Source organism: Tachypleus tridentatus, chromosome 5 (assembly GCF_004210375.1).
Source record: "Tachypleus tridentatus isolate NWPU-2018 chromosome 5, ASM421037v1, whole genome shotgun sequence".
NCBI lineage: Eukaryota > Metazoa > Arthropoda > Merostomata > Xiphosura > Limulidae > Tachypleus > Tachypleus tridentatus.
This window is the reverse complement of record NC_134829.1, coordinates 55108269-55180357: the sequence shown is the minus strand read 5'-3', so window position 1 is coordinate 55180357 and position 72089 is coordinate 55108269. Positions and strand designations below refer to the sequence as shown.

The 72089-nt window shown below is 35.1% G+C and overlaps 1 protein-coding gene, 1 long non-coding RNA gene and 1 pseudogene across 3 annotated transcripts in view; 2 read left to right on the top strand and 1 right to left on the bottom strand.

The window, feature by feature from the left end:
- Nucleotides 1-12631, top strand: part of LOC143251203 (myophilin-like) — a 20926-nt pseudogene extending 8295 nt beyond the window's left edge. Inside the window, exons 2-4 of the transcript XR_013028535.1 lie at nucleotides 5826-5962; nucleotides 9148-9357; nucleotides 12358-12631. The product of XR_013028535.1 is annotated as a myophilin-like (transcript). The remainder of the gene's footprint in view (nucleotides 1-5825; nucleotides 5963-9147; nucleotides 9358-12357) is intronic.
- A 13664-nt stretch (nucleotides 12632-26295) lies between these two features.
- Nucleotides 26296-70795, top strand: LOC143251201 (glutamate receptor ionotropic, kainate 2-like). Its single transcript, XM_076502625.1, has 15 exons — nucleotides 26296-26830; nucleotides 40366-40521; nucleotides 42669-42920; nucleotides 43520-43698; nucleotides 46800-46853; nucleotides 50304-50465; nucleotides 54217-54372; nucleotides 56383-56487; nucleotides 57933-58046; nucleotides 59815-60021; nucleotides 61997-62358; nucleotides 62790-62988; nucleotides 64521-64746; nucleotides 67307-67572; nucleotides 70232-70795. The coding sequence occupies exons 1-15, from the start codon at nucleotides 26746-26748 to the stop codon at nucleotides 70397-70399; spliced, it is 2691 nt and encodes an 896-aa protein (XP_076358740.1). The 5' UTR covers nucleotides 26296-26745; the 3' UTR covers nucleotides 70400-70795.
- LOC143251202 (uncharacterized) lies at nucleotides 43693-53200 on the bottom strand. Its single transcript, XR_013028534.1, has 3 exons — nucleotides 52927-53200; nucleotides 50299-50457; nucleotides 43693-44109 (listed from the first exon to the last, which is right to left on the bottom strand). It is a non-coding gene; the product is annotated as an uncharacterized LOC143251202 (long non-coding RNA).
- Nucleotides 70796-72089: the final 1294 nt, after the last annotated feature.

The window sequence follows — 72089 nt, the reverse complement described above, 5'->3', positions numbered from 1 at the left end:
GTGAAACTATAGTTGTCACAGTTCCTGTTTAGTATAACTGTATACACTCTGTAATGTCAGGTCCAACAGGTCGACATATGAAACTATAATTCTCACACTTCAGGTTTAGAATAACTATATACACTGTGATGTCAGGTCCTACAGGTCGACATATGAAACTATAGTTGTCACAGTACATATTTAGTATAACTATATACACTCTTTGATGTCAAGACCTACAGGTCGATATGTGAAACTACAGTTGTCACAGTTCAGGTTTAGTATAACTATATACACTCTGTAGTGTCAGGTCCAATAGGTCGACATGTGAAACTATAGCTGTCACAGTTCATGTTTAGTATAACTATATACACTCTGTTATGTCAGGTCCAACATGTCGATATGTGAAACTACAGTTGTCACAGTTCAGGTTTGTTGTGAGAATTCAAGTTTTTCTTGAATTTCAAAACGAAAATTTTACCAAAAAGTATGAAACAAATAACTGAGTAATTATCTAGAGATTACATCTGAAAGATAAATTTTTTGCAAACTGATTTCCACCAGGAATACAATTTTTTTCAGAAATCTATCCGTACTTTCTAGGAAATATATATATTCTCTTACTGTCTTGTATGGGTACTTATGTATTGATGTTTATATTTCCAGGAGTGTCAGGTTTCGTTAACCTCTTTCTTGAAATGTTGGTCTTGCAACTTTCAAGTGTATATATTGTACACGATGCCAGAGTAGCCCGCACTTACTCAGGCCCCTATCAGAGCAATGTCCATGCACAATCTGCACATAACACTTGGTTCAAATAAATCATTTCTCTTATAGTTCCATAGATTATTTGAACTTTCATTAGTTAGGTATTAACTATAGAACCTTTACATAAAAACTCTTTCAATGTTTAGTAATTAACCCCTAAATATATATATGTGTGTGTGTGTGTGTGTGTTGTTAGTAACCGTGTTTAAATTGTGACGTCAGACCCGTAGCCATGGGAGAGGTGTTGGAAACCAAACATTTTCCAAAATTGCTATTGACCTTTTGACCTGTACCAAGAAAATAATAAATAAATAAATACTGGGTGATCGAAATGTAATAAATGAATAATATTACGAAAATAATAATAAATAAATACTGTTATGTATGTTAACGTATTTCTATTTCAAATAACTGGAATTTTCAATTTGAATTTATAAGTAAATGAAATGTCAATATGTGTCAGCTTTATGATATTTGTCAACTAGATTGATAGACACGTTTTTCTAACACAAATGTATTTTAATATACAAAAAACACAAAATACATTTCAAAGTAACGGTTATTACTAATATTTTTTATATACAAGAGTTTTATACACTAAGAGACAGCATTGAGTCTTATATCTGGTCTAGGACCGAATTTTTTATCGACGTTCACGGAGAGGAAATTAATTATTTCTTGATACACCTGGACACGGCATGGCCATGTGGTTAAGGCACTCGGCTTCTAATCCGAGGGTCGCGGGTTTGAATCCCCGTCAATCAAACATGCTCGCCCTTTCACCCGTGAGCGCGTTATAATGTGACGGTCAATCCCACTATTCATTGGTAAAAGAGTAGCCCAAGAGTTGGCGCTGGGTAGTAATGACTAACTGCCATCCCTCCAGCCTTACACTGCTAAATTAGGAACGACTAGCGCAGATAACCCTCGTGTAGCTTTGCTCGAAATTCAAAGACAAACAAGCACACATGATACACCTGTACGCTTCTTTTGGTGGCTAGTTAGCTTGAAGCACCCGTAAGTTTTCACCGGCGACAATATCTAATGTCCTTGTAGAAATATTAACGTCCGAAATTATTTCTCTGAAGTTAAGTGGCTTGTAATGTTCGAAATCTGCAAACGTTTCTGGTCAAATTCTGTAGTTTTCCGATTAATTATGTATTTTTCACAGTTATAGCTTTCAAGGCCTGTAGCGAAATGACTGTGTAGTTGACTACCACTACTACTAATAATAATGATAATAATTGTCTCTCGGTGCGTTGGTTTGATATACCAACCACCCGAGATTCTCGAACTTTCGACACTGTTCTTAAACGCACTAGTCTTTTTGTAAAACAGTTGTTGTTGATTCTTACTCTCAAGAATCTTTTACAAATTTAGAAACCAGGCGGAAATTACGCAGTACACATCCAACAACAGACGTCACATGCATTAAAAGACAATACTGAAACAAACCTAGGTATTACAATAAAGGTATAAGGGTAAATCTGTAACAATACTAAATGTTCTAAGTATAATCAGTAATAATATCAACAAAATGATAATGAATTATAGGTGTTCGAAACATAATAATATTGTGTGTTTTAGTCTTAGCCTAAAAATCTAATTTGTAAATAACGTAAAACGCGTGTATAACCTTTCGGTGGCTATGCGGTAAGTTTGAGGGCTTATAATACTAAAGAATAAGTTTCGATACCTGCAATGGGCCTATCACATATAATCAATTATGTAGGTTTCTTGTTTAATAACAAGTTAAACTTGATATTAATTAAAACTCATGGAATTTATATTTAGTTCACACATCGTAACAGTTGTTGTTTATTAAACCACTATTAATCCGTCTGTCTTATGCCTGTCAGCCTGAAGTGTCTTATTATTAGCCGAAAGACCTCGTCGGCACTAGATAATGCGAATGTATCGTGCTTAGCCTATGCATCTTTACTTTCACTCATATGTTCTTAGAAAAAGAAAGAAAACAACTAAGCTTTTGGTTTATATTAATATACAACTTACTTATACTGGTATAAAATCAATACCTTTTAAAACCATTGTTAAGGAATCCATAGTCCTGAAACTAAGCCTTAGTTATTAGAGTAACAAGATATTCTGCAATTCAATTAATAAGATTGGCCTCACAAATGAAATTACCTTTTCTATGGATTTTCGAAATGAAAATTTTTACAGTGGGACAGACATGGAACAGTTTCTCATAACGATTTTGTTTGTTTGTTTTGAATTTCTCGCAAAGCTACTCGGGGGCTATCTGCGCTAGCCGTCCTTAATTTAGTAGTGTAAGACTAGAGGGAAGACAGCTAGTCATCACCACCCCCGTCAACTCTTGGGCTACTCTTTTACCAACGAAAAGTGCGATTGACCGTCATATTATAACGCCCCTACAGCTGAAAGAGCGAGTATGTTTGGTGTGACTGGGATTCGAACCCGCAACCTTCGGATTACGAGTAGAGTGCCTTGACCACCTGGCCATGCCGGGCCTCTCATAACAAACCTGTTAATAGCGAGTTAGTTGTATCGAATAAACTGGCCTGTCACTTTTTTGTAACTTTGGAATAATGTTTAATAAATTTATGTTTATCCAATTATATTTGAAAATTCCTGTTTCTTTAATTCTTTATAGGACTTGTTTTCAATTTCTCTTCAAAGTCCAAGGAAGATGACTTCTGGGAATATTGTATTGTATTCATTACTGTAGTAATATACTCTACAAGTTTGTATGTAGTTACATCAAGTAATACATCATTAGCTTAATATATTTTGTCTCTTCATCAAAACTAGTAAGCTGTGTGGACTACCAGTCAGTCAAATACTCAAATTGTGTATGTATGTGAATATATATAATTATATATACCAAAATCAGCACAGTATAACTGAAATCCAAAAACACATCGCCGTTACGATTCATAACTGTTGTCCTTAAGTCATGATAGACAATGTCTGGGGTTAAGCACCCAAATGTGTTGGGATATTCCATCTATCAGGCAAAATCCGAACACTGATGAAAAACGTGCCAGCAACTAAAGAGAATCGGTTAAGGATTAGGAGTTGAGTGCTAGAACCTACAAGGTCTCAACTCCAACTGTCCTTCGCCATCTGCAGCCAGTTTGAGGAAGATAGTTACCCTTGATACCTTGAAATAACTTTAAGATAGAATTACATCAATCCCATACAAATTTCGTTAAAAATTATAAACAATTCTACAAAGTAAAACACCCAGCCTCCACCCTTTCAACTGATGTTATAAATAATATAATATTCTTAGATTAGAACTAAGCCACCCTTAACTTCTACACAACTCGCAGCCTCCAACTTTTTAAATGATGTTGACCAAGATAAGAGACTTACCGTGCAAGCATTCCCCGGGTGAGCTAAGACAAGCCCAGCTACCTGAGGCACATCAACAATTAGTATACCGCACAGCTTGGTATTTATTGATTTATATATATAATTATGGCGTGACTGGTAGAGTTGATAATTGTTTCTCAGTTAGGTAAAACAAGTCGTCCAGAATTTAAAACACAAAAAATTATAAGCTTAAACCAGTTTATTGCAACCTCAACCACAGATTCATATTATCCAATACAAAATGTTCTCAAATTAAGAAGTAAAAAAGTCTAGTATCTCAACTAAACGTTATAATTCCACGGTCAATCCCACTATTCGTGTTTAAAAGATTAAGCCCAAGAGTTGGTGGTGAGTGGTGAGGACTTCATTACTGAATTAGGGACAACTAGTGTAAAAAGTTCCAGTGTAGCTTTGAGCGAAGTTCAAAACAAACCGAACTTAACTAGAAAAGCCCTAGTGTAGCTTTGCGCGAAGTTCAAAACAAACCGAATTTAACTAGATATGAGACTAGTCCATAGTCTGGAGAGAATCTTAAGTTGTTTAAACCATTTTTAAGTATTAAAATAACTTAAACTATAGAAAATACAACTTTGTGTCATTTGCCGCACCATAGTCTTTTCGTAAGAAGATAAAAGAGATATTTACTTTTATTGCTTAATTTTATTTTGCACGTGATATATTTAGAAGAGTTATTGGAGTAAGCTGTTAGATTAAAAAAACAGGAAGATGTGAATTCAAATGGAGAAACATTCCCTGCCTTTTAGAAGTTTCAGAACAGAGCAATTTTGGTCATAAAAATACTGTACTGCATGGCTTTGTCTTATATTTACGCAGAAGACGAGACATCAGATGGCGTCAGTAAATTCTTGAAAAACTGTATAGATACACATACAATGAAAATGCCCAAAATATAACTATAATAATTGAATTTACAACAAATGAAAATTCCCACACCTTTGAAAAAAGAAACAGGGGGGGTTATAACATAAGAAATACATGTAAGGTCACATTAGGTAACAAAACCCTCACCATAACCAGTTTCACAGGTCTGTGGTGAGGAACAATGGTCGGTTATAATAAAAAATATATATGTAAGGTCACATTAGGTAACAAATCTCTAGTTTAGCCCAAAACTACACTAGGACTACCTGTAGTAGCCATTCCTAATTTAGAAATGGTAGACTAGAGAGAAGGCAGCTAGTCAACTCCAATCGCCACCAACTCTTTGGGTACTCTACCAAAATAGTGGGATTGACTGTCACCTTGTAGCGCCCCTATGTCTGAAAAGGGATATATGCTCAATCATGTGATTCGAATCCATGAATTGCAATTTCCAAATCCAGTGTTCTAAACAGCGTAAAAAAAAAGTATATGAGTGTATCTATATCTAAAACACAGCGAGTTTCAAAACTTCAATAATTCTTAGTTGAGTACAAACTTTTAACTCCTTCAAACAAGACACTGTTTGTTTGTTTTTTTGCTGTAAATGGTTAATTAGACGTTGTTTGTTTTAAGCATAAGTTATTCACCTTTATCTTTAGTTATAGGAAAAGAGTAAAAGGTTTTTAAACGTATTACATGAATCACAAAAAAGCTTTCTACATGACAACTAGTTTATTGTATAAAGATTCTCATTGGTGTATCCTATTAGCAGTAATTGATTCAGTAAAATGAATGATAAGTACATTACTTTCTATACATATGACTCCTTCTCTAAGGTAAAAGCCAAGTATGATCCTCAGCTTGCATCCCAACTGTTGAACTGGATCAAAGACCTCACAGGTGAAGACATCGATACAGATGGAAACAGCAAGAACTTCTACGATACGCTGTGTGACGGAATAATCCTGTGCAAGTAGGTTGTCTTCTTATGTTCCGGTTCATTCACAGATGAAGGACTTCAAATCACTCCTTAACGCAAAATATTTTAACCTCCGAGTTCATAATGTTACAGAATTTGTTTGTTTTTAAGTAAAACCTACTCAGTGGACTATATGTGCTGTGCCCACCACGCGTATCAAAACTCGGGTTTTAGAGTTATAAGTTCTCAGATTCATCATTTAGCCACTTGGAGACCGTATTATGATATTACGATCTAAAGTGTAATGTTATTGCTTTAGACTTTTGTCAAACATCTAAACATAATATTCGGAAAGAGTGTGGTCTAACCTCCATTAGCCATATAGTGTCAGAGATAGAATTGGAGGTATTTTCTATGTAATCTAAAAATAGTAATAATACTATATCACTGTATGTAAGAACCAGTGTTTCAACAACGTATTTTATGCTATGTTGCTTAGCAACAAAAGTATGACTTCATATTGTTATTGTTTGATTTTGTTTTTAAATTTTGCGCAAAGCTACACGTGGGCTATCTGCGCTAGCCGTCCCTAATTTAGCAGTGTAAGACTAGAGGGAAGGCAGCTAGTCATCACCATCCATCGCCAACTCTTGGGCTACTCTTTTACCAACGAATAGTGGAATTGACCGTAACATTATAACGCTCACACTGCTGAAAGGGCGAGAATGTTTGGTGTGTCAGAGATTCGCATCCACGATCCTGAGATTACGAGTCGAGTGTCTTAACCACCTGGCCATGCCGGGCCTCATATTGTTATTAGTCTGTGTTCTGAAAGACCAAAACTGAATAAATATATTTATATATATATATTGATTTCTTAATTTAGTATCTCCGTTTATTAAATTCGTTTTTTAACTTTGATAATATAAGAGAAAAGTAGTTTAAGTCAGAAATTATTTATGTTTAAGATTGAACTGATGTTTTTTTCTTTCCTGACAAACTTTGTGCACGTGGGGATATAGACTAGGTGATTCCAATTAAATCTTCACTTTAGGCTTAATTGAAAAGAAAAAAACAGAAGGAAGTAGTGTGTTGAACTCACTTTTCGTGATAGAGTTAATTAAAAAATTGTTATTTATGTTTTTGTATTTCTATGACCACTTCTAAGACATTTTTTTTATTTTGAATTATAGGCAAAAGCAGAATGAAAATGACCAATAATTTCAATGAAATTGTGTTATTTCAATAAGGAGATATATTTTGGGTTTGTTTTTAAACAAACTATACTAAATACAATGCATTGTTGGCAAAAATGTATAATATTCAATCCTTTGCTTAAAATCAAACGCAATGCCATTTCTCCTTATTTAAATAACACATGAAATGAAGAAAAAAACGGTTGTAAACGGCTCGCTAGATAATCATATCGTGTTAACACTGTTTCAAAGTATTCGGTTGACTGCATTGGTTATTTTACGAGGAAGCATGAAACAGACTGAACTTTAAATATAGGTGCTACAGACTAATATTAATAACTCTGGCTTTAATAAAAAACATACAGATGTTGTGGTCATCAGAGTAATAATACTTATAGGTGATGTGTTACCCACTATTTCTGAGACTTTGAAATGGATATTGAAACAACTTACTAAACTAATCACTGTTAATGTTCCTTGGGTAAAAAAACGAAAAGTGCGCAACAGTTTGTTTTTAATATGCGTGGATTCAGATAAAAAATTCAGTCAAGTCAGATACATAACACTATGTAACAAAATTTTTACTTTTTCCTGTTCCTGGGCAGAAAGTGTTATTTCCCAATTGTTTATGGTTAAAGTAAATGGAAAAGACCTATTTTTCTCTTCAAACTTTGCTTTTGTGACCTAGGAGCGTCAGACTATGTCTGAGAGCTGATACATGAAAGTTATTTACATTTCAGTCGTAAATCTCGAAAATTACTAACTTCTAAACATCTTTGTTCATTTTTATATAAGTTTAGTATAAATACATGTAAATCTTGATTCATATGTTGTTTTATTCAGACCTTATGTAAATGAAAATGTGCAAATTTGCCCGTTTTTACATAGAAAATAGGTTAATTTCTAAACTTAATTATCCAGGTCACTAAAGCAAAGTTTGAAGGGAATAATGGCCATTTTCTGTACTTTTACAACACAGGCAATTAAGAAACAACACGCACTATCCAGGAAAACAATTTGTGTTACATGGTGTTATTTAGCAACTGGACAAGCCAATCTTTAATAATATATATACCTTAACTTGGAAAACATTTCTGCAGAATTCAGAAAGAAAGTCTGAGTTGGATGTATTATACATCCTTACTTAAATAACTATATTTTCTTACTTTTCAAAACGAAGTCGTTATTGTCCTGAGAACATTGAGTTGCAAACTAGGTGTGTCATGTAATTATCACAAAATCGTATATCTTATCGCAAATAAAATAGAAAGACATCTTATAATCCTATATAATTTAGTATATGAATAGATTTCTGACACTGGTATGCAGCAGTAAAAAGTGAGATATGAAACATTCGTCTTTGCCAAGAACTCTGTACCAAAATATCATGAAACACTTCATGATTTATCTAACTCTATAGGAAAAGATCAACACGTAATTCAAACACTTGGACTCTAGGCTTCCTCGCCACCAAAGTTCCCTGTTTCAAGCTTCACGAAATTGTTGTCCCTCATCACGCTAATGTAACTTTGTTAAATCCTTGTATCTGGGTCAGAATGTTACCAATATTTATTAAATGCTTTATTCAAAGTCAAAGTCAATGGTATTATAAATAGTTCACTTGGCAAGGTGGTTAGGACGCTCATCTCGCAAGCTAAGAGTTGGGGATTCGAATCCCCGTCATAACAAACATACTCGTCCTTTCAGCTATGGTGGTGCTATAATGTGAAGGTCAATCCTACTATTCGTTTGTAAAAGAATTTATAAAGAGTTGATGGTGTGTGGTGATGAATAGCTACCTTCCCTCTAGTCTTACACTGCTAAATTGGTGACAGCTAACGTAGATAGCCCTGCTGTAACTTTGTGCGAAATTCAAAAACAAACAAGTAATACGCTTACTTATAAACAATCTTAAATTATTTACTTGAATAAGGCTTGATATTGTAAGTTAATAAAATAATTCAGATTGAGATTCACTTTTGCATGTTAATGAGGTTCGAGATGTGGTATGATGAACATTCAAGATAAAGTTTGTTTCTGTAGGTTAATTAACGTTCTTCAACCGGGTACTATCCCAGAAAAGAAGATAAACAACAGCAAGATGGCGTTTAAGAAAATGGAGAACATTAACCACTTCTTAGATAGCGCCCAAAACTGGGCGTCCCTTCTCAGGAGATATTTCAGACTGTGGACTTATGGGAACAGCAGAATTTGACATCTGTTTGCACTTGCCTACAATCCTTAGCACGCAAGGTAAGAAAACCATCACACAAAAAACACCTGACCACGTATGATCTCCTGTTGACGCACAGTGTGTTTGATTTTTGTTTGGTGTTGTTTCGAATGTTCCCGTGAAACATTACGAGGTTTATCTGCGCTATCATATACCAGTTATGAACCGACAAACTAAAGGAGGTAAGACAACTAGTCAACAGTAATGAACCGACAAACTAAAGGAAGTAAGGCAGCCAGTCGACAGTTATGAACCGACAAACTAAAGGAGGTAAGGCAGCCAGTCGACAGTTATGAACCGAGAAACTAAAGGAGGTAAGGCAGCCAGTCGACAGTTATGAACCGACAAACTAACGGAGGTAAGGCAGCCAGTCGACAGTTATGAACCGACAAACTAAAGGAGGTAAGGCAGCCAGTCAACACTTATTAACCGACAAACTAAAAGAGGTAAAGCAGCCAGTCGACAGTTATGAACCGACAAATTAAAGGAAGTAAGACAACTAGTCAACAGTTATGAACTGACAAACTAAAGGAGATAAGGCAGCCAGTCGATAGTTATGAACCGAGAAACTAAAGGAGGTAAGGCAGCCAGTCCACAGTTATGAACCGAGAAACTAAAGGAGGTAAGACAGCCAGTCAACAGTTATGAACCGAGAAACTAAAGGAGGTAAGGCAGCTAGTCGACAGTTATGAACCGATAAACTAAAGGAGGTAAGGCAGCCAGTCCACAGTTATGAACCGACAAACTAAAGGAAGTAAGGCAGCCAGTCGATAGTTATGAACCGATAAACTAAAGGAGGTAAGGCAGCCAGTCCACAGTTATGAACCGACAAACTAAAGGAGGTAAGGCAGCCAGTCGACAGTTATGAACCGAAAAACTAAAGGAGGTAAGGCAGCCAGTCAACAGTTATGAACTGACAAGCTAAAGGAGTTAAGGCAGCCAGTCGACAGTTATGAACCGAAAAATTAAAGGAGGTAAGACAGCCAGTCAACAGTTATGAACCGACAAATTAAAGGAAGTAAGACAACTAGTCAACAGTTATGAACCGACAAACTAAAGGAGGTAAGGCAGCCAGTCGGCAGTTATGAACCGAGAAACTAAAGGAGGTAAGACAGCCAGTCAACAGTTATGAACCGACAAACTAAAGGAGGTAAGTCAACAGCACCACAGCGGAGACTGATATTTCAAGAAGATCGTTATTTTGTTGGGTCTGTTTCCAGGAACACGGTTTAAACTAAACGAACTGTCTCAGTGATGACGAGAAACCCACTTGTTGAGAAAATTTATATGCAAAAACGGCTCGTGAACCTGACGATGACCGAAGAAGGTCGAAACGTTGTTCGCTTTTCTATGTAAAAGTGTTTTCTCAGCCCAAACGAGCCGTTTTTGCATATAAATAAACGAACTGTCTCATCCAAAAAACATACTAACGAAAAGTAACTGGCCAGTCACCCTATACACTCCCCCACCACACCTGGACCAGTCCTTTTGACCCCAAACACTTTCGCTAACCTTCCATCATCGAATAGTTGGACTAAAATTTAAAAAAAATGAATTGTTGCAGTAAAACAACGATTTTCGGATTCACATCTCGGTACCCTAACCAGTAGTACACACCCGGCTCTAACCATGTAGCTTCATAACTTATAAGGTAATATACCTTGTGATTTCTTCTTGTTTAACATATGAGGGCATGCAACGTATAGTTTTCTAAAGTTTAATATATAAGGTAAAGTATGTGTGACTCTAGTGTTGACAAGTGAGTAATTTTAACTACAGAGATCAGAACAAGGTACGTATTTATAGATAATGTAAAAATCAGTGTCACTCTTTTTTTACGTTTCTACTTAAAGAGCACTATTGTTTTACTTAGACACCCTTTCTGTTAACGACACTTTCAGCCGTAATCCCAATAATATATCTTAGGAGGTTTAGGTTAGTACTAAATACACATCAGAGTGAAAAACAATATAATAAAACTATAAATATAAAATGAACATAATATTATGACAAAATGTAATTCTACATATTAAATAATACAATTAATAGTGTTAATTAAAACAATATGGAAAAATAATATTATGGATCTTAGTTACGATTAATGCCGTGTGTCTGTGTCTCTTCAAGTACGAGTAGCCCCCTACTGTTTACATTATAGTGAACATCACAGCCTGGCAGCACCGAGCAAGCACGTAAAGTAATAGAAAACAATTATCAGAACCCCACCCCATCCCCCTGTTGTCTTACCCTGATTGCGACAGGCATTTTCAAGTCAGGTTCGAACTAATCAGACACCTCCGATTATATGAGGATGGTCCTCTTTCATCACGAAGGAGAAACCATATAGTCATATGGTGATAAGGGAACGTTTAATGGCAATACCAAATTACAGATGGCGCTGCTGTAGCCTAAGTATATAGTAGAGTATTAGATATACTCTATATCCAAATCGTTACGTTCGGTAACGATTTAATACGTGGATTAATTTGTTTATATTCAAGCACTTGACCCTTCCTATTAACGTACAGCGTAAGTAGTGCACGGGGTTTAGCATCACGTAACGTTCCTGAAATCTACACGAAATGTCTTGTGGCACTTGAAACCAAAACCCACTGTCAAACCAAAGGACACAAGAAGTCACGTTTATTAGTTTGATTATAATAGGTTCCTATGTAAAACAAGGGTTTAGCTTACTTTTGATTTCAATGCTATACTCTAGTTGTATTTTGTTTATAATTTAGAAAGACGTATAAGAAATTGTGAATTATTTTTTCATGTAACCATATGTATATAAAGAAATACAGAATTACTACCTTGTCACCCAGATCCACCATGTTAAAAGTCAATGACGTCACTCACGTATTTTCATTTATTTTTCACAGATGAAGCATAACATTCTAAGTTAAATTATTTTGTTTTTGTTGTATCTTTTTCTAGATTTTTCATGTGGAATGAACGCGCTGGTTTTGTTTATCATCAAGTCACGTGTTTTTTTTTAAAGATATTTTCCAATCTTTCAGGCAAGCAAGTTTGGCCACAAATCGCTCGGGCCTAAAGAAGCAGAAACCAATGTTCGAAGTTTCAGTGCAGAACAGCTGAGAGCGGGTGCTGGTATTATCAGTTTACAGTATGGGTCAAATAAAGGCGCCAATGCTAGCGGTGTTAACTTTGGTAACACGCGACACATGTAGCATGTTAACCTCGCGGTTCCCTGAGTTATTACCATTATAATTACTAATTATACAATTAACATTACATCGAAACGTGAATAAAAATAGTAATTCTAGAGTAAAATTTGTTTTATTTTTATGTTTTAACTTAAAACTAAGCAAACGATTTATTGTTCAGTATTTTGATTTATTGTTCAGTATTTTGATTTATTGTTCAGTATTTTGATTTATTGTTCAGTATTTTGATTTATTGTTCAGTATTTTGATTTATTGTTCAGTATTTTGATTTATTGTTCAGTATTTTGATTTATTGTTCAGTATTTTGTCATCAAAATTCGTCTTTCCCTTTACTAACAATCTTTTCTTTCATGGATTGTCTCAACCATAAATTATAAAACAGTTTGGTTTCCGTAACACCGAGGTGAGATAGTAGTTGAGAAACTAATGTCATATTACTGCCGTGTTAACAGTTATAAACGAAATGCAAGTAGAAGACAGATTGTGGTAGGTTTTTCAATACCTATTAACTTATTTCACACTCTTCCTAATCGGATGTAATCAGACATCAGATCTTGTAATTCTGTAACATTCGAACTATCCCTAACTTCGTTTTCATGAATATAACAACTCCATCTACAAATAATGTTCACACAATCGTCCTACAAGGAAAGAAACAGTGTTCACATTAACACAGAAAGGTTTTAAGTTAGTACACGAAGACAGTGTTTAAAATATAATACATGAATTTAACACTTTCAGTCAGAGGTTCTCAAACGGTTCAGGCTCGTATACCACTTTTTTCCGTTTTTTTTTTTTTTTTAATTTATTACAACCCTAGGCCTAATTTTAAGAAGTAAAAACCCGGTAACAAATATTCACATTTTTATCACTTGTCCATTAATGAGAAATATGTGTTTGTTATCTGGTACGATTGAAGATAATTTAATACAATTTTTGTAAATCTTAAGGGAAGAAACTACTGGCGATTTTATACAAGTAAAGGGCGAGTCTGTAAGTAAAAGTAATCTATATAAAGCTCAGATAGGGTTTGTTAGAAATTTTATGTTGTGTCTCATACCACTGACATTACCTCCACATTCGTGTATCACAGTTTGAAACGATAATGATAATACGCAATCTGTTGCGCTAAATCGTAAAGTTTGGTTTTGAATTTCGCGCATAGCTAAACGAGGGCTGTGTGCGTTAAATCACAAATTGATTGTCTTAAGCTAATTAGCAGCGTTTATAAACTAACACACAAATAAAACGTTTAAGGCTAATACATAGTGCTTTAAGCTAATGCACAAAGAGTGTTTGTTTTGTATTTTTTACATTAATATACAGTTTATTCAGAATCTGTTACAGAATTCCAATCCATTCTTTGGTTTTCCAGTATTTTTGATGTTGACAAAAATCGTAGTTTTGTCGTCAAATTAGTTGGGTTGAATAGCTTTTTAAAAACCTGATACTATAGGAAATTTCGAAGTATATTTTTAAGTTTGTTTATGATATCAAGGAAGCGGATATACAATATGAAATAACTTATTTCATATTTTATTACAAAAAAAAATTAAATGGTAGACGAGCCCCCCCCCCACAAACCCCAAAAATTAATTGTACTTTCTTGTCCTCAAAGTTTGTTTTTGGTTGTTTTTGTTCAATTTGTCCTTTATTGGTGTTATTTATAAAGAAGCTGTGTTTGCTTACTAAATTTGTTTGTTTGTTTAGAATTTCGCACAAAGCTACTCGAGGGCTATCTGTGCTAGCCGTCCCTAATTTAGCAGTGTAAGACTAGAGGGAAGGCAGCTTGTCATCACCACCCACCGCCAACTCTTGGGCTACTCTTTTACCAACGAATAGTGGGATTGACCGTCACATTATACACCCCCATGGCTAGGAGGGCGAGCATGTTTAGCACGACACGGGCGCGAACCCGCGACCCTCGGATTACGAGTCGCATGCCTTACGCGCTTGGTCATACTTACTAAATCTGTATACCTAAGTTTTACTTATTTTTGCCAGAATTCAGTGATAAATCATTCATTTAATAAACCATTCAAAAACCTAGACTGCTTCCTTTTATGAATCGTAATTACCATTTCTACAGATGGTTCTTTCTGTGGGTGATAACTGCTGAACTCTTATTCTGTGTGGCCCGGCATGGCCAAGCGCGTTAAGGCGTGCGACTTGTAATCCGAGGGTCGCGGTTTCACATCCCCGTCGCGCCAAACATGCTCGCCATTTCAGCCGTGGGGGCGTAACAATGTGACGGTCAATCCCACTACTCGTTGGTAAAAGAGTAGCCCAAGAGTTCGCGGTAGGTGGTGAAGACTAGCTGGCTTCCCTCTAGTCTTACACTGCTAAATTAGAGACCACTAGCGCAGATAGCTCTCGTGTAACTTTGCGCGAAATTCAAGAACAAACAAACCAAACCAGTTTTTGCACCCGTTCTCTCTGTCACGTGGACTTGTTTGATTTGTTAGGAATTTCGCGCATAGCTACACGAGGACTATGTGAGCTAACCTTACCTCATTTAGCAACAAAATACTAAAGGTCAGACAGCTAGTCAACTGCCAACTTTGAAACATTCATTTACCAAATAACAGTAGAACTGACCACTATATTAAAACGCCTCCAAGGCTAAAAGGAAAAGTGTGCTTGGTAACGGGGTATTCGAATCCACGACCCACATATTGCGAGTCGAATGCCCTAATCACTGTGCCATGCCAGGACAAATAGTACTAAACTATATACATAAATAATAAATGTCTTTAAGAGATTGCTGGAGACCTTATCTCCTAAAGTTGACAAACAACCCACGTGATAGTTAAGTACTTAATGCAAACAATGTGATACACATACATAACCAAGCCCCTCTCCCTTGCAGAATATTTTATCTCATATTGAAACTTCAAGTTCAGATTTTTGTTTTCTTTTGTATTAAAAACATTATTTAATTTCTAGAAAGAAAAACAAATTACAATCTCCTACTTTGAATGGTGATTGAAGGTCGTATCTCAGAACAACTGGTATGGGTATTAACACTTTTATTGATAAGGAGAGAACAACGGTTTGACCTTCCTAGGTCATCTTTAGGTTAAGAAAGGGAGAGTTTGAATGTGACCGTTGACGGACACATGTCTTAGGAACGAAATTATTTGAGAGTATTTGAAGGTCGCCTACTGCACCAGTCAAATGTCACTTCGTAAAGCAACTGGGTCATTCTTAAAATTGACTATAGTGTTTCAGCCTTTACTAATAATGAAAAAAAGATTCCACAACTCATATCGAGAAACCCAGCAGGAGTTAATAACTGGTTCTAGCTATTTTTAGTTTTGTTGAAATAATAAAAAAAAACACAATGAATACGAAAACTGGTTACAATTCTGTCTATGTATGATAATTCCAATGGTTAAGAATGGACATTGTATATATTGTAGTAAAGCAATGAAATGTAGCATGTAAAATTATTATGACAATATTTTAGGATAAGGGTCTCATATGAATGTCCCCCTGGTGGACAGGAAGTACACAATTATGTCACACATTTTCTTACTTCTGTTTCTGGGGGTTTTTCAGACAAGCTTGACACTATCTTACACTTCAGAATCAAGAGTATAGAGGTCCTAAATGCAATATTCCTAACCCTCAATTGAATATTTGTGCTTTTATAAACATGTTTGTAACCAGAATACAAGCCTGGTGCATTTGAACTCTTATCAGATTATGAATACTCAGACCTTGGAAAAGGCTAAAAATGTACAAAAGTTTCTGTGGACACCACATCCCAAAGACGTCAAGTCTTGTCATGAGTACCTTCAATGATCTACTCAAAGCCTATCACAAAATGAAAACCTTACGCGAATGTTCAGTAGAATGAATCAGCCCTGTCTGATTCATGATGGTAAATGCATCAGTCCTGTGTGATTCATGATGTTAAATGCATCAATCTTGTCTGATTCATGATATTAAATGCATCAGTCTTGTCTGATTTATGATGTTAAATGCATCAGTCCTCTCTGATTCATGACGTTAAATGCATCAGTCCTGTTTGAATTATGATGCTAAATGCATCAGTCCTGTCTGATTCATGACGTTAAATGCTTCAGTTCTGTGTGATTCATGATGTTAAATGCATCAGTCCTGTCTGATTCATGACGTTAAATGCATCAGTCCTGTTTGAATTATGATGTTAAATGCTTCACTCCTGTCTGATTCATGATGTTAAATGCATCAGTCATGTCTTGTTCATGACGTTAAATGCATCAGTCCTGTTTGAATCATGATGCAAAATGCATCAGTCCTGTCTGATTCATGATGTTAAATGCATCAGTCTTGTCTATTCATGACATTAAATGCTTCAATCCTGTCTGATTCATGATGTTAAATGCATCAGTCATGTCTGAATCATGATGTTAAATGCATCAGTCCTATCTATTCATGACGTTAAATGCATCAGTCCTGTTTGAATCATGATACAAAATGCATCAGTCCTGTTTGAATCATGATGTTAAATGCATCAGTCCTGTCTGATTTATGGTACTCCAATATTTCATCTTGAAGATCTTATTTATAATTGTAACTCATTACATAAGTAGTAATCCTCACTGAAATTATCCTCTTACATAAACACTGTGTTAAAAACTATACATTCTTATAGCAGCTTTCCACATGTACTGTGGTGGTCATATTCCTTTTTAATCACTTGACATTTTGTTGAAATACAAAGTTAAACGTGGAATCGTATTGAAATTAACACAGAAGTACTATAATAACTGAGTTTAAATGTCTATACTTAGAGCAATTCATTAAATCCACTTATAACAAAATATAAAATAATTTTCTGAGCTATATAAACCAATTTTTAACAGTTTCTTATAACATTCTACATTAAGAGAAACTAGATGTGTCTTTTATTATTTGAGTGGGTTGGAAAAAAAGAAACAAAACATAATTCGAATGTTGTTTTATCACAGATGCTTGTAACAATTTAACACAATTTTAAACCACCAACCAACAATTCACCACTCAAGTTGGGTTTCGATGTACAAAAAATATGAAGGTTAAATATGTTAAGGCCAGGCATGATCAGCTGGTTAAGGCATTCGACCCGTAATCTGAGGGTCGCAGGTTCGAACCCCTCTCACATCAAACATGCCATTTCAGTCGTGGGTGTGTTATAATGTGACGGTCAATCCCACTATTCGTTGGTATAAGAGTAGCCCAAGAGTTGGCGGTGGGTTCTGATGACTAGCTGCCTTCCCTCTAGTCTTACACTGCTAAATTAGGGACGGCTAGCACAGATAGCCCTCGAGTAGCTTTGTGCGAAATTCAAAAAACTAAACAAACGTTCAAGTATTCCCCGGTTCCTAGCGTCATCTGGTGAGCAAAATCAATACTTATTTAATTTGAAAAGTTTGAGCTAATAGAATTTATTGCAAGTAACATTTTCTGTAAATTATATGCAGCTATTTAGATCTATAAACTACTAAAATAGTTTTCACTGTTTCAAAGTTTATATTTGTTTCATTAATTCACCTTAGTCGTTGTTTTGCATACCACTAGAGGGCATCACGCAATTTACGGGATTTTTAACGCACATAAACCATGGAAATTCATTTTGTTCAAATTTAATTTATAAAAAAAAAAAAAAAGAACAGAAAATACAATGCTCACAAAAGCCAACATTATTCAACTTCGAATAATATTCCTCTTAGTGAAACAGTAGCATAACACTGATCTTTAATGATAATAAAAATAAACATACAAAGGAATAAACCACCGGAAAAGGTGGTTTCTCATTTTACGAAAAATTTTATCAATATTAAAAATATTTAAACAAATGAATAATTTAAATATGTTGCACTTCTAGATGCAATATGTGTATATATTTATAAAGTAAATTATTCTACACTCTCAAGACAACAAAAAGCTGCCATTTCTCTCTCTCGAAGTATTATGAAATATATTCTAATATCTCAAGACTACAAAAAACTGTCGTATTTTATCTGGAGGTATTATTAAGTTCATTCTACAATCTCAAGACAACAGAACGCTTTCATTTTTCTACCTGGAAGGATTATAAGTTTACTAAAATGAAAATAAAAACAGTTTCCGTAACCAATTTTTCATTGATAATTACCAGTCAATTAATGTTTATATTTTATTAACATTTTAATGGAGATTGAAGGTGTCATTTTGGTTGACCAGACTTTACTTTGTTTTCCTTATATCATTTTGTTTGCTTGAACCAACTAAGTTGAGGAAAACTGGTGTTTAATGAAAACTCTCGTCGGTTGAGCCTGTGTAAGGGAGTGCAACTGAAATGTTCGTAATGCTCCTTTCTTGTAACAAACAATTATTTCACCACAAACTAAAATGATATTTATAATATCTGATCATTTATCTTCCTAATTTCTCAACATTTTTCGTTTTATATACTAATTTTCTTTCATTTTTCGTAAACATTCTGCATAATGTTGAGGGCTTGTACGTCCTATTCAACTGACAAGGCATAATTATAATTTATTATACATGTCTCAAGACGCTACTATTAGGTTTATTATATTAGTAAACATGCCTTTTTTATATAGCCTCTCAGGGAACTTCAAGAATTATAATAGACTTACCCTCTTGCTTCACAATACCGTTGTGTGTCAGTCAGTCAATAGACACTTAAATAATGTCACATAAGGAAAGCTTAACGTTGCAATTTATACTGTCATGGCGCTAGTAAACCATGCTTGTGCCTTGAATCACGAAAAGAATTCTGCATTGTTTTGGGTTTTATTTACTCTTGAAACAGAACATTTTAGAGGAACATGGACAATTACATCTAGTAATAATAGTATTCTAACCACTTTATTTGCCGCACTATTTAGTAACGAGACGTCTCGTCCAATCCAGAGCTCGTAACCTTATCGTGGAAATATTTGTTTAAAAGAATCACAAAGCAGATAAAAAGGTTTTTTAACTGATGTCTTGTTTTTATCTCTTGCATTTTAGTTTTTCGTTTTTTTTTACACCGTCCATTACGCTTTAAGTAATTCCATAAACGGTTATATTTAATATAACTTCAGTGTTAATGGTTATAACGCTCTGGTACTTGTTTTAACGTATCAAATTAAATAACGTAATATTTTCCTTCTATGTTTTATCCACAAACGCTAAGCCTTAGCATCCTTTCCCTTTCAGTTCTTAATACAAATATCCAAAGGTACAATATTTACATCTTATTTAACTGAGAAATTCAAGGCAACAAAATTCTTTCCTTTTAACACCCAGCTGACACATGCTAACCAAAAACACCACTAAACATTTTACTTTGGAGTTTCGCGATAAAAGCAAATCCGCATTGTTGCTCTATAAGATGGTTTAGGCCTGGCATGGCCAGGTGTTTAGCCCCCTTGACTCGTACTCTGAGGGTCGCAGGTTCGAATCCCCATCACAAAATTCATGCTCGCCCTTTCAACCGTGTGAGCATTATAATGTGACGGTCAATCCCACTATTCGTTAGTAAAATAGTAACACAAGAGTTGGTGGTTAGTGATGACTAGCTGCTTCCCTCTCGTATTTTCACTGTTAAGTTAGGGACGGCTAGCGCAGACAGCCCTTGGGTAATTATTTTAATATTCAAACTTAAAGTCAACATTCGACGTTTCATAAAGAAACGTAAAGTTTCAAACGACTTACTATTCAACAAGATTTGACATTTACAAGTTTAATATTGTTAACATCTTACGCATAAAAACAAAATATTTCTTTGCGCTAGTACGGCGGTATGTATACGGATTTACGAGGCTAAAATCAGGGGTTCGATTCCCCTCAGTGGGCTCAGCAGATAGCCCGATGTGGCTTTGCTATAAGAAAAAACACACGCACTAATTGGTAACATATTGTCCCGAGTATCTTCTAAATTACCGTATTTATTAATGTATACAGCGATGTAGTGTTAAGATATAACATTTTAAGCTAGCACTGTTCACTCTGCACTTTGTGACCGTCGGTGCGCTGTAACAATGACGACCAATCAGACTTTACCATCATACAAGACAGCCTTTTATGTAGCTTCGCTAGAAACTTTCAAATAGAGTTGATATTAAAATAATAAGTAAACAGCACATATCGTTAAAATCAATACACAATTAAAACCGTTTTTAAAGGTTGACTCTATATGTTTCAACGGTTACCACGTCGTCTTAAGAAGCGAACTTGCAAGAAGTTAAATGTAACATTTATTTCTTCTTAGCTAGATCACATGACCTGTGTGTTAAGTTTACATTTCTGCACAAATCGTAAAGGAAATCTCTCCACATTCTTACACAGATAGTTGCTGGATCTTCGTCTCTATGTAACGCCCATCTGTGGCACGTACGCCTATGGGCTTACAACGCTAGAAACCAGGTTTGATATCCGTGGTTGGTCCTGTTTGTTCAGAATTAAGTATAAAGTTATACAATGGGTTATCTGTGTTTTGCCTACCACGGTTATCGAAACCCAGTTTTGAGCGGTGTGAGTCTGCACACATACAGTTGTGCCAGTAGGGAGCTCTGTGGTACATTGTTCAAAAACATAAGACATCTGATACGAATTTTTGATAATAAATGTTCCGACCTTTATTGTGTTTGTTGTGTCTGATGAGCTCTGGATTATGAAAAAAGCGCCGTCGGCTATGGATATGGCGAACATAGAGTGGTTGTAATACTAATATTATTGAATATTTTTAGCTAACTGAATAAATAACCTAATGTTTAAAAATGTAATGTGCCTAATGCTGATACTGGATGACAAGTATGGTTTAAAATCATGAGTACAAACCTTTGTTTGTCAAACACTGATTAATATTCCGTTTATTGTGTTTAAAACAGTTCTTTCATCAGTGATTAACTTTTTCTTTATTGTGGTGGGTCGGGAAACGTCGTAAGCTTCCCGGGGAGGAAAGTTGCAGGTATAATAAAACATTTTGACACCCGGAGGAGAAGATGTTGCAGCTGTAATTAATAATAATAAAACATTTTGACACCCGGTGGAGAAGATGTTGCAGCTGTAATTAATAATAATAAAACATTTTGACACCCGGTGGAGAAGATTTTGCAGCTGTAATTAATAATAATAAAACATTTTGACACCCGGAGGAGAAGATGTTGCAGCTGTAATTAATAATAATAAAACATTTTGACACCCGGTGGAGAAGATGTTGCAGCTGTAATTAATAATAATAAAACATTTTGACACCCGGTGGAGAAGATGTTGCAGCTGTAATTAATAATAATAAAACATTTTGACACCGGTGGAGAAGATGTTGCAGCTGTAATTAATAATAATAAAACATTTTGACACCCGGTGGAGAAGATTTTGCAGCTGTAATTAATAATAATAAAACATTTTGACACCCGGAGGAGAAGATGTTGCAGCTGTAATTAATAATAATAAAACATTTTGACACCCGGTGGAGAAGATGTTGCAGCTGTAATTAATAATAATAAAACATGTTGACACCCGGTGGAGAAGATGTTGCAGCTGTAATTAATAATAATAAAACATTTTGACACCCGGTGGAGAAGATGTTGCAGCTGTAATAAAACATTTTGACACCCGGTGGAGAAGATGTTGCAGCTGTAATTAATAATAATAAAACATTTTGACACCCGATGGAGAAGATGTTGCAGCTGTAATTAATAATAATAAAACATTTTGACACCCGGTGGAGAAGATGTTGCAGCTGTAATTAATAATAATAAAACATTTTGACACCCGGTGGAGAAGATGTTGCAGCTGTAATTAATAATAATAAAACATTTTGACACCCGGTGGAGAAGATTTTGCAGCTGTAATTAATAATAATAAAACATTTTGACACCCGGAGGAGAAGATGTTGCAGCTGTAATTAATAATAATAAAACATTTTGACACCCGGTGGAGAAGATGTTGCAGCTGTAATTAATAATAATAAAACATTTTGACACCCGGTGGAGAAGATGTTGCAGCTGTAATTAATAATAATAAAACATTTTGACACCCGGTGGAGAAGATGTTGCAGCTGTAATAAAACATTTTGACACCCGGTGGAGAAGATGTTGCAGCTGTAATAAAACATTTTGACACCCGGTGGAGAAGATGTTGCAGCTGTAATTAATAATAATAAAACATTATAAATTTGTACTATGAGAGTTGAAATAGTTAAATATCTGATTATTATAATAAATAAACTTAGCATTCCGAAAATTGTTTAATATCGAAGTCTTAGTTCATGTTTCCTTTTCACTTTGGTCAACGTGTTATAACTCCAGTCATCATCAGTAACGAACTCAACACGTTACCTTTACCGCGCACACACTACCGAACAACTGGCAACCGAAAAACTTTACCATTAGTAAAACCTCAGGAGAAATACCAGATGTAAGCAACGTATTATTTTTTTTTCTGGAAGCCCCACTGTTCTTTGTCACGTAATAATAACTCTAAATTTGTAAGTTTAATCTAAATCAGGTCCGTAGTTTTTATAAAAGTAAATCGATTATTTAGCAGAGGACGCTACCATAGCTACATGATGCGGCTATTGTCTACCTCTGTATTCAGTTGTTCAGAAGGTCCTTGTTCGTTATTACATGAGATCGTGCTAAAGTCTTACGTGACCTAAGACAGCTGCGTTCTCGTTTTATATGACTTACTACGCGACTCATATTTAAAAGATATATTTAGATTTTTGACTAAGACATCAATGGTAGTAACAAAACAGTATAATATCAACAGTATGGGTGTAACACAAAGTTTGCAGGAGTTAACTCTGACCTTTTGTTAATAGTTTATTCAAGCCAGTAGTGTTAGAATAAACTCACACTTCATCCTCTACGAGGAATCGAACGCAGTGATGTCGAGAAAACCCACTCGTAGAGAAATATATATTCAAAAACGGCTCGTTTGGGTTGAGAAAATATTTTACATGTGGTCAGCTTCCGGTCAGTTACCTCTTTCTTTGTGAACCTGACGATGACCGAAGAAGGTCGAAACGTTGTTCGCTCTTCTACGTAAAATATTTTCTCAACCCAAACGAGCCGTTTTTGCATATATAATCGAACGCAGTGTTTTACCGTTGTAAAAACGTAAGCTTACCGCTGACCCACTGGCGGAGAGTTTAGTTCAACTTTTAAAACATTATTCCAACACCTGATCTAATAAGTAAACCTTGTAATTATACTTCATCTTCTTACGACGATTTTTCCTCATATATTAACCAACTTTTGTAAATATGTTAAACCATCATCAAAAATGGTTTATTATAATATTCCATCAAACACGTCGCGCAGCAAAATATTACGTAAAGGAAATGAAACTGTTTGTTTGTTTGTTTTTTTGGAATTTCGCACAAAGCTACTCGAGGGCCATCTGTGCTAGCCGTCCCTAATTTAGCAGTGTAAGACTAGAGGGAAGGCAGCTAGTCATCACCACCCACCGCCAACTCTTGGGCTACTCTTTTACCAACGAATAGTGGGATTGACCGTCACATTATAACGCCCCCACGGCTGGGAGGGCGAGCATGTTTGTCGCGACTCGGGCGCGAACCCGCGACCCTCAGATTACGAAGCGCACGCCTTAACGCGCTAGGCCATGCCAGGCCCGAAATGAAACTGAAACACCTAAAAAATACACTTTTTCCTAAAGCATCGAGTGTTTGTTTTATTTCCTCTATCTAGTATGAGAACCTTTCAAATATTTGTAACAACTGAAATGCAGGATTATTTACTCACCCAGGTCTAGGCATGGACAGGTGAGTTAAGGCGTTCGACTCGTAAACTTAGGGTCGTAGGTTCGAATCCCCGTTCCACTAAACATGCTCGCCCTTTCAGCCGCAGGGGCATTATAATGTGACGGTCAATCCCACTATTTGTTGGTAAAAAGAGTAGCCCAAGAGTTGGCAGTGGGTGGTGATGACTAGCTGCTTTCCCTCTCGTCTTACACTGCTAAATTAGGGACGGCTAGCGCAGATAGCCCTTGTGCAGCTTTGCGCAAAATTCGAAACAAACAAACCAGGTAAATTTATTCTGCATTATTTTACTTAAAGTGTTATTGTATTATTAAAATTTTAAAGTAACAACAGAGCTTGTGCGAACGTACCTCCTGTAATTAAGCCTAATAAAAACCTGTACAAGGTTTCCAGAATCTGAATGGTAATTCCTCTTTCTGCTGGGCTCTGAAAACGTGAAATTAAAAAACAAAACAGGAATTCTGTAATAAAAAGCTATGATGGTTTTTCGACCGTAAGTTTCTTTACGTACCTGTAATCACCATTTTAACTCTATTGTCTCTTGATAACGAACGTAAATTATTGTCTTACGATTTAATATTTGAAAGGGGATTGTTATATGATGATACAAACGGCTTGCTACGCTCCGACGTTCGTGACACATTAAGCCTTTCACGTCTTAATCGCATTACATCACAGACGTTGATCTGACAGAGCTTTAGTTAGCGAAGTACTGGTTGCTTTAGTCTCAAAATCCAAGCGGCTCTGGCATAGTCTGGTGCTTAGGGTACTCAAGTCGCAACTGTGAGATCGAAACCTGTCAAGAAACATACTCGCCATTTCAGCCATGGAGGCGTTTGAATTAAGCAATTAATCCTACTTATCGTTTGTAAAATGTAGTCCAAGAGTTGGGGGTGGGGGTGAATAGCTGTCTTACCTCTAGTCTATCATTTTAGTATTAGAAACGAAAATCCCTCGTTTAACTTTGCGAGAAACATGTAAACAATAACAAATCGCAGCAGATTTTAAAACAAATTTTCTAGAAAAAATCTAAGTTTTTTGCCCTGAATTAATTCGTCGTTGAAATATCCTAATTACAGTCTGGAAATGTGAATAATGTATAACAGATTAACAGTGATAACAAAACTTATCATGACATGTCAAATTAAAATAGTTTTATAGTGTTTTGTGCTTTAGAGCGTTTATACACCGTTTGTGTTCGTATGATGTTTGTTTGTTTTGTTTCTTGAATTTCGCGCAAAGCTACACGAGGGCTATCTGCGCTAGCCGTCCCTAATTTAGCAGTGTAAGACTAGAAGGAAGGAAACTAGTCATCACCACCCACCGCTAGCTCTTGGGCTACTCTCTTACCAACGAATAGTGAGATTGACCGTCACATTATAACGCCTCCATGTCTGAAAGGGCGAGCATGTTTGGTGCGATGGGGATTCGAACCCGCGACCCTCAGATAACGAGTGGAACGCCTTAACCCACCTGGCCATACCGGGCCTGTTCGTACCAGCCTTGTTTAAAACACATGGCTCGTAACCAATTCTCCTTTAAAATGACAGAGTTCAAACAATACAAGGATTATGAGGATTTTCCCCAGTAGAGACAGTGGTAAATCTTCGGATTTACAACACTAAAATCTGGGGTTCGATTCCCCTCGGTGGACATAACAGATAGGCTGATGTGGCTTTGCTATAAGGAAATACACACACACACATTATGAGGATTATTAAAAAGACAAAACATTTACTGGACATGAATTAAGAAAGGAAATCAAACACGGATCATCGCGTGAAGAGAGGAAGTCAGGTTACGGTTTTATAAGGTCAGGCCAGGTTGAGTTATTGGTACTAATATAAAGCACAATTTTGATATTATTAGAGGTCAGCTTATTTGATTAAACAGGCCACCAAACGTTGTTACAGTATTAAGAGATTTTACGGCTGCTCATTGGATACAGATCCCTGACGTAGATCGATAATGTCTGGGTATAGCCAGGATTCAAGGACCTTGCCTTTACTTTGCGTTCAAAGAACCGTTGCCACAGCAACAAATCTATGGTTTTTCTTCGTGATCGCCAATCCTAGAAGCCGTTGTCATAGTGACAAATGTGTTATTTTCTTTCGTAGATCTGTAGAGACTTGTGCAAAGATTACACCTTCAGATACCTCAGTTTTTAATTTGAAAATGGTTTATAAATAGATGAACGTTAAATATCTCAGTACATAAGAACCGACCTTTAACAATAAGTCTCTGCCGCTGTGTTAAAACTGTAATAGTATAAACCAAACCCTCACAGCCACTAGAGTAACTGCTATCTTCTGAAATAAGCAACTTTCATGTCTGTCCCTTGGTTGTGTAAAATATGGCACAGAGGAATTTCGGGTATTGGGGATATCCCTAAAATACCATCGCAACTTTTACTAGGTTTCTCCAAGATGGTGGTATTCGTGTAACACGTTGAACGGACAACTAAAATCTACGTCATGACAGTTCACTACATTTTCCTGTCTCTAGGTGTTATCTACCACGTGACAGTAACGTCTTCTCTTCCTGATGTTATTAAAATCGGTAAGTAGGTATCCTTCATTAGAAATCAGAGTTTACAACAGCCACGTGACTAAAATAATCGCGAAACTAAACTACATCAAGATGAATCTTTGTACCACAGAACTATATATCGATAACAATGTATTTCAGCCAGATATGCCCGATAATCCCCGCCTCAGGGCTTTGGGCGTCGCAAACCCAAATTTTTTTAAATAATATATAAGAAATGATTGATGTTTTTTGGACTAGTATGTCATAATACATAAGTAAGATTGTATTTGCACCTTCTAAATACATTGAATCCCCCCACTACAAACCAAAACAAAATCTTGCTGTGACCTGAAAAAACTCGCGATCCAATTTTGAGAAAAATTGGTCCATAATAAAATAAAACAAACAGTAAGATGAAACATTTTACTTTCAAACAATATGTTTAGAATAAAGCAACACAAAACAAATATTGAGATGAGATTTCTCACCGTAGAACAATGTGCCTAGATTGATTAAAAACACTAAGATGAGGTTTTTACAATCCAACAATTTGTGTAGAATAAAGCAAAACACTAAGATGAGGCTTTTACAATCCAACAATGTGTGTAGAATAAAGCAAAACACTAAGATGAGGCTTTTACAATCCAACAATGTGTGTAGAATAAAGCAAAACACTAAGATGAGGTTTTTACAATCCAACAATGTGTGTAGAATAAAGCAAAACAAACACTAAGATGAGTTTTTACAATCCAACAATGTGTCTAAAATAAAGCAAAACAAACACTAAGATGATGTTTTAACTGTCCAACAATGTGTCTAAAATAAATCAAAACAATCACTAAGATGATGTTTTTACTGTTCAACAATGTGTCTAAAATAAAGCAAAACAAACACTAAGATGATGTATTTACTGTCCAACAATGTGTCTAAAATAAAGCAAAACAAACACTAAGATGATGTTTTACTGTCCAACAATATATCTAAAATAAAATAAATCAAAACAAACACTAAGATGATGTTTTTACTGTCCAACAATGTGTCTAAAATAAATCAAAACAAACACTAAGATGATGTTTTACTGTCCAACAATGTGTCTAAAATAAAGCAAAACAAACACTAAGATGATGTTTTACTGTCCAACAATGTGTCTAAAATAAAGCAAAACAAACACTAAGATGATGTTTTACTGTCCAACAATGTGTCTAAAATAAATCAAAACAAACACTAAGATGATGTTTTTACTGTCCAACAATGTGTCTAAAATAAATCAAAACAAAACAAACTGTCCAACACTAAGATGATGTTTTTACTGTCCAACAATGTGTCTAAAATAAAGCAAAACAACAAAGATGATGTTTTACTGTCCAACAATGTGTCTAAAATAAAGCAAAACAAACACTAAGATGATGTTTTTACTGTCCAACAATGTGTCTAAAATAAATCAAAACAAACACTAAGATGATGTTTTTACTGTCCAACAATGTGTCTAAAATAAAGCAAAACAAACACTAAGATGATGTTTTACTGTCCAACAATGTGTCTAAAATAAAATAAATCAAAACAAACACTAAGATGATGTTTTTACTGTCCAACAATGTGTCTAAAATAAATCAAAACAAACACTAAGATGATGTTTTTACTGTCCAACAATGTGTCTAAAATAAAGCAAAACAAACACTAAGATGATGTTTTACTGTCCAACAATGTGTCTAAAATAAAGCAAAACAAACACTAAGATGATGTTTTTACTGTCCAACAATGTGTCTAAAATAAATCAAAACAAACACTAAGATGATGTTTTTACTGTCCAACAATGTGTCTAAAATAAAGCAAAACAAACACTAAGATGATGTTTTTACTGTCCAACAATGTGTCTAAAATAAAGCAAAACAAACACTAAGATGATGTTTTACTGTCCAACAATGTGTCTAAAATAAATCAAAACAAACACTAAGATGATGTTTTTACTGTCCAACAATGTGTCTAAAATAAAGCAAAACAAACACTAAGATGATGTTTTACTGTCCAACAATGTGTCTAAAATAAAATAAATCAAAACAAACACTAAGATGATGTTTTTACTGTCCAACAATGTGTCTAAAATAAATCAAAACAAACACTAAGATGATGTTTTTACTGTCCAACAATGTGTCTAAAATAAAGCAAAACAAACACTAAGATGATGTTTTTTACTGTCCAACAATGTGTCTAAAATAAATCAAAACAAACAAAGATGATGTTTTACTGTCCAACAATGTGTCTAAAATAAATCAAAACAAACACTAAGATGATGTTTTACTGTCCAACAATGTGTCTAAAATAAATCAAAACAAACACTAAGATGATGTTTTACTGTCCAACAATGTGTCTAAAATAAATCAAAACAAACACTAAGATGATGTTTTACTGTCCAACAATGTGTCTAAAATAAAGCAAAACAAACACTAAGATGATGTTTTTACTGTCCAACAATGTGTCTAAAATAAATCAAAACAAACACTAAGATGATGTTTTACTGTCCAACAATGTGTCTAAAATAAATCAAAACAAACACTAAGATGATGTTTTTACTGTCCAACAATGTGTCTAAAATAAAGCAAAACAAACACTAAGATGATGTTTTTACTGTCCAACAATGTGTCTAAAATAAATCAAAACAAACACTAAGATGATGTTTTACTGTCCAACAATGTGTCTAAAATAAATCAAAACAAACACTAAGATGATGTTTTTACTGTCCAACAATGTGTCTAAAATAAATCAAAACAAACACTAAGATGATGTTTTTACTGTCCAACAATGTGTCTAAAATAAATCAAAACAAACACTAAGATGATGTTTTTACTGTCCAACAATGTGTCTAAAATAAAGCAAAACAAACACTAAGATGATGTTTTTACTGTCCAACAATGTGTCTAAAATAAAGCAAAACAAACACTAAGATGATGTTTTACTGTCCAACAATGTGTCTAAAATAAAATAAAAAAACAAACACTAAGATGATGTTTTTACTGTCCAACAATGTGTCTAAAATAAATCAAAACAAACACTAAGATGATGTTTTTTACTGTCCAACAATGTGTCTAAAATAAATCAAAACAAACACTAAGATGATGTTTTTACTGTCCAACAATGTGTCTAAAATAAATCAAAACAAACACTAAGATGATGTTTTTACTGTCCAACAATGTGTCTAAAATAAATCAAAACAAACACTAAGATGATGTTTTTACTGTCCAACAATGTGTCTAAAATAAAGCAAAACAAACACTAAGATGATGTTTTACTGTCCAAAACAATGTGATGTTTTTACTAAAATAAAATAAATCAAAACAAACACTAAGATGATGTTTTTACTGTCCAACAATGTGTCTAAAATAAATCAAAACAAACACTAAGATGATGTTTTTACTGTCCAACAATGTGTCTAAAATAAATCAAAACAAACACTAAGATGATGTTTTACTGTCCAACAATGTGTCTAAAATAAATCAAAACAAACACTAAGATGATGTTTTTACTGTCCAACAATGTGTCTAAAATAAATCAAAACAAACACTAAGATGATGTTTTTACTGTCCAACAATGTGTCTAAAATAAATCAAAACAAACACTAAGATGATGTTTTTACTGTCCAACAATGTGTCTAAAATAAATCAAAACAAACACTAAGATGATGTTTTTACTGTCCAACAATGTGTCTAAAATAAATCAAAACAAACACTAAGATGATGTTTTTACTGTCCAACAATGTGTCTAAAATAAAATAAACTAAAAACAAACACTAAGATGATGTTTTTACTGTCCAACAATGTGTCTAAAATAAATCAAAACAAACACTAAGATGATGTTTTTACTGTCCAACAATGTGTCTAAAATAAAGCAAAACAAACACTAAGATGATGTTTTACTGTCCAACAATGTGTCTAAAATAAATCAAAACAAACACTAAGATGATGTTTTTACTGTCCAACAATGTGTCTAAAATAAAGCAAAACAAACACTAAGATGATGTTTTTACTGTCCAACAATGTGTCTAAAATAAATCAAAACAAACACTAAGATGATGTTTTTACTGTCCAACAATGTGTCTAAAATAAATCAAAACAAACACTAAGATGATGTTTTACTGTCCAACAATGTGTCTAAAATAAATCAAAACAAACACTAAGATGATGTTTTTACTGTCCAACAATGTGTCTAAAATAAAATAAATCAAAACAAACACTAAGATGATGTTTTTACTGTCCAACAATGTGTCTAAAATAAATCAAAACAAACACTAAGATGATGTTTTTACTGTCCAACAATGTGTCTAAAATAAAGCAAAACAAACACTAAGATGATGTTTTACTGTCCAACAATGTGTCTAAAATAAATCAAAACAAACACTAAGATGATGTTTTTACTGTCCAACAATGTGTCTAAAATAAAGCAAAACAAACACTAAGATGATGTTTTACTGTCCAACAATGTGTCTAAAATAAATCAAAACAAACACTAAGATGATGTTTTTACTGTCCAACAATGTGTCTAAAATAAATCAAAACAAACACTAAGATGATGTTTTACTGTCCAACAATGTGTCTAAAATAAAGCAAAACAAACACTAAGATGATGTTTTTACTGTCCAACAATGTGTCTAAAATAAATCAAAACAAACACTAAGATGATGTTTTTACTGTCCAACAATGTGTGTAAAATAAATCAAAACAAAACAAACACTAAGATGATGTTTTTACTGTCCAACAATGTGTCTAAAATAAAGCAAAACAAACACTAAGATGATGTTTTTACTGTCCAACAATGTGTCTAAAATAAATCAAAACAAACACTAAGATGATGTTTTTACTGTCCAACAATGTGTCTAAAATAAATCAAAACAAACACTAAGATGATGTTTTTTACTGTCCAACAATGTGTCTAAAATAAAGCAAAACAAACACTAAGATGATGTTTTTACTGTCCAACAATGTGTCTAAAATAAATCAAAACAAACACTAAGATGATGTTTTTACTGTCCAACAATGTGTCTAAAATAAATCAAAACAAACACTAAGATGATGTTTTTACTGTCCAACAATGTGTCTAAAATAAATCAAAACAAACACTAAGATGATGTTTTTACTGTCCAACAATGTGTCTAAAATAAATCAAAACAAACACTAAGATGATGTTTTACTGTCCAACAATGTGTAGATGATGTTTTTACTGTCCAACAATGTGTCTAAAATAAATCAAAACAAACACTAAGATGATGTTTTTACTGTCAAAACAAACACTAAGATGATGTTTTTTACTGTCCAACAATGTGTCTAAAATAAATCAAAACAAACACTAAGATGATGTTTTTACTGTCCAACAATGTGTCTAAAATAAATCAAAACAAACACTAAGATGATGTTTTTACTGTCCAACAATGTGTCTAAAATAAATCAAAACAAACACTAAGATGATGTTTTTACTGTCCAACAATAAAATAAAGCAAAACAAACACTAAGATGATGTTTTTACTGTCCAACAATGTGTCTAAAATAAATCAAAACAAACACTAAGATGATGTTTTACTGTCCAACAATGTGTCTAAAATAAAGCAAAACAAACACTAAGATGATGTTTTTACTGTCCAACAATGTGTCTAAAATAAATCAAAACAAACACTAAGATGATGTTTTTACTGTCCAACAATGTGTCTAAAATAAAGCAAAACAAACACTAAGATGATGTTTTTACTGTCCAACAATGTGTCTAAAATAAATCAAAACAAACACTAAGATGATGTTTTTACTGTCCAACAATGTGTCTAAAATAAAGCAAAACAAACACTAAGATGATGTTTTTACTGTCCAACAATGTGTCTAAAATAAATCAAAACAAACACTAAGATGATGTTTTTACTGTCCAACAATGTGTCTAAAATAAAGCAAAACAAACACTAAGATGATGTTTTTACTGTCCAACAATGTGTCTAAAATAAATCAAAACAAACACTAAGATGATGTTTTACTGTCCAACAATGTGTCTAAAATAAATCAAAACAAACACTAAGATGATGTTTTTACTGTCCAACAATGTGTCTAAAATAAAGCAAAACAAACACTAAGATGATGTTTTTACTGTCCAACAATGTGTCTAAAATAAAGCAAAACAAACACTAAGATGATGTTTTTACTGTCCAACAATGTGTCTAAAATAAATCAAAACAAACACTAAGATGATGTTTTTACTGTCCAACAATGTGTCTAAAATAAAGCAAAACAAACACTAAGATGATGTTTTTACTGTCCAACAATGTGTCTAAAATAAAGCAAAACAAACACTAAGATGATGTTTTTACTGTCCAACAATGTGTCTAAAATAAATCAAAACAAACACTAAGATGATGTTTTTACTGTCCAACAATGTGTCTAAAATAAAGCAAAACAAACACTAAGATGATGTTTTACTGTCCAACAATGTGTCTAAAATAAATCAAAACAAACACTAAGATGATGTTTTTACTGTCCAACAATGTGTCTAAAATAAAGCAAAACAAACACTAAGATGATGTTTTTACTGTCCAACAATGTGTCTAAAATAAATCAAAACAAACACTAAGATGATGTTTTACTGTCCAACAATGTGTCTAAAATAAAGCAAAACAAACACTAAGATGATGTTTTACTGTCCAACAATGTGTCTAAAATAAATCAAAACAAACACTAAGATGATGTTTTTACTGTCCAACAATGTGTCTAAAATAAAGCAAAACAAACACTAAGATGATGTTTTTTACTGTCCAACAATGTGTCTAAAATAAAGCAAAACAAACACTAAGATGATGTTTTTACTGTCCAACAATGTGTCTAAAATAAAGCAAAACAAACACTAAGATGATGTTTTACTGTCCAACAATGTGTCTAAAATAAATCAAAACAAACACTAAGATGATGTTTTACTGTCCAACAATGTGTCTAAAATAAATCAAAACAAACACTAAGATGATGTTTTACTGTCCAACAATGTGTCTAAAATAAAGCAAAACAAACACTAAGATGATGTTTTTACTGTCCAACAATGTGTCTAAAATAAAGCAAAACAAACACTAAGATGATGTTTTTACTGTCCAACAATGTGTCTAAAATAAATCAAAACAAACACTAAGATGATGTTTTTACTGTCCAACAATGTGTCTAAAATAAAAAAAAACAAACACTAAGATGATGTTTTACTGTCCAACAATGTGTCTAAAATAAAAGCAAAACAAACACTAAGATGATGTTTTTACTGTCCAACAATGTGTCTAAAATAAATCAAAACAAACACTAAGATGATGTTTTACTGTCCAACAATGTGTCTAAAATAAATCAAAACAAACACTAAGATGATGTTTTTACTGTCCAACAATATGTCTAAAATAAATCAAAACAAACACTAAGATGATGTTTTTACTGTCCAACAATGTGTGTAGAATAATTAAAAAGAAAACAAACACAAAGATGAAGTTTATGCTTTCCAACAATGTGTGTAGAATGAAGCAAAACAAAACAAACACTAAGATAAGGTTTCATAACATCCAACAATGTGTTCTTTCAGCCGTGGGAGCGTTATGTGACGGAGAATCGCACTATTCGTTGGTAAAAAAGAAACCCAAGAGTTAGCGGTGGGTGGTGATGACTAGTTGCCTTCCTTCTAGTGTGTGTGTTTTTGAATTAAGCACAAAGCTTCAGAATGGGCTATCTGTGTTCTGCCCACCACGGGTATCGAAACCCGATTTTTAGCGTTGTAAGTCCGCAGACTTACCGCTGAGCCACTGGGGGGCCTCCTTCTAGTCTTACACTGCTAAATTAGGGACGGGTAGCACAGATAGCCCTCGAGTAGCTTTGCGCAAAATTCAAAACAAACGAAACCAAACCTTTTATAGTTTGTCACTAACACTATTTTCAGTTCAGACCAGTTCAGACTGTGTTAACATGATAGTTGTGTTAATCATGTTTATGTTGTATTTGTTATTCATGTCTATGTTGTATTTGTTAATCATGTTTATGTTGTATTTGATAATGTTTTTCATTTTTTATACTCTTCCAACATAATTTTCAACGTCATCAAAGATGGAAGACCCCTACACTCATGAGTGCCTATTCTTCATAGGCGCAACAAACAGTTTTAAGAGTGTGAAGGGGACGTCTCCCCCTCAATTTTTAGGTAGTTTTATGTTCTACACGAAATTCAAGCACCCATGTTGAAACTTTTACTTTAACTCATTTCGCCATGTAGTCTAGCTATCTATCTTCTGATAAGCCCCCTCCCAGTTCTTTGTATTGATGTGCAAAACACGGGGGTACACAGTGTACCGCATTCCATGCTTACGCGGTAAATTAGCAACAATATTTTAGAAATGTGTTAGAAATGAAATCCATTTTTTCATCTGGTATGTGCGCTGAATGTACATGATTTGTATTATGATTTATGATGTTTTTTAAGAGAGTTTAGAATTATTTATTCATCGGTTGCAACATACATGCGACGCTTTGCCTTCTTATTAAAGGCCTGGCATGGCCAAGCTCGTTAAGGCGTGTGACTCGTAATCTGAGGGTCGCGGGTTCGCGCCCGCGTCACGCCAAACATGCTCGCCCTCCCAGGCGTGGGGGCGTTATAATGTGACGGTCAATCCCACTATTCGTTGGTAAAAGAGTAGCCCAAGAGTTGGCGGTGGGTGGTGATGACTAGCTGCCTTCCCTCTAGTCTTACACTTCTAAATTAGGGACGGCTAGCACAGATAGCCTCGAGTTGCTTTGTGCGAAATTCCAAAACAAACAATCCTTCTTATTAAAACACCACAACGTGTACTCGAAGTAGCTCAAGGTTTTTCATTCTAAAAATAATTTAAAACAACCTGAGAAATAGATATTTTTATTCAATTTGTTCAAGAAAACACTTTAAATTAACAACTTTATTTTCAAAACAGGCAAAATAAGAAAATAGGTGTGGTGGTCTAGTTCTGGAAACGTTATTTTATTAATTTACCATGACAAGACCATTTTGCATGAATGTACGGGATTACAACCATTACGTCAAGAAAAACTGTGAAACGCTGAGGTGTAAGCAGTAATTACTACTTATGTAGGCCTAAAGAATGTATTATGTACTAAAATTCGGCAAAACATACTAGAACTTCCAAATGTTTAAGAAAGTATTTTGGTGCTGAATGTGGGTATGAAGGATATTATAATACCACGACTAAATATTTTAGTAATATTCGAATACTTGTATGCGTAACGAACATAATATCAGTGTTCAACATGGGAGTAAATAACTGACTAGTTGAAGGTATTCCATAAAAAAGGTTTATTTAATAATAGGCGAGGTACACTGTCATCATGTGAATTAGGAACAGGCCTAAGTTTAGTAATTTCATCCTATTTCGTAATTAGAACGTTTGTTATTCAAATTTTATGTTTATTTTGTTGTTTTGCTTTAATAACTTAATAAAAAATATATGAATATGTATTGGTTGTTTTATTGTTTAAAACATCCAACAAAATGGATAAAGGGCTAGCTAGGCCTCAAACGTAACGTTTACATTTACGCTAACACGGTACTACTACTAGGCCTATATCGCTAATCTAAGATTAAAATTCATCATACTAACTCATTTTGAGCACTGTTGTTTTTGCATTCGTTTAGCACTTTCTTACAGCTAAACGTTTGTTTGTTTTTTGAATTTCGCGCAAAGCTACTCGAGGGCTATCTATGCTAGCCGTCCTCAGTTTAGTAGTGTAAGACTAGAGGGAAGGCAGCTAGTCATCACCACCCACCGCCAACTCTTGGGCTACTCTTTTACCAACGAATAGTGTGATTGACCGTCACATTATAACGCCCCCACGGCTGAAAGGGTGAGCATGTTTGGTGTGATCGGGATTCGAACCCGCGAACCTCGGATTACGAGTCGAACACTTTAACCCACCTGGCCATGCCGGGCACAGCTAAACGTACCTTCAGTCTTTCAAACAACGATAAGGACAACGTTTCGCGACTGCACATTTTTAGGCTGTGAGGTTAAGTGAAGCTGTATAAAACGTAAGTGCAGTTCTTTCACTTATATGAAGTAATAACTGTAATTCTACCTATTTACGTGAACCACTTGTCTTACCTAGTAATAAGATTATACGTGCTTGAGCCCTGCTAAAATGTGTCGCATGTGTGACTTCACCATAAGTTTTAAAGTTCTCCAAGGCTAATCTCATTTTTGAAGTATGTTTTAAATAAAGAACATATGTTAAACACTAATTATTTCAAACTAATAATAAAACCAAATAGAATACAATCTACTTCAAAATCCTTTAAATTAAGCAGCAAGGCAGAAACAACTGTGTACTGAATAAAAATAGCTAGCATTAAAACAACTGTGTACTGAATAAAAATAGCTAGCATTAAAACAACTGTGTACTGAATAAAAATAGCTAGCATTAAAACAACTGTGTACTGAATAAAAATAGCTAGCATTAAAACAACTGTGTACTGAATAAAAATAGCTAGCATTAAAACAACTGTGTACTGAATAAAAATATCTAGCATTAAATCAACTGTGTACTGAATAAAAATAGCTAGCATTAAAACAACTGTGTACTGAATAAAAATAGCTAGCATTAAAACAACTGTGTACTGAATAAAAATAGCTAGCATTAAAACAACTTTTAAATGATATATCTCATTAATTGTCTTTCAACCTAGGCCTGACATGGCCAGGTGGGTAAGCCACTCGACTCGTTATCAGAGGGTCACGGGTTCGAATCCCCCCTCACACCAAACATGCTCGCCCTTTATAAAGTGACGGTCAATCCCACTGTTCGTTGGGAACAAAGTAGCCCAAGAGTTGGCGGTGGGTGGTGATGACTAGCTGCCTTCCCTCAAGTCTTACACTGATAAATTAGGGACGGCTAGCGCAGATAGCCGTCGTGTAGCTTTGCGCGAAATTCAAAACAAATCAAACAATACCAAATTATTAAACTGAAAATATGCAAAGTGTTAGTCTAAACATTAAATTTGTATTATAGCAACCCTATAAATGAGGGCCACAGGTTCATAAATTCCTAGTATAGTGTTCAATATTTTATTATTACTTCTTGTCGTAATTAGTTCTTAGTTTTTATTATGTGGGATGTAATAAAACATATATAAAATAGGGAATAAATATTGTTGTTTTAAAATTATAAATAAGGCCACACACATTTTCAGCACACATGAACATGTATACTGGTCTTGGGGTGTTAAGCATAATTTTGTTCTCGTTTGTTCATTTCATAGCGTCGCGCATAACCGTTCCAAATTTTGGTATGAAAGACTAAAGCAAAAGGTATCTAGTCAACACCACCCACCGCCATCTCTTGGGCTTGTACTTCCTCATCAAATATTGGTCACTCCTTATAGCGACGCGCTCAAAGGGCGGAACGTGTTTTTATGTCAATTTTTAGCATATCGCGAATCTTACAGATTCACAAGCTGGACACTCTAGGACACATCCGTTCAAATGTGTGTTCTAATAACAACATAAGTTATCTGATATTACAGATAAACACTAGCTATAGTGGAACTACTAAAGTCAAATGTAAGTTCGTCTAAACGTTTTGTTTTTTTTCTAAACGCACACATAAACCAGGAACATAACCATAGAAAGAAACGCGTTTGTAGGTGCTGCTTGCCTTTGGGTTCATGACTAGAATGAAACAAATCATGTTAACTGGAAGCTGAGAAATCATGTTGAAAGTGGTGTAAGAAGACTATAAGAGGACAAGTGCCTGAGTGGTGAAAATAGATTAGAAGAAAACAATGGTGTATGTTATTGACTCTGGAAAATATGGAAACGCTGAAACCTCTAAAACCATTACTGCTATATATAGCTGTATTTAATATGGAAACGCTGAAACCTCTAAAACCATTACTGCTATATATAGCTGTATTTTTCATCACACTTCATGGATTTTGTATCTGAAAACATATTATGAATAGTGGGGTCAAGCAATTTATTTCAATCAATCAGCACGGCCGACCTGGCCAGGTGGGTTAAGGCGTTCGACTCGTAATCTGAAGGCCGCGGGTTCGAATCCCCCTCGCACCAAATATGCTCGTCCTTTCAGCCGTGGGAGCATTTTAATGTTACTATCAATCTCACTATTCGTTGGTAAAAGAGTTGGCGGTTGGTGGTGATGGCTATCTATCTGTCTTCCCTCTTGTCTTACACTGCAAAATTAGGGACGATTAGCGCAGATAGCCCTCGAGTAGCTTTGCGCGAAATTCAAAAACAAGTAAATAATCACCATCATATCGGGCATAATACTTCAAAACTTCGCGCGAAGGCTAGAAGAGTGGGATTTTCATGTCTTAAACTAAACGTCTACACAACAATAATTGTAAAAGAATCAATATTGATGTAAAGTTAAGATGTTACAGGTTCAACCTTTATTCCAGGATGCTATCGCGCCTTCCCTTGCGCCCTCTTTAGGGAAACATTTGCATTAAATAAACGGGGTTATTTTTTCTTTTGTTTGAATTTGAGGCAACACCACTCGAGCACTATTTGAGCTAATCGTTCCTAACTTACAAGTGATAGACAAGACTAGAAGGAAGACTTTTAATTAGTATTATCCACCACCACTTCTTAAGCTATTTTTTTATCAACAAAAAATGGAATTGGTAGTCACTTTATAACGTTTCAACTGCTAAAATCGTGAGCATCTTCGATAATAAGAAACGATCTGTTTTATTATAACTTGTATAACTGTGTGGAAAAATGAAGGCAAGTACAAAAATACACATAATTTGTTGTTAATGTTTTTCATATTGTATGAATGGTGAAATAGGCTTAAAATATGAGTCGTTGACGTCAAAAGACAAACGTAAATTTTACGTATCTTTGCATAAACATTGTACAGAATGTAACAATAATTTATAATGACTGATACTGAAAACAGATATAAATTTAGTTAATTTTAGTCTAAAATATACTTAGAACATATAGTATTAGTCGCATTTTTTGTTAGTTCACTGAAAACGTATTTGTGTTTTAATAAATGTGTTGTTTTTATTCTTATTGTTTTGAAATATTTTAGAAAAAATAACCCTGTGCTACTGTAGTCTTTGAAATAAATTATGGAAACATTTTATGGGTCTTAAGACGTTTTCCATGATTTTCACACGTGGTCTTGTAGTAAATGTTTCGGGCTTAAGATCGTAAGATCCTGAATTCGAATACTCAACATGCCACACACTTTCAACTGCGATCGTTCGTAAAGAGACAGTTAATAAACCCATTATTCAAGTCGAGAGCTCGGCAAAGCTTGTGGCGGCGAGTGCTGTTGTTTTGTTTCCTCCCCTCTGGTCAGTAGTTCAAACCAGGGATGGCTATACCTGAATTCTTATCAGCCACAGGGCACATTGCGTGTCATTTGTGCGATAAAATACAAAAATATGTTGTTCTTGATGTTTGATATAAAGCACAAAGCTGCATAGCGATTCATAGCGATATACGTCCACAGACTATTGGAGGGGGATTCAAAAATATCTGTTCTAACTCTGAAACATTACAGGTGCCATGTTCGAAACTGGAGATGATACGCTACTGACAGCCTTCAGTACAGCTGTCGACAGTATGAACTCCGAATCGTTCCGACTCTCCAACTTCCGACTCTCATCCATAATCCAACAGCTTGAACAACAGGATAGCTTCCAAGCCTCCAAAAAAGGTAAAAAAAAAATCAGTATCGTATGATACTTCTAGTGTTCTACTTTGCAAGTTTAAGAATTTTCTAACAAGCATTTCTTAGCGAAATTCTTTACACAATCTCATACGTATTGTGACGTCAGTAGGCAGGGTGAAACTTTCAACAACAAAAAGGGTGAGGTACTCGGGTGAGGGTAAAGTGGACTCTATGTTTAAACGTAGAAGATGGTAAAGCAACTTGGTAAGTTCCGGTACCAGTGATTGCCGATAGAATGTTATACCTGTCGATAGGCAAAAATCACCTTTAGAGACCTTTGTCTTAGTCGTTTCTGGTAATCGTAAGATATCGTTTGTGTTTAACTGACAAAATAAAAATCGCACAATAAAAATGCTTTACTTTAAATGATAACAAGAGGGAATCCTCAATAGCTGCAGTACTTGAAATTCTTTTTGGCAGAATTAGAGTAACTTAACCAATGGGGCTCCTGTTTCCCTTTTTATAAGGTATGTTTTTTGCGCCAGTATTACCAAGCGTGGGATGCGTGTTTATCCGATTTGATTCTATTACTCATAAGAATTTCTGCCAGTTTACCCTTAAATTGAAATGATTTCCGGAAGGAGTGTGTGTGTGTGTTTTTCGTATAGCAAAGCCACAAAGGACTATCTGCTCAGCCCACCGAGGGGAATCGAACCTCTGATTTTAGCGTTGTAAATCCGGAGACATACTTCCGGAAGGATTAGAATGAATTAATCTATGAGACTTTGGACGTAGTCAAATACATCAACCGCAAAAGTTTGGACTCCCAAGTAAAATAAAATATTAAATAAATCTCACATTGTCAAGAGATGACAGAGCTTCAAGCTAAAATTATGTATAAATAAATAGATAACCTCAGTCTTTCTATGAGCCGCGACAAAAGTTATTATTGTTATAAACTACAACATTAGTTATTTTCCTTATAGAATGCGATTGGCAGTCTCATTAAATAACTTGACAGGAAGGTGTAGACTATTTCTTTCCAATAATTACGCCCCCTGCTAGTACAACGGTACGTCTACGGATTTAGAATGCTAAAATCAGGGGTTCGATTCCCTTCGGTAGGCTCAGAAAAGGCTCGGCATGGCCAAATAGGTTAAAGCGTTCGACCTGTAATCCGAGGGAAGCGGGTTCAAATCCCCATCGCACCAAACATACTAGCTCTTTCAGCCGTTGGGGACGTTATAATGTGACGGTCAATCCCACTATTCGTTGGTAAAAGTGTAGCCCAAGAGTTGGCGGTGGGTGATGATGACTAGCTGCCTTCCCTCAAATCTCACACTGCTAAATTAGGGACGGATAGCGCAGATAGCCCTCGTGTAGCTTTGCGCGAGATTCCAAACACACCCAACCCATACCGCTGTGTCACTGGGAGCACTTACTGTGAAACACTTTGTGTTCTTACTCTTTACACTTGATTTTGATGTACTAAGTTTCAATTTCGTACCGTCGGCCTATTCTTACCGTAGAACATTTTGTTTTATTACTGTCGGCAATTATCCTTACTGTAAAAAATATTTGTTTTCTTTCTATCGACACGTGGAACAATTCCGTATTTTTGCTGTAGATTTTTTTTTTGCTATCAATATTTGTTATTAAGACGTTTTCGTTTGATTGTTTTTAATGCACAGCTACACAGTTAGCCATCTATGTTCCCTATACTGCGGGGAATCGAACCCTAGACTTTACCATTCTAAATTCATAAACGTATCGCTGCCCCATCGAGGGTCCCCAAAGATTTAGTTATTTTACTATTGACACTTACTCTTACTATAGGATGGTTCGTTTTTGTATAATCCATACTGTTCGTGATATGAAACATTTCGTTTTACTGCCATCGGTCATTATTCTTGGTCTAGTTTTCAGGTGATTACAAAGTTGATCTTTGGGTCTGTGGGTAATCAGTTCGACTTATTAGGACTCATGGTGTAAGAAATTACAGCTCGTTAAATTAAGTTTATTTTTCTCACCCTGAATAACAGGTGCGGTGCTTTGGAATCTGTGACTGGAAACATAACAAACTTACAAGTGATTTGCACGTTCTGTAAGGTACTTCATTTTAGTTTTAAAATTTAAGCGAAAAAGTTAGGTTTTTGTAACGTCCAAAACCATTCTTCATTTTTTTCTTCTAGTGTGTGATCTTCTTGAGAAAGGAGTAGCAGCCATTTTTGGTCCACAGTCAGAAGAGTCCAGTTCAACGGTCCAGTCATTTTGTGACGCTATGCACGTGCCACACATCGAAATCCGGTGGGATTTTCGTACGCACGGAGATAACCATTCCGTCAACTTGTTTCCTTTCACAACGTCACTGAGCAAGGCTTATTACGAATACGTAAAGCATAAAAACTGGAAATCATTCGCGATCGTATATGAAGAGAACGAAGGTAAGTAATCCAATATTTTTATAATTAATAACAATTGATACGTTTTACAGCTTGTTATTAAATTATAAAATATATTTGATGTTCTTTAATACTGTGGTAACGTTGTACTTCTGGGTACAGGTACTTCCAAGTTATCTGGGGAAAATAATTCAGCGTTCTGTTCACGTAACAAACACAAACTTGTTTATTTCCTCCTTCTGCGAGCTTGTACACCGTCACAAACTGTTGTAGGCTTATGTTTCAGAAGACGTTCAAACCTCTCTATCAGTACTAGGTCTAACGTAAAACACATTTGCCCGTACAAAGTAACTCAATAAACCTGATAGCAAACACAGATCTAAACACACTAACTGGTTCAGTTCATCGACGAGGAACAACTCTATGTTCTTTATCGTTCATTATTCACGTAACACCATCATTGTAAGTACATCCGTCTAGCTAACAGATAAGCTAAACATCAAACATATTGCTTAAAACATGGTTTTGTTAGCTACAAATAAAAGTCAGTAAGGTATAAAAATTATTTTGTGTAAGACTTGTGATTGGTAAATGTGGTGTGAGTTATTATTCATTCCGATTGTGATCGTTCTGTTCATCAGCGTTAGTACGTCTCCAGGAGCTCCTGAAAGACCCTTCTATCCGTAAACGCAGAGTGATAGTGAAGCAATTTGTTCAAGGACGAGATTACCGGAAAATTATTAAGGAACTGGGGAGAGCCGGAGTGAAGAACTTTATTATAGACGTCCCTTCTGAGAAGATTAGAACTGTTTTGAAACAAGTAAGTGATCGATTATTCACTGCTAGCTTTTGGAGAGCTTGTCAAATGGATAATCATAGAATATTTTAAAACATCGCGCTCACGACAGGTTAAACAGCCGTCTTCAGAAATAAAATTTGTGTGTGCCTGTTTTCTTATAGCAAAGCCATATCGGACTATCCGCTGAGTCTACCGAGGGGAATCGAACCCCTGATTTTCGCGTTGTAAATACTGTTGTACCAGCGGGGACAAAAATAAGGTTGTTTTTTTTTATATCCGTTGTGGACACACCACACAAAGTCCGTTGTGTAGTTTTGTGTTTTCCTTATAACAAAGCCATATGGGCTATCTGCTGAGTCCACCGAGGGGAATGGAACCCCTGATTTTACCGTTGTAAATCACTAGGCTTATTACTGTACCAGCAGGATACATCTGAAATAAAAGCAATATCTTTATCAACTGATAAAACATGTTTATCTTTAGAAAATGTTAGGTTTTATCAATATTTTAGAAATACAGTACAGTAAGAGTACGTTCATACAAAAAGAGGTTTCCAAGTCGTTTCTGTCAGTTGATTTGCTTGAAAAACCTTACAATTCGAGACAACGTTATATCTATTTTTCGTTTATTAAAATTATTTAATATTTCATGTTGAATTGTAGAAAACATGTTTTTGACGTGTGCTTTTCTGTAGACCCATCAAGTTGACATGGTGTCAAAACTCGTTGTTTATAGTGTCATTTTCTGTTATCTGTAGACCAAGCAAGTTGACATGGTGTCAAAACTCGTTGTTTATAGTGTCATTTTCTGTTATCTGTAGACCAAGCAAGTTGACATGGTGTCAAAATTCGTTGTTTATAGTGTCATTTTCTGTTATTTGTAGACCAAGCAAGTTGACATGGTGTCAAAACTCGTTGTTTATAGTGTCATTTTCTGTTATTTGTAGACCAAGCAAGTTGACATGGTGTCAAAACTCGTTGTTTATAGTGTCATTTTCTGTTATCTGTAGACCAAGCAAGTTGACATGGTGTCAAAACTCGTTGTTTATAGTGTCATTTTCTGTTATCTGTAGACCAAGCAAGTTGACATGGTGTCAAAACTCGTTGTTTATAGTGTTATTTTCTGTTATCTGTGGACCAAGCAAGTTGACATGGTGTCAAAACTCGTTGTTTATAGTGTCATTTTCTGTTATCTGTAGACCAAGCAAGTTGACATGGTGTCAAAACTCGTTGTTTATAGTGTCATTTTCTGTTATCTGTGGACCAAGCAAGTTGACATGGTGTCAAAACTCGTTGTTTATAGTGTCATTTTCTGTTATCTGTGGACCAAGCAAGTTGACATGGTGTCAAAACTCGTTGTTTATAGTGTCATATTTCGTAATCAGTAGACCCATCAAGTTGACATGGTGTCAAAACTCGTTGTTTATAGTGTCATTTTTCGTAATCAGTAGACCCATCAAGTTGACATGGTGTCAAAACTCGTTGTTTATAGTGTCATATTTTGTAATCAGTAGACCAAGCAAGTTGACATGGTGTCAAAACTCGTTGTTTATAGTGTCATTTTCTGTTATCTGTAGACCAAGCAAGTTGACATGGTGTCAAAACTCGTTGTTTATAGAGTCATATTCTGTTATCTGTAGACCAAGCAAGTTGACATGGTGTCAAAACTCGTTGTTTATAGTGTCATTTTCTGTTATCTGTAGACCAAGCAAGTTGACATGGTGTCAAAACTCGTTGTTTATGGTGTCATTTTCTGTTATCTGTAGACCAAGCAAGTTGACATGGTGTCAAAACTCGTTATTTATAGTGTCATTTTCTGTTATCTGTAGACCAAGCAAGTTGACATGGTGTCAAAACTCGTTGTTTATAGTGTCATTTTCTGTTATCTGTAGACCAAGCAAGTTGACATGGTGTCAAAACTCGTTGTTTATAGTGTCATTTTCTGTTATCTGTAGACCAAGCAAGTTGACATGGTGTCAAAACTCGTTGTTCATAGTGTCATTTTTCGTAATCAGTAGACCCATCAAGTTGACATGGTGTCAAAACTCGTTGTTTATAGTGTCATATTTTGTAATCAGTAGACCAAGCAAGTTGACATGGTGTCAAAACTCGCTATTTATAATGTCCTTTCCTGTTAGCTGTAGACAATGTAAGTTGACATTGTGTCCCCCACAGTAGCATAGTGGCATATCTGCGGACTTTCAACGATAGGCACCTGGTTTCGATACCCGTGGTGGACAGAGCACAGATATAACAATGTCTAGTTTTGTGCTTAATTTCAAAACAAGTAAACATGGTATCAAAACTTGTTGTTTATCATGTCAATATTTGTTATTTCTAGGCCCAGCAAGTTGACGTGACGTCACAGCATCTGGTTTGTAATCTCATGTTTGTTATTTGTACGTGCATCAAGTTTGCATGATGTCAGACCACGTGGTTAGTAAATTAATTTCTTACAATGAAAATGACGAATAAAACAGTATACATAATAGCATCAGACACTTAAAGTAATGAAATATTTATGGTAGACCCTTCAAGTTGGCGTGATATCAGAACACGTAGATAGAATATCTGTAGTCCCTTCAAGTTGAGGTGATGTTAGAACACGTTACTAGAGTACCTAATGACTATAATTATTATACCAAACATAATATGCTGCTCACATATTTATTTTCATCTTCCCAGACTATATTCAGTGGTATTGGGTACACACAAGCTACATTCAAAGCTCAATATTAATAAATGTGTATCTCGTTTACTACTGAAACAATAACAGGATTTGCCTCAGAAGAGTTGTCACTGACAACTTTCGTGCATAATTGTAACGATTGTCGGGAAAGCAAATAAATATTTTTATTACGTTTGGGTTTTTAATTAACAAAAATTAATAATTATGAGTCTAATTACATATATTAGTGTTTTGGTATTTAAAGAAATAATAATTATGGGTTTAATTATTATGTATATTTATTTAGGGTGTTAATATTTAAATAATAATAATTATGTGTTCACTTACGTATAATTATTTAGTGTGTCTTGACGATAATGTACTATTTATATGTGTAGTAATTTAAATATCTTGTGTTGGCGTGTATATAATAAAGTATTTTATGTCATTTGTAGGCCCAGCAAGTTGACATGATGTCAGAATATCACAATTACTTCCTTACGTCTCTGGTAGGTTCTTGTCTTTCTCTGTTTTCATTTTTGTCGGCCCGGCATGGCCAGGTGGTTAAGGCACTCGACTCGTAATCCGAGAGTCGCGGTTCCAATCCCATCACACCAAACATGCTCACCCTTTTAGCTGTGGGTGCGTTATAATGTTACGGTCAATCCCTCTATTTGTTGGTAAAAGAGTAGCCCAAGAGTTGGCGGTGGGTGGTAATAACTAGCTGTCTTTTGTCCAGTTTTACACTGCTAAGTTAGGGACGGCTAGCGCAGATAGCTATCGTATATTGTTTGTTTTGAATTTCGCGCAAAGCTACACGAGTAATCTAAGGATCGCGGGTTCGAATCCCCGTCACAGTATAACTCCCCCACGGCTGAAAGGGCGAGCATGTTTGGTGTGATGGATATTCGGCCTAATTTAGTAGCCCAATGGTGATAACTAGCTGCCTTCTCTCTAGTGTTACACAGCTAAATTAGGGACGGCTAGAGCAGATAGCCTTTGTGTAGCTTTGCACGAAATTAAAAAAATAGGCAAATGTTCAGGTGAAATTTTCACATATTACTACGTGGAAATTCTGAACAGTTTTCTGAAAGAAACCTTCATTCTTCTGGGTTGAGGAGAAATGTCGTAACAAAACTCGCTATTCCAATCAATTTATATTTTTGAATAAAGTCCTATTTCTTGCTAAAAAATGCTTGTTTTCTAGTATGATAACATTATGTAACACAAATTTTGTTCCTGGATAGTATGTGTTATTTCTTAATTGCTTAAGTTGTAAAAGTACAGAAAATGGTCATTATTCCCTTCAAACTTTGCTTTTGTGACCTGGATAATGAAATTTAGAAATTAACCTATTTTCTATGTAAAAACGGGCAAATTTGCACATTTTCATTTATATATGGTCTGAATAAACCAATATATGAATCAAGTTATACAAAAATGTTTAGAAGTGAGTAGTTTTTCGAGATTTGCGACTGTAATGTAAATCACTTTCACGTATCAGCCCCCAGATATAGTTTCCCATCATGTTTTCGTTATATGCTTCTTGGTAGCGGCGTTCAAAGTCCAGTATATCTTGGTGGAAGCGCTCGCCTTGCTCCTCTGAGTATGCTCCCATGTTCTTCTTGAATTTATCAAGATGAGCGTCAAGGATATGGACTTTCGGGAACATCCTGCACCCCATTTTGCCGTAGTTCGTCACCAGAGCCTCAACCAGTTCCACACAATTTTCGGCCTTCTGATTGCCCAAGAAGCCCCGAACCACTGCGACAAAGCTGCCTCAAGCTTTTTCTTCCTTCCTACCTTTATTTGTGGTCCAACGAATACACCAGCTTTGAGATTTGTCTCAGACAGCTTAGGTAAGAAGTCTCGAAGGTACTTGAAGTCTGCAGACTCCTTATCAAGAGCTGTGACAAATTGTTTCATAAGACCCAGTGCAATGGTGAGAACAACACCTTCTGGAGGTCTACTAGTGGCTCACACTTGACATTGTGTCTCCCCACAGAGAACTCGGTCTGTTGTGGCTTGTGCTTCCTGTCGTAGTGCACTGCGGTGTACCTTTTGTCCCAAAAGCAAAGATAACAGTAAACTTGGTAAAGCCTCCTTGGAGACCCATCAGGAATGCCACCATTTTGAAGTATCTGATAACCTCCCAGCCATACTCATCATACTTCAAGACTTCTATCAAGGTCTTGACACTGTTGTATTCCTCTTTGAGATACACCGAATGAGCCAGGGGAAGAGACGGATACTTATTACCGTTATGGAGCAGCACAGCTTTGAGGCTATCAATGAAAAGTTCGGGTTACAGACAATTCCAATTTCCTTACACAGACCGGATACATAGTGGCAGAAGCAGAGTCCATCTTGACGAGTGAAGAAGCTTGAAAAATGTTGGTGACGCTTCCTCTGACTTCCACAACATTCTAGAAAGCTCTTGAAAACTCTTGTAAGTTCTTGAAAATTCTCTATCAGTTACTCAGCACTGAATCTACCTGGAATGTTTTGGAAAATGGGTAAATTTGAAAATTTTATTACCCAGATCACAAAAGCAAAGTTTGAAGAGAAAAAAAAAGGTATTTTCCATTTACGTTAGGCATAATCAATTGGGAAATAACACATTCTGCCCAGGAACAAGAAAAAGTAAACATTTTGTTGCATAGTGTAATCCAGGTTATTAAAAATATAAATTTCGTGACCTGTTTTTGGACTGAAAAGATTTGTGTTCAAGCAGAAAGCTACAGAATGGGCTATCTGTCCTCTATCCACCACAGGTATCGAAACCCAATTTCTAGTGTTTTAAGTTCATAGACTTACCGCCGTGTCACCTGAGAGGCAGAAATGAATATAAAAACGCTGTAAAAATACAGTCCATTAATTAATTAGTGGATATTTCTGGATAATATCAAATTATATTTACATTTAATAAATCAGTTTAGTGAATCTGTTTAATTTCACGGTTTCCACATACTTAATAGTTTATCGATTAAACTTCTCTAGTCTTCGAATAACCAAATTACTAAATTACAAACTAAATCCAAACTTGTGTTCAACAGTAGGCCTGACATGGCCAGGTGGGTTAAGGCGTTCGACTCTTAACCTGAGGGTCGCGGATTCGAATCCCCGTCGCACCAAATATGCTCGCCCTTTCAGCCGCGGGGGTGTTATAATGTGACGGTCAATCCCACTTTTCCTTGGTAAAATAACCGCCCAAGGGTTGGCGGTGGGTGGTTGTGACTAGTTGCCTTCCCTCTAGTCTTACACTGCTAAATTAGGTGCGGCTAGCGCAGATAGCTCTCGAGCAGCTCTGCGCGAAATTCAAAAGCAAACAAACGGGTTCAACAGTGACTAGCACTTACTAGTAATAGGATGCAATATTATTGAATAATAATTTGACTTGTAACAACTCATAACATTGAAAACATGTGTGTGTGGGGCGTATCAGTTGGTTGGAATGCTAAACTGAATACAAGCATCCATACTTATCTTCCCGTTGTTATAATTTACGCTCCGCATTTTTATACATTGTGTGTGTAATAAGAGTGAAGGTCAAATCTAATTATTTTGTTAAATTAGCCCAAAAGCTAACAGTGGGTACCGTTAGCTATTCTGTAGGAAGTAGGTGCAGATAGCCCTTGTGTAATTAATTGTTCAGGTAAAACCTTCTCTAAAACACGTGTCTTTTCCCTGTTTAAGGCTTGCATAAATATAATCGTGTTGATTATAATAGCTTGTGAGTGAAAGTAAAGAATACTGTCGCGTGAACAACATTATATCCAGTTTTACGAGGCTTTTCTCTCAATACCAAGTTCACCAGAGCGGTTTGGATTCGATAGACATAGTAGACACTATACATACCATTACCTGCTTGAACAAACAACTTGGTTGAATTTTTATTTCACGTTTTAACGGATCGGTTTGGAATGTCAATGATTCTCATCATGAAATACTTACTTTAGGACCTTCACACCGTCGATTTGAAGGACTTCCAATATGGTGGTACTAACATCTCTGCGTTCAGTTTAGTTGACGAGAAAGGACAACAGTACATCAACTTCCTTCGTAACTGGAAGACAGGATATCCTGGGTTGGACAACGAGAACTCAAAGCCAGCTTTAAAAGTAAAAAACTTTGTTAAAACTTCCAATGTTAAAAATACTTTTTGTTCAGGTGGACTGGTAAATGTGAGCAGTATATTTCTCATATTTTAAAGGATGATATTGGTAATGTGGTAAGTTATAGTTTCTCAAACTTTAGCCAAGTTTGTTTGGTAAATCATGGGTTATTGGATTTGTGTTTCAATTTGACTTGCAATTTATTTTTACGAAACTTAGTAGTTTTAGTAAAATAATTTTAGTTATACTTTTAAATTATTATCTCTTGGTGTTGTAACATACTTTAGTGTCCATTAAAATATAAAACAACATGTAAAATGAACAAGTTTTGTGACATCTATGTTATAACATAATATTGCTGCATCATTAGTGTCCATTAAACATGAATGTGACATTTCTATCATTCGTGTCCATTCGAACAGAGATGCGCAAATATTTTTATGACAATACCTCCTCATTTTAAACACGTTTCATTTTCTCGCAAACCGTATAAATTATACGTTTTATTTTCTTTTGTTAATATTGTGATATTACAGTAATATCTGTACGGTAGTTGTAGAGCTTAATTTCAGATTTGTACTTTGAGACGTCACTTGTACGTTCGTACAGTCTGCGCATGAAACCTGCATCATTGTTACCTTTTATAAAGATTCACATCAACCAGTTCACAAAGTAACCGTTAACCTGTTCACAAACTTACCATTAACCTGTTCATAAGATAACTCTTAACTTTTCACAAAGTTACCATAAGCTTGTTCACAAAATAAACAATTAACCTATTCACACAGTAACCATTGGCCTGTTCACAAAGTAACCATTAGCCTGTTCACACAGTAACCATAAGCTTGTTCACAAAATAAACAATTAACCTATTCATACAGTAGCCATTAAATGTTTTTTCTTACATGTAAGAGTAGCTTTGTAACTCAAACTTCACTGCATTGGAGATAAAACGAGAATATAAGAAGTTTGATGACATGTGGACATTTGTGACGTTTCAGTAATATTATGTATCACTTAGTAAGTGTATAGGCCTTGTTGATAGTGTAACGATTATTTATGGCTGTTGCCCAATATCTTCATTGTGTTAGATAACGTAACACGTGTTGTACTTTGATGGTTCATACCACGTATTTTTCTCTGTGCTATCAAATTATCGTTTATGTTCTGTTAATTATAGACAAGACAAATGAAGTACTGAAGTAAAAGCTTTGGTTAGATCAGTTTTGAAATGTGTGCATAACACATTATCAGTTACTTAAAATGGCTCTGAATTTGTAAATTGGAATAATATTAATTTGTCAGACAAATCTTCCTATAATGTAATACATTCCTCTTATAATCACGTCTTGTGCCTTTGCTATGCCCCTTACTTCAGCGATCCTAGTCTATGATTCGTAGGGTATCTCTGGTAGCTCATGGAAGACTGAATAATTACGGTAAACAGTGATGTTGTGACGTCATTGTGACCTGCCGATAAAAAACGACGGTTTGTTTGTTTGTTTTTGAATTTCGCGCAAAGCTACTCGAGGGCTATCTGCGCTAGCCGTCCCTAATTTAGCAGTGTAAGACTAGAGGGAAGGCAGCTAGTCATCACCACCCACCGCCACCTCTTGGGTTACTCTTTTACCAACGAATAGTGGGATTAATCGTGACTTTATGACGCTCCCACGACTGAAAGAGCGAGCATTTTTGGTGTAACGGGGATACGAACCCACAACCCTCAGATTACGAGTCGCACGCCTTAACCCACCTGGCCATGCCAGGGCCCAAAAAAAGATTATCAATAAAAAGTTTGGGAACAACCGATTATTTCGTCTAGAAATTGTCTCTGCTACACTTAATCTAAGTTCAACATTATCTTTTGTCTTGAAAATTAATGTTTTATGAGTTATTACTATACAGGTATACTTCAATACGTGAATAACTATATTCTACTTCGAGAAATACATATGTATATTGTATATAGGTATATAATATTTCTATGCTGATGTCATTGTTGTTGTTTTTAAGAATTAAGTGAAAAATAAGACCAAGACCAGTCCGTGTAAAGATAACGAGTTAAGTTATTTCTTCATGAACGTTTCAACACACATGTACACTTTTGAATCTCTTGTAGGCCTACATTATCAAATGTGTTTAAGCAAAAATACCACTCTAACTGTACTACTACTAGCGTAAAAATACACTTTGCTCTACGTTTTCACAGCTGATCGAACAAGTAACTGCATAGTCACTTTAACCAAGACTAATCAAGGTACTTCACTGAAATTATTCCAACACCCAGAAAGCGTGGAAGCGGGCTGATTAACTACTGAGTAATTAAAAACGAAACACTAATTACAACTCAATAGTCATTAACTGTTTACTTCTGAACTATCTACTTTTAATTATATCTCTATTGCAGTTTCTAGACACTTCACAAAATCTCTCGATCATGAAGATTCCCTAATATTCTAAGACTTACTTTATCTTAGGCCCGGCATGGCCAGGTGGATAAGGTACTTCACTCTTAATCCGAGGGTCGCGGGTTCGAATCCCTGTTCTACCTAACATGCTCCCCCTTTCAGCCGTGGGGGCGTTATATGTGATGGTCAATCCCACTATTCGTTGGTAAAATATTAGCCCAAGAGTTAGCGGTGGATGGTGATGACTAGCTGCCTTCCCTCTGGTCTTACTGCTAAATTCGGGACGGTTAGCGCAGATACCCTCGTGTAGCTTTGCGCGAAATTCAGAACAAACAAACAATACTTTATCTTAACGTGATGTGCCCTCTAGATGACATCTAAGACGATATAAAACTTAAAGAGAACAAAGAGATGCGTCAGTCTACTTAGGCTGTTCTATTCATTAAACTGTGGGGGGAGCCAGTCCTTATAATTCCAATATTCATTAAACCTTAACTTTACATCATCCGTCACATCTGAAGTCAGTTCATTCCAAAGACCACATACCCTATTAGAAAAATAGAACTGTACTAATAGAATATGGCTCGTACCCTGCCGAAATTTATATTTGTGTCCCCTAATCCTACCTTTATCATCATGAAGATAAAAGATGATTCATCAATATTATCAATTAATAATCTTAAACACCTCAATCAGGTCCACCCCAGTCAGGTCCACACTAACTGTTCTCTTTTTTTCAAAAACAAGTAATTTCAGATATTCTGTTCGCGTAAGACTGTCTTTCCATTCTATATATCAGCAGATAGCCCCATGTGGCTTCGCTCTCAGAAAATACAACACATTTTATATATCATTATAGTACCACCCTTCCTCTGAACAATTTTCAACAGTTCCTTTCTGAGACTGGCACAGTACTACGTCCGTACTTTAAACTTACGATATTATAAACTGGAGTATAGACATGTACGCGTGTCATCCACTTATAGCTCGTAAAGTTTCGTCTTACTGACATTTAAAAGATAATATGAGACATCCGAATTATTTAGTAAGGGGGGGTAGAGTTTTTAGTTTGCATTAGAACAATAGGCAGTACACAGAATTGTTGATGATAAAGCAGAAAACCATTTATGGGTCAATCAGCAGTTAAGTATTAGTACTTTCAACGCTAACATTCGATTCCCAGTAGCGAAGAGCCTGCATCTGTCCTAATGTGTAGCTGCGCGCCAAAACAGACGATGTATAATTTTGTCGAATGGATATAAAAACATGGAGTAAAACTCGGTGAAAAGCGAAGTTACGTTATAATGAATTGAAAGTATTTTATTACAAATAAATAGTTCACTTTTCAGACTGACGTGGCACTGATGTATGACGCAGTGAAGCTGTTTTCTGCTGCTCTGCGTGACCTGGACAAAACCAACCAAAAGATCTTCGTTCGTCCAATTTCATGTCAAACAGAACAACCTTGGACTCACGGAAAAGATATTATTAATAAAATGCGAAAGGTATGTATATACTGTGTTGTTTGCTTCTGGTGTATTATTATTTATATACATATTGTGTTGTTTGTTTCTGGTGTATTATTATTTATATACATATTGTGTTGTTTGCTTCTGGTGTATTATTATTTATATACATATTGTGTTGTTTGCTTCTGGTGTATTATTATTTATATACATATTGTGTTGTTTGCTTCTGGTGTATTATTATTTATATACATATTGTGTTGTTTGCTTCTGGTGTCTTATTATTTATATACATATTGTGTTGTTTGTTTCTGGTGTCTTATTATTTATATACATATTGTGTTGTTTGTTTCTGGTGTCTTATTATTTATATACATATTGTGTTGTTTGTTTCTGGTGTCTTATTATTTATATACATATTGTGTTGTTTGCTTCTGGTGTCTTATTATTTATATACATATTATGTTGTTTGCTTCTGGTGTCTTATTATTTATATACATATTATGTTGCTTGCTTCTGGTGTCTTATTATTTATATACATATTATGTTGTTTGCTTCTGGTGTCTTATTATTTATATACATATTGTGTTGTTTGCTTCTGGTGTCTTATTATTTATATACATATTGTGTTGTTTGTTTCTGGTGTCTTATTATTTATATACATATTGTGTTGTTTGCTTCTGGTGTCTTATTATTTATATACATATTGTGTTGTTTGTTTCTGGTGTCTTATTATTTATATACATATTGTGTTGTTTGCTTCTGGTGTCTTATTATTTATATACATATTGTGTTGTTTGTTTCTGGTGTCTTATTATTTATATACATATTGTGTTGTTTGCTTCTGGTGTCTTATTATTTATATACATATTGTGTTGTTTGTTTCTGGTGTCTTATTATTTATATACATATTGTGTTGTTTGTTTCTGGTGTCTTATTATTTATATACATATTGTGTTGTTTGTTTCTGGTGTCTTATTATTTATGTACATATTGTGTTGTTTGTTTCTGGTGTCTTATTATTTATGTACATATTGTGTTGTTTGTTTCTGGTGTCTTATTATTTATGTACATATTGTGTTGTTTGTTTCTGGTGTCTTATTATTTATGTACATATTGTGTTGTTTGTTTCTGGTGTATTATTATTTATATACATATTGTGTTGTTTGCTTCTGGTGTCTTATTATTTATATACATATTGTGTTGTTTGTTTCTGGTGTATTATTATTTATATACATATTGTGTTGTTTGTTTCTGGTGTCTTATTATTTATATACATATTGTGTTGTTTGTTTCTGGTGTCTTATTATTTATATACATATTGTGTTGTTTGCTTCTGGTGTCTTATTATTTATATACATATTGTGTTGTTTGCTTCTGGTGTCTTATTATTTATATACATATTGTGTTGTTTGCTTCTGGTGTATTATTATTTATATACATATTGTGTTGTTTGCTTCTGGTGTATTATTATTTATATACATATTGTGTTGTTTGCTTCTGGTGTATTATTATTTATATACATATTGTGTTGTTTGCTTCTGGTGTATTATTATTTATATACATATTGTGTTGTTTGCTTCTGGTGTATTATTATTTACAGATGTTTTATATTTGGAAGTGAAAGATATGGAAAACTTTAGTAACTTGAATGTTGTTTTTTTATTTTCTTAGAAAAGCGGTGAAAGTGAAAGGAAAAACAAGATTTTTAATATTTTTCCAACTGTATTCTTTCCATCTGTTACTTTTTGTTAATCTGCTTTAAGGAAGTGAAACTTTTATTTGATATTTAGTCATTTCATTTTTCTCTGATAGATTGTTTAAGCAGAGAATTCATTGTGGAGACACAAGTACAGAGGACGACCTGAAGACGAAAGACGGAAGACTTTCGAAACGTCGTCCTCTGCACTTGTCTCCACAACAGGCAGTTGCCGTCCATTCTACAAAGTTTTATCATTTTCGTCTTTCGTTTATTTGACAATCAGTATATGTAAAACTATTGAAGACATGTCAAACCAAGTTTGTTTGTTTTTCATATTCCAATTTTAGATCGGTATCAACGGGTTAACAGGAAACGTTAAATTTGACGAAAACGGTTTCCGTTCGGATTTTAATTTGAAGATTCTACAGCTGACCCAGCAAGGACTGAAAGAGGTATTTGTTTATGTTTCTTCATAGCAAAGCCACAACGGGTTATCTGCTGAGTCCACCGAGGGGAATCGAACCCTCTGATTTTAGTGTTGTAATTCCGTAGACTTACCAGCGGAGTAATAAGAGGTATTTAGATGTATATAAATCAGATATTTGTGAAGCGATCAACCACGGTTTAGTGAAGACCTCCAAACTGAATGTATCATATGCGATTTAAAACTGGGTCACATTAAAAATATATCGCAAAATAGACTTAAGATACGAGACTGAATGTGTTAAAAACCAAGTTTGTCCACAGAGAAAAATACAGAACTAAACAGCCCTAAATACAGAAGCTGTCTGGTGTTTATTTTCTGTCAAATTTTTGTGACTTCTCACTAACTTAAAGCTTTCATTTATAATCGGCCTGGCATGGCCAGGTGGTTAAGGCGCTCGACACGTAATCCGAGGGTCGCGGGTTTGAACCCCCATCACACCAAACATGCTAGCCCTTTCATTGGGGCGTTATAATATTACAGTCACTCCCATTATTCGTTGGTAAAAGAGTCGTCCAAGAGTTGACGGTGGTTGGAGATTACTATCTGCCTTCACTCTATTCTTACACTGCTAAATTAGGAATGGCTGGCGCAGATAGCCCTCAAAACAAAGCAAACAAAACTCTAGAGCTACAAATAATTTTATTGATATAAAAAAGATGTGTTTGCTATACTTCAGTTGGTTTTGTTTAATAATAAAGAAAGACTTAATTCGCTAAAAGTTTGTTTGCTTTTTAAATTTCGCGCAAAGCTACTCGAGAGCTATCTGCGCTAGCCGTCTCCAATATAGTAGTGTAAGACAAGAGGAAAGGCAGCTAGTCATCACCACCCACCGCCAAATCTTGGGCTACTCTTTTACCAACGAATAGTGGGGTTAAACGTCACATTATAACCCAACCACGGCTGAAAAGGCGACTATGTTTGGTGCGACGCGGATGCGAACTCGCGAGCCTTAGATTACGAGTCGCAACATTAACCCACCTGGCCATGCCGGGCCTCCTCGCTGAAAGACTTGTGGTTATATCATTCAAAATGAAACGTCAGCTTCGTAAAGTCGAGATTCAATCAAATGTTTTTCTTATTTCTATTCACCTAAAACATGGCTTTACTTATTCAAACTCAAGCATAGATCCTGTGAAGTCTTGGAACGAATCCGTTTCTACCTCAGTTCCCATTAATTTTAAGCATTATGAGAATAAACTTGAACCAGACAGTGATTGGTCAAACTGACTGATAAAAGATGTTATTTTCTATATATTTTTTATGCCACCACCTCAATCTCTAAACCCAAGTAGAACAAAAAAAAACGTAGTTTCTGGCGCTGGGTTTCTTTAAAGAAATGAATACATATTATATTACTGACTGTTTGCTGTTACTTTCAGATGATTCAAATTGGAAGATTGTTTCCTTTAGATTGGAAAGTGGACACCACGCTCGGGAATTAACATGACGGGGAACTTTTCCAAAGCTTATGAAGAAGCCATACAGTCGCTAAAGAATAAGACACTTATTGTGACAACCCTTCTTGTAAGTTAGGTGACTATTTTTAGTTACTTCCAGGAGATACAGTAAAAGTATCAGCTACCATAAAGCTACGTATTATATAGTGGATAAAGTAATACGAACTAAGTTAGGTAGTTTAAATGAATCAATGGCGCATCTGTGACGTTAGGTGAAGTTTCTCCTTCAGTGATATGTTAAAATGAAAGTAATGATACACGATAGTCAGGAAGAGAATCTAATAAAGTCGCTTAATTAACAACAGTGGTGAAATGTACATAACAATGAACACGTGTTCATCTTTACCAGGGTCTGGCCTCACTGTCTATGTAATATAAAATTAACTACAGGTATTCATCTTTAAGACAGTCTCTACTAGTTAATAGTTTTGTGAAGCATTGAAACCTCAAAATAGTAGTGAAAGGTGTAGCCGAATATGACAGTGAATTAAATACAATAAATCTACAAACTTTAGTGAAGTGTGACCACTACTCAGGCTGGAAGTGAAAATCTTAAGTTATCAGTTGTTTTGTTTGCGATTTTAGTGTGATTGGTGTTTACATCAAAAACATTTTGGAAATGTGCTTGATTTTACTTTTTGAAGATCACAAGTTACGAAACCTTATAATTAATAATTAATTAATAATGTTTAGAAACATTATTACTAATATTATTATATTTAATGTGCAGAAACGTTATTTCTAATATTATTATATTTAATGTTTGGAAACGTTATTTCTAATATTATTATATTTAATGTGTAGAAACGTTATTTCTAATATTATTATATTTAATGTGTACAAACGTTATTACTAATATTATTGGCCTGGCATGGCCAAGCGCATAAGGCGTGCGACTCGTAATCCGAGGGTTGCGGGTTCGCGCCCGCGTCGCGCTAAACATGCTCGCCCTCCAAGCCGTGGGGGTGTATGATGTTACGGTCAACCCCACTATTCGTTGGTAAAAGAGTAGCCCAAGAGTTGGCGGTGGGTGGTGATGACTAGCTGCCTTCCCTCTAGTCTTACACTGCTAAATTAGGGACGGCTAGCACAGATACCCCTCGAGTAGCTCTGTGCGAAATTCCAAAACAAACTAATATTATTATATTTAATGTGTAGAAACGTTATTTCTAATATTATTATATTTAATGTGTAGAAACGTTATTTCTAATATTATTATATTTAATGTGTGCAAACGTTATTTCTAATATTATTGTATTTAATGTGTACAAACGTTATTACTAATATTATTGTATTTAATGTGTACAAACGTTATTACTAATATTATTGTATTTAATGTGTACAAACGTTATTACTAATATTATTGTATTTAATATGTGCAAACGTTATTTCTAATATTATCGTATTTAATGTGTGCAAACGTTATTTCTAATATTATCGTATTTAATGTGTAGAAACGTTATTTCTAATATTATTGTATTTAATGTGTAGAAACGTTATTTCTAATATTATTATATTTAATGTGTAGAAACGTTATTTCTAATATTATTGTATTTAATGTGTACAAACGTTATTACTAATATTATTGTATTTAATGTGTAGAAACGTTATTTCTAATATTATTGTATTTAATGTGTAGAAACGGTATTTCTAATATTATTGTATTTAATGTGTAGAAACGTTATTTCTAATATTATTGTATTTAATGTGTAGAAACGGTATTTCTAATATTATTGTATTTAATACAACGTATTATCTTTTACTGCTAAACACAATAATTAAAACATTTTTTCATTTTGTTTTTGATATAACTCTAATAAAATTATTTTGTCTAGAACGCCCCCTACATGATACTCAAAGAAGATCGTACCAAAGCTCTCACGGGAAACGACCGATACCATGGTTACTGTGTGGACTTGATTCGAGAAATTTCAAAGATTCGTGGATTCAAGTACACAATCAAAGAAGTTTCAGATAAAACTTACGGTAAAAAAAACAAGCATGGAGAATGGAATGGAATGATTCGAGAACTAATAGATGGGGTAAGGGTCAATCTTCAATGTAATTATATTTATAAGCTAAGAGAGCCTTACCAAGCTCTTATACAGGGTGTTCAGAAAGTCACTTTGCTGTTTTGTAATCATATTTTATTCAGTCCATTTCAAGCCAGCAACTAATAGCAGTGTTTAGAAACAAAATAAGAAGGATCCAAGCCTGTATTGATGTCAACGGGGTTCACTTTCAACATTGTTTATAATTGTCATTCATATTTACTGCCTGTATTCTATATTGAAACATGTCTGTTAATAAATATATAAGTGTACAGTGACTTTCCGAACACCCTGTATAATATCTGGCTGGTATGCATTCTGAGACTAAGGGAGCCTTTCCAAGTTCATATGTTGTCTGGATGACATATTATCAGGTTAAGGAAACGTTAAGAAGGTCATATACTGTTTTGTTTATATATTATTTTTTTGCTTTCAGTCGTATGTTCCTCAAGATATTAAAATATCTCATTGGAGTTTGAGTCTTGTAACCATAATTAATTTCTAAGCTAATGTTGCCAAGTAATATAACAGCTATGATTCTCTATTATTGTTTCAGTTACTGTATAACCTTTTAGTACTTTATAACACAAGTTTTTATTCTTGACTTTGTTTGTCTGTTTGTTTTTGAATTTCGCGCAAAGCTACACTAGAGCTATCTGTGCTAGCCGTCCCTAATTTAGCAGTGTAAGACTAGAGGGAAGGCAGCTAGTCATCACCACCCACCGCCAACTCTTGAACTACTCTTTTACCAACGAATAGTGGTATTGACCGTCACATTATATCGCCCCCACGGCTGAAAGGGAGAGCATGTTTGGTGTGACGGGGATTTGAACCCGCGACCTTCGGATTACGAGTCAAAAGTACCTTATCCACCTGGCCATGCCGGGCCTACTCTTGACTTAACCTTGATAATGTCAGTCCAAACTTGTAAGGACAACATTTTTTACAGACAGGAAACGTGAAACTTAGAATGTTTCCCTTGGTCTGGTGATTATGGTACTGGACTTGCAATATGTAAGCCGCAGATTTGAATCTTGGTACTGATAAAGCAGAGTCACTACCCCCCACCGTTAACTCTTGAGCTACACTTTAAGAATGAATAGTGGTATTAAACGGGGCCTGGCATGGCCTGGCGCGTTAAGGCGTGCGCTTCGTAATCTGAGGGTCGCGGGTTCGCGCCCGAGTCGCGCCAAAACATGCTCGCACTCCCAGCCGTGGGGGCGTTATAATGTTACGATCAATCCCACTATTCGTTAGTATAAGAATAGCCCAAGAGTTGGCAGTGGGTGGTGATGACTAGCTGCCTTCCCTCTAGTTTTACACTGCAAAATTAGGGACGGCTAGCACAGATAGCCCTCGAGTAGCTTTGTGCGAAATTCCAAAAAACCCAAACCAAGGTATTAAACGTCTCGTTTTAATGTTCTCACGGATAAAATAGAACACCGTGTAGTTTTGCGTGAGGCCTAGCATGGATTGATGGTTAGGGTTCTCGATTCGGAATCTCTGAGATGAGGGTTCGACTCTTCATCCCACCAAATATGCTCTCCCTTTAAGCCGTGTGGCGGTCAGTCCCACTATTCTTGGTAAAAGAGTAGCCCAAGAGTTAACGGTGGATGTTGATGACTAGCTGCCTTCCCTCTTGTCTTTCACTACTATATTAGGGACGGCTAACGCAGATAGCCCTCATGTAGCTTTGCGCGAAAGTAAAAAAAAAAAAAAATTACAAAGAATGTTTTGGCGTGAAATTCAATATATTATTAAGAGCTATTTCTAAATTGGTATATTGCATGCTTTTGACTTCAAGGTGATTATACACTGACGTCTGTTTCTAGCTGCAGCTTTATATATTTACTTGTTGTAATAAGACGTGAAAAACTAAAATTTGGCACAAACTGTAAATCTTTCCATGACTCTTGCATGTTTTGACTTTTTTTAAAAATCCTTAAACATTTCACTGTATTTCCAGAACGCGGATATCGCAATCGGTGACCTGACGATTACTTATGAACGTGAGGAAGTTGTAGATTTCACAATGCCCTTCATGAACCTTGGGATCAGCATCCTCTTTAGGAAACCCGCCAAGAAAGTTCCAAAGCTCTTTTCTTTCCTGTCACCCTTGTCCTTGGAAGTGTGGGTGTACATGGTGACTGCCTTCTTAGGGGTCAGCATCTTCCTTTTCGTCGTAGCTAGGTTCAGCCCATATGAGTGGACCAACCCTCATCCATGTGAACCAGAACCGGATACTTTAGAAAACCAGTTCAGTCTTTTGAATACTCTGTGGTTCACGATTGGTTGCTTGATGCAACAAGGCTCAGAACTGACTCCCAAGTAAGTTTGTATTTTGTAACCAGGAATCATCGTACAAAATAATTGGTAGTGTTATTCTTATTAACCTCTTGAAATAACTTAAACAAAATAACCAGAGATATGGAGGAAGTTAACTGATATTGTTTTGTCTCTTGAATTCTCTGCTCACCTATCAGAACAACAGAACATTTAAGCAGAGAAAGCGACGTAATGATGTCGGAGGTCCGTTGCACGCAACGTTTTTAACTTTTCATATATTTATAAATTAGGAAAATTAATAACAAAATATTACGATAATTCTTTCTAAATAAGGTCTTAAAACATTACAAAATGCTCCGATAAAAGTGGATAAAATACGTACAAAAATTCCACGATAAATCATATGTTTTATAAAGTTGGACTTACTGATGACTTTTGTGTGTGTGTTTATGACCAACACTATAAACTTTCAGAGCGATGTCGACTCGTGTGGTTGCTGGTATCTGGTGGTTCTTTACTCTCATTATGGTATCCTCGTATACAGCCAACCTAGCAGCTTTCCTCACCGTAGAAAGATTGGTTACTCCGATAGAGAGTGCTGATGACCTGGCCAAACAGTCCACTATTCATTACGGATGCGTCCAGTCTGGTTCCACGCAAGCTTTTTTTGAGGTAAGTTTGTTTCTTTGTAGTGAATTTCGCGTAATGTTACATAAGGACTAACTGCGCTAGTCGTCCCTAATTCGGCAGTGTAAGGGACTACAGGGAAGGCAGCTAGTTATCACCACCCACAGCCAACTCTTGGACTAATCTTTTACCAACGAACAGTGGAATTGACCGTCATATTATAATGTCATTGATGGGAAAGGGACTCGAAAGTTCGACCTTCCGATTGGGAGTCAAGCACCCTAACCATCTCTCGACGCTGGACCTTTGAAGTAAAAACAGTTGAAGTAAGACAAAATGTTAAAGAAATCAGCATTATGATATATTTGTTTACGTCACTGACAGAGATTACCATTGTTTTCTAAGCCCATGTAAGTTTTCTTTGTTACGATATTCGTGTACAGTTGCACGAGGGTTATTCGTAAGGGCCCGGTATGGCCAGGTGGGTTAAGGCGTGCGACTCGTAATCTGAAGGCCGCGAGTTCAAATCCCCGTCACACTAAACATGTTCGCCCTGTCAGCCGTGGGGGCGTCATAATGTGACGGTCAATCCCACTATTCGTTGGTAAAAGAGTAGCCCAAGAGTTGGCGGTGGGTGGTGATGACTAGCTGTCTTTACTCTAATCTTACACTGCTAAATTAGAGATGGCTAACGCAGATAGCCCTTGTGAAGCTCTGCGCGAAATTCAAAAACAAACCAAAAGAGTCTTTCTTCAACCTGTTTTACCTTCCTAGTTACTCCCACCATCCCAGTCTGCGGATTTACAACGCTAAAATTAGGGGTTCTATTCCCCTCGGTGGACACAGCAGATGTGGCTCTGCTATAAGAAAAACACACACACCATCCCATAATTCTTGTAATTCTTTTATGTCGATTTCTTAATATTATAATATTAAAATCTTTCTATTACTCTTGTAACGAAAATGCACTAATGTCTTGCGTTTGAAAAATACGTTTGGCTTAACGTGCACGTGCAATGGGTTTCAGTTCTTACGTCCAATAAGAACTGCGGTTAGGGTTAAATTTAGGCCTTTATAATAGAAAAACAACGAACCTCTGGTTACGTATAGAGATTTGTGATTTGTAAACAAACTGAACTTAAAGTTACGTTTAAGCTACCAGGAGGTGGGCAATACTTTTTTAGAGGAGGGGGCACTCCATGAATTTTGGTAAGTTATTGCAGGCCGCACATTGCTACTGTATTAAATTCAATTAGCACAGCATCGACTGTATAAAGACCCCTTTGTTTTTTCCACAATTACCGGGAGTCATGACGCGCACGAAAGAAATGTTAGATGGGCTGTATTTTGTCCACCCTTGATTTAAAACTTCATGATCAGGAACTTATGGTTAATTTTAGTTCGTGTACAACATCTTCAAACATATGATTTTGATACGTAAACTTCACCACTGAAAGACAAGAAGTTACGATCAGTCTTCTTGTCGATTATCCAGTCATTTCCGAAACAGTACTGACTTTCATCTCATTTGATTTCTCTGTCACCAATAACACAAATAAATAAACATTTTTCCTCAGGAATCCAACATTCCAACGTACAAAAGGATGTGGAACTTCATGGAGTCGACAAGACCCAGAGTGTTCGTAGAGTCTATTGAGAAAGGAGTTGAACGAGTTCGAAATGAAAACTATGCTTTTCTAATGGAATCAACTACTATAGAATACCTGGTGGAGAGAAAATGTGATCTGATGCAAGTTGGTGGACTCCTTGATACTAAAGGCTTTGGAATAGCCACTCCATCTGGTAAGACTCCACCGTCCTAAGTTATTTACAGTTAGTTGAGATAAAGTTAGAATACACTGCTTGAAACAGTTAAGAGATAACTAGATTTCAAGTACGGCAAAGCACAGTTACTGCTGATAAGTTAAGTTAATCATGTCCTTGAGGTACTATTTTATGTAAAGTATGTGTAGGTTGGCAAATCGTGTGATCTGACGCCATTATTTTTGCAGTTTATTTTAACAACAACAGAGTGTGGTCAGATTAATGGTTAAACACAGTAGGAGGTCGTGTTATATAAATGAGTATCTTTTGTAATTTATATAGCAAATGATGCATTCAGTAGTACATGTAAAGGACTGTCTTGTGTTGAACTTTGTTCTTTCATCGTATGTGTCTGATCATGTTAATATGTGAGCAGATAACAAACCTGTTTACATCTGCGAGTGCCTGTTGTATCATTTTGTTTTTAACGTTACTGTGCACCAAAATTTCATTTAGATTTTATAATATGTAGGTAACAAGTAATAGGTGGGTCTTTGGAAACATGTTCAGTAGTAGGGTCTTCAATAAGTATTGTGTAATAGTTTAGTATAATATCTGTGATCTTCTTATTGGTCGAGTGGTATGTTAACACAAGTGGAATACGATTGGTGTATTCTTTCTTGGTATGGTTGAGTGTTTGTTTCTGGTATATGAACTAGCTTCGGCGACTACATCAAGGATGAGAGAATCGTGGAAGTGATTTTTATATAAAAAAAAAGTCTTCATGTCACTAGGTTTATTACCGCTATGATCACTGTATAGTTTGCTCACAATTTCTATAACTATACAATATATTGATTTGCTGTTACTGTTCGAGTGAAAAGATTTGAAATGTAGGTAACCGTATGAATGTGTTCCTTTGTAACGTATACTAGTGGTCAGATGGTCGTCTTGTATTTGTATGTTAATGTAGGTACGTGTGTGGATGTGTTTCTTTGTAATCTAATCTATACTAGTGGCCAGATGGTCGTCTTCTATTTGTATGCTAATGTAGATACAACATTAGCATTTATTTCATCTATATTGTACTTGGTTAGAAACTCATGATAAATGATAACGCACTACTGACCACATCCTGTACAATGAGTGATTAGACTGACCCCACCCACACATGATTTGAAACCAGTTAAACATGTGTAAGAGATGTTGGACTACTGACCACTTCCTGTACAATGAGTGATTAGACTGAACCCACCCACACATGATTTGAATCCAGTTAAACATGTGTAAGAGATGTTGGACTACTGACCACTTCCTGTACAATGAGTGATTAGACTGACCCCACCCACACATGATTTGAATCCAGTTAAACATGTGTAAGAGATGTTGGACTACTGACTACTTCCTGTACAATGAGTGATTAAACTGAACCCCACCCACACATGATTTGAATCCAGTTAAACATGTGTAAGAGATGTTGGACTACTGATCACTTCCTGTACAATGAGTGATTAGACTGAACCCCACCCACACATGATTTGAATCCAGTTAAACATGTGTAAGAGATGTTGGACTACTGACTACTTCCTGTACAATGAGTGATTAGACTGACCCCACCCACACATGATTTGAATCCAGTTAAACATGTGTAAGAGATGTTGGACTACTGACCACTTCCTGTACAATGAGTGATTAGACTGACCCCACCCACACATGATTTGAATCCAGTTAAACATGTGTAAGAGATGTTGGACTACTGACCACTTCCTGTATAATGAGTGATTAGACTGAACCCCACCCACACATGATTTGAATCCAGTTAAACATATGTAAGAGATGTTGGACTACTGATCACTTCCTGTACAATGAGTGATTAGACTGAACCCCACCCACACATGATTTGAATCCAGTTAAACATGTGTAAGAGATGTTTGAAGGATCTTTGTCATCATACGATACACCTACAAACAGTGTTCTGGAATAAGCCTTATTGCCCCTAAACCCGTGGATTCGTTCTCTTTAAATGCCACATCGAAGGTCGACTTATATCAGTGCCTAATTAAATTACTGTTTTTATGAGCATGTAAAATGTAATGAACTTCAAAATAAATAGCACCAATCCACTTCAGTGGTAAATATTTACATATCAGATCACGTGATTGGTCAACTAATTCTTGTTGTACTGTAAACAAGTGATCTCAGGGGTGCTATAGGAATTATTTAACATTATTTTTGTCTTGTCGATTTTACAATATGAAAACCTTAATCATGCCTTTTTGTCAACAGTGTATCACCAAGTGCCTCCCTCTAGGAATTTCAAAAGAAGCAGCAAACAGTTAAAAAAGATAAAACACGAAAGGAATAATAATACGTCATTGAAATAAGCGTGACGTAAGGATTCAACTCTCCGTTGTTTCGGGTCATTTATCAGAGTTTTGTTGAAACTCATTTTAATTGGCTGAAAAATAAATACAATGTCTTTTCACTTCCCGTTGATAAAAAGAAATCAGATTTCAGAAATAATAATTCTAAAAAATTGTACGAAACAAACGGTATAACTTAGACGGTTATAGCTAAACAGATTATCCTTCATTTCTAGGTTCTCCCTACAGAACAGCTATTTCAAGCGCCATACTGAAACTACAAGAAAGTGGCGCCCTCCATATATTAAAACGGCGATGGTGGAAGCAGGAAGATCCTCAGTGTGAACAAGAGGTGAAAACTGGTTCGGGAAGAGCCAGTGAGCTTGGTTTAGATAATGTAGGTGGCGTTTTCGTAGTTCTGATGGCTGGACTAGGTTTTGCCTGCGTCATAGTTCTCGGCGAATTTACTTGGAAGTCAAGAAAAGTCGCTGTAGAGGAAAGGGTAAGAAAACAAAATAACGACTCAGTAATTAGTTTCACGTGATAATGTAACACACAAATAGGAAAACAAATTTAAAAAGGCAAATAATTAATAATTAGGCTTACGTGATATTAGCATACTACCGTATTCTGCGCCTTGTAAATTTGGAAACAATTCTAAGAAAAATATATTTTGACTTAGCAACCAACACCTTCATACAGCCTTGACTTTTCTTCAACCTACTGAGTAAATACGGTCAAATACATCATATTCTTCACAGTATATATTGACAATTTTAGTTAAATTGAATGTTTTATACCATTGAAAATACTTGTAAGTAATGAGGTTACGATCTGTATGAGAGGCCGTTTTGAATAGAACCCAAGCTAACCTTTTGCTTTAACCCATCAATTTTGTCTTGGAGGACGTATGAGAGTTTTTCAAGGCATTTTTTTAAAGAAAAAGGTGCATCTTACAAGGCGTAAATGCGGTAATCAGAAAATAAAGCCAAAAAGTAAACAATTAGGCTTAGGTGATGCTGTAGTATACAAAACAGAAAACAAAAAGTAAATAATTAGAACCTAGGCTTACGTGATGCTGTAGTATACAAAATAGAAAACAAAAAGTAAATAATTAGAACCTAGTTTTAGGTAATGGTATAGTATACTAAATAGAAAACAAAAAGTAAATAATTAGAACCTAGGCTTAGGTGATGCTGTAGTATACAAAATAGAAAACAAAAAGTAAATAATTAGAACCTAGTTTTAGGTAATGCTATAGTATACTAAATAGAAAACAAAAAGTAAATAATTAGAACCTAGTTTTAGGTGATGCTATAGTATACTAAATAGAAAACAAAAAGTAAATAATTAGAACCTAGTTTTAGGTGATGCTATAGTATACTAAATAGAAAACAAAAAGTAAATAATTAGAACCCAGGCTTAGGTGATGCTGTAGTATACAAAATAGAAAACAAAAAGTAAATAATTAGAACCTAGGCTTACGTGATGCTGTAGTATACAAAATAGAAAACAAAAAGTAAATAATTAGAACCTAGGCTTAGGTGATGCTGTAGTATACAAAATAGAAAACAAAAAGTAAATAATTAGAACCTAGGCTTAGGTGATGCTGTTGTATACAAAATAGAAAACAAAAAGTAAATAATTAGAACCTGGGCTTAGGTGATGCTGTAGTATACAAAATAGAAAACAAAAAGTAAATAATTAGAACCTAGGCTTAGGTGATGCTGTAGTATACAAAATAGAAAACAAAAAGTAAATAATTAGAATCTAGGCTTACGTGATGCTGTAGTATACAAAAAAAAAGTAAATAATTAGAACCTAGGTTTAGGTGATGCTATAGTATACTAAATAGAAAACAAAAAGTAAATAATTAGAACCTGGTTTTAGGTGATGCTATAGTATACTAAATAGAAAATAAAAGTAAATAATTAGAACCTAGTTTTAGGTGATGCTATAGTATACTAAATAGAAAACAAAAAGTAAATAATTAGAACCTGGTTTTAGGTGATGCTATAGTATACTAAATAGAAAACAAAAAGTAAATAATTAGAACCTAGTTTTAGGTGATGCTATAGTATACTAAATAGAAAACAAAAAGTAAATAATTAGAACCTAGTTTTAGGTAATGCTATAGTATACTAAATAGAAAACAAAAAGTAAATAATTAGAACCTAGGCTTAGGTGATGCTGTAGTATACAAAATAGAAAACAAAAAGTAAATAATTAGAACCTAGTTTTAGGTGATGCTATAGTATACAAAATAGAAAATAAAAAGTAAATAATTAGAACCTAGTTTTAGGTGATGCTATAATATACAAAATAGAAAATAAAAAGTAAATAATTAGAACCTAGTTTTAGGTGATGCTATAGTATACAAAATAGAAAACAAAAAGTAAATAATTAGAACCTAGGCTTAGGTGATGCTGTAGTATACAAAATAGAAAACAAAAAAGTAAATAATTAGAACCTAGTTTTAGGTGATGCTATAGTATACAAAATAGAAAATAAAAAAGTAAATAATTAGAACCTAGTTTTAGGTGATGCTATAATATACAAAATAGAAAATAAAAAGTAAATAATTAGAACCTAGTTTTAGGTGATGCTATAGTATACAAAATAGAAAACAAAAAGTAAATAATTAGAACCTAGTTTTAGGTGATGCTATAGTATACAAAATAGAAAACAAAAAGTAAATAATTAGAACATGGGCTTAGGTCATACTATGGCACACTAATCATAAGACACGCCCAAAAATGTGAATAATTAGTAATTAAACGTAAGTGATACTACAGGAAGTAGTGAAATAAGAACTTTACCGAAAGTATTTAAAGCCACTTTAAAGTTTGCGCCACACTAATTAGTTAAATGGGCTCTTGAAAATAGTGGCACCATCTGTTTACTGTTTGGTTTTATTTTCATTTTGAAATGTACGGTTAACGATTTTCATCAGAATTCTCAGGCGTGCGTCCTAAACTCCCTATTGTAAGTTGGAACAGTACTATTCTGGGAAATATTTGATTGGAAATTTTCACTTTAAATCTCATCAAATTCCGTTTTCCACCTTCCACTCCAACATGTGGGTTAAGAATAATTTGTTTGTCAAGTTTTCTTATACATGTTACACGTTAACATTTAGAGTTGTCCTTTCTGTTGTGTAGGAACCACTCTGTGTGGAGTTGTGTAAGGAGCTCAAGTTTGCCATTACTTGTGGAGGATCCACTAAACCGATCGAGAAATCTCGCGAGAACCATCAACCAACAAATAGTCTCCACTTCATGCCTCTTACGAGCTTTGAAAACGTAGGCGCTAAAGAAATTGTATCTTGACATTATGACACTGACACCAGTTACTTCCGCTAGGTGGAGGACATTGTAAGCGCCATCGAGTGGAGTCTTTTTTCAGCAAAATAGCCACTTACAATCCACACACACACACACAAATTACAGTTACGTTAGAGTCTATATTATTGTCAAAGTGTTTAAGCTAGCTGTATATTTTGCAAGTTAACAAAGAAATGTGAATACTATTGCTATTGTGCAATGAGCTTTTGGTATGCAAGCTAATTAGTAGCAGTAATGTGATATTTGGTCCTATGTTACCTAGCGGTATATTATATTTTAATTTTATTAGTGCATTCGATGGTTAAATGTGTTATTCTAAAATCGTATTTTCCTTACATGTATGCACCACATCTAATCGTGATAAAGCTATGAAATAATGTTGTACTGTTGTTGCTAATTGTACTTACGAATTTCTAGTTTGATAGAAAAAAGTTTTGTCAATTTTATCCACGAGCTTAAGTAACGAAAACATATGACAACAGTCCATAATTGTGTTCAATAAGGAATGCTTGAGAACAATGGTAAACATATGACAACAGTCCATAATTGTGTTCAATAAGGAATGCTTGAGAACAATGGTAAACATGTGACAACAGTCCATAATTGTGTTCAATAAGGAATGCTTGAGAACAATGGTAAACATATGACAACAGTCCATAATTGTGTTCAATAAGGAATGCTTGAGAACAATGGTAAACATATGACAACAGTCCATAATTGTGTTCAATAAGGAATGCTTGAGAACAATGGTAAACATATGACAACAGTCCATAATTGTGTTCAATAAGGAATGCTTGAGAACAATGGTAAACATATGACAACAGTCCATAATTGTGTTCAATAAGGAATGCTTGAGAACAATGGTAAACATATGACAACAGTCCATAATTGTGTTCAATAAGGAATGCTTGAGAACAATGGTAAACATATGACAACAGTCCATAATTGTGTTCAATAAGGAATGCTTGAGAACAATGGTAAACTGCTGTTGATAGAAGATTATAATTGAAGTTATGAAATGCTCAGAAATGTCCATGTCTAAATAAAATGCTCAATCGGTACCCTATAGTTTATTTATTATCCAGTAACTAGAAGATAGTTTTAGAAGATTTATTCTACCAATGCGACCGTAACCGCCAGTAAATAAATATTAATAACTCGTCTTAAAAATATAGATGGCTGATTAAACATGAATATTTATAAATCAGTTTATTTGTTGTACTTCGAGAAAACCTACGCGATATTCATCTACACTAGCCGTTCTTAATTTAGCAATGATAGTCAGGAGAGAAGGCAGCTAGTCAACATCACCCACCTCCAACTCTTGGGGGCTACTCTGTCAAACCAAATATTGGGGTTTCCCCACTCCCCTTTTCTTATACTGCACTCACGGCCCCAAAATGTGAAGCGTAATTTATCTCCATTTCTTGAAGGTAACGAGGTACAAATCAAAGAAACCTCAGATTCACAGTCCAGAACATTAAGCAGGGAGTCAGTACTTGTCTCCTCGATTCAAATCCTCACTTTTGATCTCTTTTCGTCATTATAGCAGCTTTAATTTGTGGTGGGACAGTTGTTTAAAGTGGCCCTTAACCTTTATTTATCAGACACCAGAAAATTGTTGTTGGGTTACATTTAACCTTTTTATTTTGTTTATTTATTGTTTATTAGTGCT

Coding starts and splice junctions, on each gene's coding strand:
- LOC143251201 (XM_076502625.1), top strand. CDS start 26,746: ATGACAGTTCACTACATTTTCCTGTCTCTAGGTGTTATCTACCACGTG. Junction 46,854..50,303: donor ATTACTTCCTTACGTCTCTG/GTAGGTTCTTGT, acceptor TACTTACTTTAG/GACCTTCACACCGTCGATTT. Junction 50,466..54,216: donor ACTCAAAGCCAGCTTTAAAA/GTAAAAAACTTT, acceptor TTCACTTTTCAG/ACTGACGTGGCACTGATGTA.